The sequence below is a fragment of the Phaseolus vulgaris genome, chromosome 5, assembly GCF_000499845.2.
Source record: "Phaseolus vulgaris cultivar G19833 chromosome 5, P. vulgaris v2.0, whole genome shotgun sequence".
Classification (NCBI taxonomy): domain Eukaryota; kingdom Viridiplantae; phylum Streptophyta; class Magnoliopsida; order Fabales; family Fabaceae; genus Phaseolus; species Phaseolus vulgaris.
In genome coordinates, this window is record NC_023755.2 from 27,667,727 (window position 1) to 27,739,815 (window position 72,089).

Consider the following 72,089-nt stretch of genomic DNA (forward strand, 5'->3'; position numbering starts at 1 on the left):
CCGTTTATTCCATGTAACCTCTACCCCAGATCGTTTACCCGGTTAAATATTAAACCATCTATCCTATGAAATTTTAGACTGCTATTGCGAGTAAAAGCACAAGATTACCAAAATTAACAATTTAGGTCCAGATAAATCCTAATTAAAATAGTAGATTTATTCATGACTAGAGTCCAAGAATTATATGATTAAAGCTTAAAAGTTTGAGTAAAACTATGCCCATCACTCTTATTTGTAATAGCATATGCACACAACAAATCACTGCAACTAACTTTTGTATTGAAAGTTGAGCACAAAAAAAGAAGTTAATTCACATTATGTTTAGGAAAAATTCAACATCCTATAATTTTGATTAAGTGTTGAAAATCACAAAGTATAAAACATGAATCATGCATCGTGTGTAAGACAAATGGTTTCAACAATAGATCATGTAAGTCGCAAGTGTTTCTTCTGTCAGACGATACAACAATGTGTAGTCATTTCTTATGTTTGATAAAACACTCTCATGATAAGATCATACACGTATGAAATCGAGTGAGTGAGTGCGTGCGCGCTTAACCCTTTGAAGCAAGAAATGTTCACTACCTTCCATCTGACCAAAAAGATATGTTCAACATAAAGTACAAGTCATTAGAAGAACATTGAGAATGTTCATTCAACCACCTAGGATAGAAAGCCTAAACTTGTATTCGTAAAAAGACGTAACTCGTCCCTAGAATGCAAGATGATCCAAACTATAAGAGAAAATTTAAGCCTCGTATTCGTTGAAAGATGCAAACACTTCCTAGTAGTCAAACTCAATGATCAGACGATCATCCAAACCTTCAACCTTCTTATGTTAGTCATGAGTGGCTAAAGGAAAAAGAATACTTAGTTAAGTTAGGAGTGACCTGTGGAAAGAATACTTATGGGGTTAGCTAGGAGTGACTATAACCCCCAAAAATACTTAGTTAAACTTGTGTCAAGAATACTCAAGGGGTAAGCCAAAAGTGGCTACAGACCTAAAGAATACTTAGTTAAGCAAGGAGTGACTATGAGCCCAAAGAATAAACAATTAAGTAAGTAGTGACTTGTGCCAAGAATACTCAATGGAATAGTTAGGAGTGACTAGTGAAACTCAAAATGTACTTCACAACAGTAGTCTGTCTAGTGAAACTCAATATGTTAATTAAGAATCAAATGTACTCTGTTGAAATAGATGAACCAATATAAATATTTAAGCATATTTCTCTTTCCTATCTTCTTTAAATTATTTGTTATTATGATCTGCACTGACCTATGAAGGAAAGAACTGTGAGATTATGCAAAGAAAAATGGTTTTTGCCTAAAGGATTTTGAATTGAGTTTTTCATTTGCTTCAATAGTTGGGTTTCATACATAAAGTATTAAACTTGCATCTGACTTTACCTATCAGACAAATGAGCCCATCAAAGACTAGCTTTTTTCAAAATATGTTTCTTTAACGGGAAAAACTATTAAACATTTAAGTTGGATTTTTTTTAGCTTAGTCACACATGTCTTAGTAAAAAAAACTTCATGAGAACACTTTCTTAGAAAAAGATTGATCCAACAAATCAATCTAACTCTAATTTTGTGTATGTTTCCTTTTCACATATGGGAAACCTAACTTTCTAATAAATATTAATATATTTTATTAGTAAAAGAATTAAGTAAGGAAAACAATTGTTTGGTCATTGAATTCTATTATACACCATTTGACCATTTCCACATTCCTATGAAACATAAAACCCTGAAAAGAAAGCAGTAGAACAAAAAACAAATATGGTTGCTTATTTGAAAAAGACTTTGTATAATTGGATAATGAATACAATTATAGGCCAATCAATAATTATAGATTAGAAATATAGACCAAACAAAATGTTCTTGCCAGTTGACTGTGTCGTAGGTTGACTTTAGGTTGAACGTTGCCTCCTAGATCTGTCTCCTCTAGAACTAGAATCACGTCTCCTTGTTGCACTAGAAGGAGGGCTCCGTTGGGATAGAGGGCGCCCTACCTGTTGATTACACTTCGACGATCAAGTTAGCTAGGGCTCACCAAAAAATAACAGTTTAGTAAAGTGTGCAAAAAAACAACGTCCCTTTTCCTGGAGACCTATTCTCCTTTTTATCACTGCTCATGCAACATGCAACCACTCTCCTTAGAGCTCAGCGAATCTTAATTGAAAATAATTATATTAAAATTTTATTCGTAATAGAAAACCACCTGCCACGGACACCAATGATCTTCAGGTGCTATCCGCAGGCCCACCTTCTGTTACCCAAGCATCTCCCTATATTACTAGGGTTAATAGCAACTAGCCACGTATAATAGATATACAACATATTCGTAACAGAGAAAATATTGCCACATACTAACAATCATAACAAGATTATATCTACCACACAAATATATCTTTTAACGGGTGCATCAATGAAATTACTTTGTGTACTCATCATGCGATCTAGGCCCAACCTGACCAAGATCATTGGCCCAGGTTTACTTAGGCCCAAGCACCGAACAGGTGCCTCACAACGCAAAGGAACCGAACAGGCCTATCGTGGTGCAAAAGAACCGAGCATACAAAAATACTAACGAGAACTGGGCACTGGTCAGTACACAAAATATATAACAAGTATTTGAAAAATATAGGGTATAAGCACACAAAAATGAGCAGTTCAACCCAAATAAGCACATTTCTTTAATGTCTTTAGCAATTCACTTTCATCAAACCTATCAACTTTGACCAATGCTTTTACATACTCAAAAAAGCTGAGGGATCATTATGCAAAGATGGTTGACTTTCAAATACTTTAATCACAACCTTATGATAATTTAGATGGTAAAGTTCCTTAAGATAAGCAACTTCAGTGGCTTCAACTGCATCATGTGCTCGATGAGCTATACTGCCAAGGTAGCTAGATTGAAGTCTTTCTTGGGAACCTAAAAGCAATTAGAACAAAGGGTTTATAATTAGATGAGAGCATCGATGGTGAGCACAAAATGTGAGTACAAATTGCACGAATCACAAACCACGAGCATGAGCATAATCCACAAATCATAAACTGACGAGAAGAAGGCACCACACGAAGCACAAACCACAATCACAACCACAACCACAAACAAGTAATCATAACCACGAAGAACGAAGAGAACAAATCACCAACGATGAAAAACCACAAATACTAAATTGACAAACACAAAATGTGAACAAGATTAGGGTTCGAAGAGAGAAAAGAGTTTGGAGTCAGAGAAGAGAGTGCGAAGTTTGAAAAAATTGAAAAGATAAAGTACTTACTATGTCACTTAAAGTTAATCTAATATAAACAAAAAGTACTGAAAAAAAAGCACTTATTATGTGAGTTTCGATTTCAAATAACATAATAAATTTAATATTTATAATAAAAATACCACGATACTGTAAGAAATTATGTAAATTAACTTCTATAAAGTGACTCACATGACTTAGAGTTGGGCTTTGGGCCCGAATATGATTTAATAATAATAATAGAATTAAAGGGCCCATTGGTTAACGTGAGAAATATATATATATATATATATATATATATATATATATGATGATATACCTAATGAAAACCTACGTCTGATGGAGATTGGGAACTAAAGGCTATAGGGTTCTGTCTCTGCAAATAATAGTTGTCTTACTATTAACCATCACGCAAGTGTGAGACAAGAACGAAATTGCTAAAAGATAGATTGGGACAAAGGTGATAAAGTAATTGGTCAAGTAGGATCACTCATGGATCAAGGTAAGTGCTTATTCCTTCTTGTATGATTGTGTGAGAATCATGATATGATAAGATCTGTATGTGAACATTATTGTATGCGTTCATAATCATGTTTATTTATAATTAACTTACATGATGGATTTGTGTCTCTTTTCTTGCGGTTTTTGTTGATGAATGCGGAAGCTCCATGGATTGATGGTGGAACAAGGCTCTCCTAGGAGTTGTGATAGCCTTGGAGGTGCATGAGAAGTATGAAGAGAAGGAGTGGTTCGGCCAACTCCCTTTGTAGGTGAAGGTTTGAAGATTAAAAGCCTATTCCTAAGAGAGTTTAGGCAAAGAGTGAGAATGACACAATTTTGGAAGCATTTCACTATTCAATTAATCTTGAATTTACATGACCCAAACTCCTCTATATATAGCAAGAGTGGGCTGAAAATGAAAAGAGAATTGGAGGGAAATTCAAATGTTGGCACATGGGAAGGTGGCTCCTAAATTCAGCACATGTGAGGTAGGTTCTAAAATTCTTCCATGTGCTAGGGGTTCTAGAACCTTACGCTCCACTTAGGCTAAATGTGGGCTGGACCTAAGTTTAATTAGGAGTTGGAAACTCTAATTAAATTTAGGTTAACCTTTTAAGTACCACTTTGCATGTTTCAACAAAAATACAAAAGAATTAAACTATGCTACTTTTGACAAAAATGTAAAAACTATTCTACACTAGAGTTTATGACATGTAGAATGTGTCATCTTGACCCCTCTTTGACCATAACTCTAGTGGTTTCCTCAATTTGATATTTTGGTGGCCTTTCAATGGATTGGTGTTGAGGCCTCTTCCATCATCCCCTCCCTCTTGAAAAGTCCAAGGCTTCATCCTCGTCATTAGTAGGTGGATGTATATGGCTGGATGGTGTCCATCATCTCCTCCTTCTTGAGAAAATCTATCCTCAGATCCATAGGGTCGATTTCGGATAGCAGCCTCTTGCTTTGACAACTATGCTCGTCCTCCCGGATCAAACGTCCATCTATGGGAATCATCAAACAAAGCAAATGAGTTAGTTGAAGCAGTTGTATAAAAATCAACTTTATGAAGTTACCATTCCTCTTGTTTTTCTATTGTTTTTGGCAACTTCTCATTATATTTCTCTATTTGTTGTTGTATTTGTTCTTGAATCCTCTCATGCATTTTTTTTAAGAAATTAAGCTTTTATAACTCCTTCCTTATGCACAAAGGTATGTGGATTAGGAAGGGGTAATAAATCTAAAGGAGTAAGAGGATCAAACCCATATACAACTTCAAATGAAGAAATATTAGTAGCCTTGTGAACTACTTTATTGTTTGCATAATTATCCCTAGAGTTGTGATTGTCTCTCATGATTACTCTAAACATGGTAGAAAGAGTTATATTTTCAACTTCATTTTGGCCATTCGTTTGAGGATGATAAGAAATTAAAAAGTTCAACTTAGTTCCAAGTTTTTCCAAAAGAATCCTCAAAAAATGGTTTTCATATTTTGGATCTCTATCTAACACTATGCTTGGAGATAAACCATGAAGTCTTATCACTTCTCTAAAGAAGAGCTTATCCATAACCATAAAAATGGAATCAAAACCTTTTGTTGTCTTAGGAAGTTCTAATATAAAATTTATGCTTATGTCTTCCCATGGAGCACTTGCAAAAGGTGAAGGAGCATGGAGTTCATGAGACATTGCCTTAGAGTTAGTTTTAAAATAAGAAATACATATAGGGTAATGTCTTTGAACATCTTTCCTCATGGGTGACCAAAAGAATTTTCCTTTTAAAAGCTCTAGAGTTTTATCAACTCTAAATTGACCCATAAGTTCTCCTTCATGAAGAATTTCTTTTTTATGTGTGAAGGTAGTCTCGTTGATACGACCATTGAGCATGGAAATTTTAACACTTTGCAATGGTCGTCTCAATAAGACATGACAAGTTTCTTTAGGTACTACCTCACATAAAAGTTTATCTTTGTTGATGCCTATAAATAACTTGACCCTCACTTGTTGGTGGTATCTTAGCATATGCTCAAAATAATCTACTACATATTTATCTATGCAATCCTCTTTTAAGGGTTATTTTTTCACTATGCTTGTAAGGGATGTTGTAAGATATTCCTCATTCTTTCTAGATTCACACAACCCCTCACTTGGCTTTTCTATTTCTTTCTTCTTCTTTTTCTCATTAGGTTCATCTTCACAACTAATATATTCATCTATTCCTTTCAAAAATAAGGTTCTTTGGTTTGGACATTGTGCTTGCACATGTCCTCTTTTAAAGCATTTAAAACAGTTGACATCCCTAGTGTGAATGGCTGGAGTGAGGGTATCTTTGCCTAAGGGTTTGGTAGTCTCTTTTGGTTTTTCTTTGGATGTACTACCCTCCCTTTTGAAATCTCTCTTGGGAAAGGAGTTAGGATATGAACCTACCCTTTGACTTGAAGTTTTCCTTAAATTTTGTTGTTCAACTTTTGATAGCTTGAGCTCTTCATCTTTGCATTTTTGATGTGGAATTAGCGGAAGCATCCATGGATTGAGGTGGAATAAGGCTCTCTTAGGAGTTGTGTAAGCCTTAGAGGTGCATGAAGAGTGTGAAAATTAGAGAGGTTCGGCCAACTCTCTTTGAGGTGCAGTTTTGGAAGATTAAGACCTAAATCCTAAGAGATTTTAGGCAAGGAGTAAGAATGGCACATTTTGGTAGCATTTCATTACTCAAAATAATCTTGTGAAAACATGAACCATGCACCTCCTTATATAGGCTTGGAGGGATGGAATTGGAAGAGCCAAATACAAATGAAATGAGAGCCAAATTCAAAGTGTTGTCACATGTGAAAAGTGGCGCCTATTTTCAGCCCATGTGAGGTAAGATTCTAGAATGCTTCCATGTGCTAATTCATCTAGAACTTACGCTCATCTAGGGTCAAATTGGGCCGGTCCTTAGAATTTAGGAAATTCTAATTAAACTTAGGTTAGCTCCTTAGGTACGACTTTGCATGTTTCAACAAAAATAAAAAAAGAATTAAACTATGATAATTTTCTCAAAAAAATGTAAAAACTATTCTTCACTAGAGTTTATAACATGAAGAATGTGTCCTCTTGGCCCCTCTTTGACCATAACTCTAGTGGCTGCCTCATTTTGATATTTAGGTGGCCTTTCCATGGATTGGTGCTGGGGCCTCTTCCATCATCCCCTCCCTCTTGAAAAGGATTTGTCCTTAAATCCATTACTTCTTCTTCTTCATGGCTAGGGGGATGGATGTGGCTGGATGGTGTCCATCATCTCCTCCTTCTTGAGAAGATCTATCCTCATATCTACAAATTTGATCTCGGATAGCAGCCTCTTGCTTCTTCAACTATGCTTGTCCTCCCGGATCAAACGTCCATCTAGGGGAATTATCAAATAAAGCAATTGAGTTAGTTGAAGTAGTTATATAAAAATCAATTTTATGAAGTTGCCATTTTTGTTTTTCTTTTGTTTTTGGCAACTTTTTACGATATTTCTCTTTTGGTCGTTGTATGTGTTCTCTAATCCTCTTATGCATTTTAAAATTTTCAATTTTTTTTTACTTTTTCCTTAGGCACAAATCCTTTAGGAAATGGTAACAACTCAAAAAGAGAAATAGGATTAAGCCCACATACAACCTCAAATGTAGAAATATAAGTAGTTTTGTGAACTACTTTATTGTATGCATGCTCATCTCTAGAGTTGTGTTTGCCTTTTATGATTACTCTAGGCATAGTAGAAAGAGCTATGTTTTCAATTTCATTTTGACCATTCTTTTGAGGATGATAAGAATTTGAAGAGTACAACTTAGTTCCAAGTTTTTCTAAAAGCATCCTCAAAAAATGGTTTTCAAATTTTGGAGCTCTTTTCAATACTATGCTTGGAGATAAACTAGAAAGTCCTATTACTTCTCTAGAGAAGAGCTTATCCATAAAAATGGAATCAATACCTTTTGTTGTCCAAGGAAGCTCTAATATAAAATCTAGGCTTATATATTCCGATGGAACATTTGCAAAAGGTGAAGGAGTATAGAGTTCATGAGACATTGCCTTAGTTTTAGTTTTAAAACAAGAAATGCATCTAGGGTAATGTCTTTGAACATCGTTTCTCATGGGTGACCAAAAGAATTTTCCTTTTAAAAACTCTAGAGTTTTATCAACTCTAAATTGGTCCATGAGTTCTCCTTCATGAAGAATTTCTTTTTTATGTGTGAAGGTAGTCTCTTTGGTACGACCATTGAGCATGGAAAATTTAACACTTTGCAATGGTCGTCTCAATAAGACATGACAAGTTTCTTTAGGCACTGCATCACATAAAACTTTATCTTTGTAGGTGCCTATAGATAACTCGACCTTCACTTGTTGGTTATTTTCTATTTTCATATTTTCTTTACTCTCACTAGTTTCTTTTTCTTGGCTACTATTGTTATCTTTGTTCCTTAAGATCATAGATCTTTCATTGGAACAATGAGATGCTAATTGATCATTACCAAGGTATGTAAAACATGGAATTTTTCTAACTTGAGTGTGTGAGATATGCTTGGATAGGTTTTGGGAAAGTTCTAGAGATGTTTCTTTTATATGTTCTTCCCCTCTATGGAACTCATCCTTGTCATAAGATACATAGTATGAACTTTGTTTTCGACTTGATTGTTTTCTCAAAATTTGTTTTTCAACTTTAATGCTAAGTTGAATCAAGTCATTTAAATCTCTATAAGATAAAAGTTCAACTTTGTTTCTTATCTCAAGTTTGAGACCACTTAAAAACCTAGATATGGTGGTATGGTTTTCTTCATTAATCCTTGCCCTCTTAATATATGACATCATCTTTTGCCAATATTCTTCTACACTCATATTTCTTTGATGAAGTCTTTGGAGCTTGTCCATCAACTTCCTATTGTAAAGTGAGGGAATATGGTGACATCTCAAGGCTTCTCTAAGGTCATTCCAATATGTAATGGGAGGATCCTTGTGGAGATGTCTCTCTCTTTTTAGGGCATTCCACCAATACATAACATCACCTTGAAAACTTAAGGTAGCTAAGGGTACTTTCTTTTCTTCACTCACATGGTTGCAAGCAAACAATTGCTCTACCTTCATCTCCCAATATAGATATGCTTCTACATCTTCTTTTCCATAGAAATGAGGTAGCTCTACCTTAACCTCCTTTAGGTTTTCTTGTCTCTCTTTTCTAGCTCTCCTAGGGGAAGGTTGATGATATTCATTTATCCAAAGACTTTCTTCCCCAAAAGAATCATGAACTTGAGATCTAGATGCATGAGAACATATTTTTTTTTGTTGAGATTTTTCATCATTTTCTTTAGTCAACTCATTGATTTTGGCTTCATGCTCCAATTGTCTATATGAAAATGATTGAAAGTCCTTAGATAAATGTTTTAAAAGAGATTTAATGGACTTCATATCACTTTCATTAGATTTAGAGTAGTGAGTTGACATGACTAAAGATTTGTGATTAAAAGTATTTTACTTCAAGAAAGAAGAGGAAAGTTAGTGAAGGTAGCTTTCCAGGTAAGAGAGGTGAGTCACTAAGGACTTCTTAAGTACCAAGTCTTGCCTTAGCCAAAAACTATCCCTAAAAAACTTCACACAATTCTTTTTCTAAGTAAATTACTTGGAACACAATAAGGAATGAAAAATCAAATTTTATGAAAGGAAAAACAATGCAAACCTATTTAACAAATAAAGCAATTAATCAAAGCTTAAACAAAAGATAAACGTAAGCAATTTTAAGCAAAGCTAAACAAGGATTAACGTAAAACAATCTAGCTAACACAAATAAAAATTGCTAATCTACAAAGCTTTAAACTAGACGTTTCCTAGGTGAGGCTTCTTAGACACTTTGATCCTTTGAAGACACACTCACCGTCTAAACGTGATTAATCCACTAATTAAGCAAAGGTGAAATGTAATTACAACTCAAAGAAATACAAAGAAATTGAATTGCACAAATTTAATTTTAGCTTGCTAAACTATGCACTCCTTTGGCTTGTTCTTGCTCTTCTTTGTTGTGCCCTTCAAAGTGTATGGTTTGTTTTTGGTATTTGTATTTGATACTGCTCCTTGCCTTGAACCTCTTATGATTTAAGCAATTAAATTCTCCAAAACAGTACCTACTAAGTAGAGCTAGACTCTCTTCAAGTCAATTTCCACTTAACAAGCACCAATTGAAATTTATCCACCAACAATATTGAGGTCAAGAAAAGAAAGCAAGAAACAATTAACTTTTAAAAACAGCACCACAACAATTGGATTTAATGATATGACACAACTAGAAAGAATTCAGAATGATATTGGACAAGCAAAATAAAAAAAATAGGCACTCAACAAAGGTTGACACACAAAAGGAACCTAAAGAAACACATTAGAATTGATTTGAAAAACCAAAACATCACTATTGGAAAATTTAGGTTCAGAAAGCGTGACTTAAAATATTTATGCTGAGCTAGCTATTTTGAATTTGCTTCTGAAAATTTAAACACAAATGATTGAGTCTCTTAGCAAACTTTTGACGCTAGAATCACACCAAAAACATGCACCAATTAATTGTGATAAATTTTTCAAAATCAATGTCCAATTACCGTCAGTTTTAGCACCAGAATGCACACTTTTTTTTGTGTGATTTATCTTTTTTTTTCTATTTTGCCTTTTCAACTAATTATTTTTTTCTTCTTTTTCTAACTCATCAAACCACTGAAATCCATAATCTCAGAATTTTTCTTCCACGCATTTAATTTTCATAACACAAAACAGTCAGTACAGAATTTGTAAAAATAGAGGAATCCTAATTCTGGAATTAAAAAAAAACAGAAAGAGAAACTTCAAAAACACAATGGAGTGAATGTTATAGAAATTTGTATGGATCTATCATACAAATATGAACTCAAACTAAAAGGAAAAAAAATGCACCAAAGAAACAAATCAAGTCAGAATTCAAATTAAACACTCAATTCAAAACAATAAACAAATGAATCAAGAAAAGTACTACTAGGATTTGTTGACATTCTTGGAATTACATGACTAGACAAAACATATAGATTCAGAAAATAAAATGACTCAAGAACATCATATTGCACCGAACAAAAATTCAAACAAGACTCAAGTAACCTAAAATCAAAATAGCAACTCAATTCACCATAGATTCCTACACAAAAATTGAAAATAAGGTGCTCAAGAACAATTTGAAAAATTTCTACCGATTGAAATGCTTAGAACAACATCTAAATCAAATTTAAAATGTAAAAACAGCCAGAAAACATGAACAAGAGCTGAACAACATGAAAATAAGAAGAACTCAAATAGAAAAATGAAAAGAGACACTTATCTCTTGAAGACCATAGCTCTAGATACCAAATGATAGTTTGAGCTCTTCATCTTTGCGTTTTTGATGTGGAATTAGCGGAAGCATCCATGGATTGAGGTGGAATAAGGCTCTCTTAGGAGTTGTGTAAGCCTTAGAGGTGCATGAAGAGTGTGAAAATTAGAGAGGTTCGGCCAACTCTCTTTGAGGTGCAGTTTTGGAAGATTAAGACCTAAATCCTAAGAGATTTTAGGCAAGGAGTAAGAATGGCACATTTTGGTAGCATTTCATTACTCAAAATAATCTTGTGAAAACATGAACCAAGCACCTCCTTATATAGGCTTGGAGGGCTGGAATTGGAAGAGCCAAATACAAATGAAATGAGAGCCAAATTCAAAGTGTTGTCACATGTGAAAAGTGACGCCTATTTTCAGCCCATGTGAGGTAAGATTCTAGAATGCTTCCATGTGCTAATTCATCTAGAACTTACGCTCATCTAGGGTCAAATTGGATCGGCCCTAAGTTTAATTAGAATTTAGGAAATTCTAATTAAACTTAGGTTAGCTCCTTAGGTACGACTTTGCATGTTTCAACAAAAATACAAAAAGAATTAAACTATGCTAATTTTCTCAAAAAAATGTAAAAACTATTCTTCACTAGAGTTTATGACATGAAGAATGTGTCCTCTTGGCCCCTCTTTGACCATAACTCTAGTGGTTGCCTTATTTTGATATTTAGGTGGCCTTTCCATGGATTGGTGCTGGGGCTTCTTCCATCAACTTTGATACAAAGTTGAACCAAGTCATTCAAGTGTTGATAAGGTAGAAGTTCAACCCTATCTCTTATCTCAAGATTTAGCCCACTTAAGAATCTAGCTATGGTGGTGGATTCATTCTCCCTAATAGAGGCTCTCATCATATAAAGCTCCATCTTTTGCCTATACTCCTCTACACTCATGGTTCTTTGTTGGAGTTTTTGGAGCTTGTCCATCAACTCCCTATTATAGTAGGAGGGTATATGGCGGCGCCTTAGGGCTCTCCTAAGGTCATTCCAATACTCTATGGGAGGCTCCCTATGAAGACGTCTATCTCTTTCTAAAAATATCCACCAATATATAGCGTTCCCTTAGAAACTAAGAGTGGCTAGGGGTACTTTTCTTTCTTCACTCACTCTATGGCAAGCAAATAATTGTTCTACCTTCATTTCCCAATCTAAATAGACTTCTACGTTTTCTTTTCCATGGAAATGGGGTAGGTCTACCCTAACCTTTCTTGGGCTCTCTTGTTCTCTTCTATCTCTTCTAGTTCTCCTAGGGGGTGGTTGATAATACTCATTTATCCTAAGGCTTTCCTCCCTAAAAGAATCATGATCTTGAGAACTAGATGCATGAGAACGTATTGTTTTTTATTTTTGAGAAATCTCATCCTTTTCTTTGTCATTCTCAACTCCTTGATTTGGGCCTCATGCTCCAATTGTCTAATTGAAAGTCCTTGGCTAATTGTTTCATAAGAGATTTAATGGAATTTATATCACTTTCATTAGATTTAGAAGACTGTGTTGACATGACTAAAGATTTGTGTTTAAAAGTATTTTACTTCAAGAAAGAAAAGGAAAGTAGTGAAGGTAGCTTTCCAGGAAAAAGAGGTGAGTCACTAGGACTTCTTAAGTACCAAGTCTTTCCTTGCCAAAACCTATCTCTCAAAATTCACACAATTCTTTTTCTAAGTAAATTACTTAGACATGAGGAATGAAATGTCAAATTTTATGCAAAGAAAAACAACGCAAAACAATTAACAAACAAAACAATTCAGTAAAGCTATACAAGTAATTGACGTAAACAATTAAGCAAAGCTACACAAGTAATTAACGTAAAGCAAACTTGCTAAGCACAATTAAAGATTGCTAATCTACAAAGCTTTAAACGAGACGTTTCCTAGGTGAGGCTTCTAGACACTTTGAGCCTTTGAAGACACATTCACCGTCTACACGTGATTAATCCACTAATTATACAAAGGTTGAATGTAATTACAACTCAAAGAAATACAAAGAAATTGAATCACAAATTAAATTTCAGATTTCTATTCTATGCACTCCTTGGCTTGTACTTGCTCTTCTTTGTTGTGTCCTTCAAAGTGTATGTGTTTGGTATTTGTATTTGTGTTTGTTGCTGCCCCTTGCCTTAACCTCTTATGAATAGAAAATTAAATTCTCCAAAACAGTACCTACTAAGTAGAGGTAGACTCACCACAAGTTCAATTCTACTTAACAAGCACCAATTGAATTTATCCACCAACAATTTAGAGGTCAAAAAAAGAAAGCAAGAAACGAATTAAATTTTAAAACAGTACCACAACAAATAGATTTGAATTATGTGACACAACTTAGAAAGAGTTTAGAATGATATTGGACAAGCAAATAAAAATAGGCACTCAATAAAGGATGACACACAAAAGGAACCTAAAGAAAGGCACTAGAATTGATTTGAAAAACCAAAACAACACTACTGGAAAATTCAAGTTCAGAAAGCGTGACTTAAAATATTTATGTTGAGCTGGCTATTTTGAATTTGCTTCTGAAATTTTAACCACAAACGATTCAATGTCTTAGCAAACTTTTGGCGCTGGAATCACACCAAAACTTTGCACCAATTAATTGTGATAAATTTTTCAAAATTACTGTCCAACTACCGTATATTCTGACGCCAAGATGCACTCTTTTTTTGTTTTATTTATCATTTTGTCTTTTCATCTGATTCTTTTTTTCTTGATTTTCTAACACATCAAACTGTATTAATCCAGATTTTCAGAATTTTATCCAACATATTTGAAATTTCATAACAAAAAACAGCCATTACAGAATTTGGAAAACAGAGTAATCCTAATTCTGGAATTTAAAAACAGAATAAGAAACTTCAAAAACACAATGGAGTAGATGTATATGAATTTGTATGGAACTAGCATACAAATTTGAACTCAAACTAAAAGAAAAATAAACCAAAGGATCAAAAAATACAGAAATACAAATCTGGACTCAATTCAAATCAAGAAACCAAAATTATCAACAAATTCAGCACAACAAGGATTTGATGACAAATTAGGAAATACATGACAAGACAAAACATCATAGGATTCAGAAAATTAAATGACTCAAGACACATCATATGAACCAAATAAAATTTCAAACAAGACTCAAACAACCTAAAATCAAAACAGCATCACAATTTCATATAGATTCCTACACAAAATATGAAAATAAGAAGCTCAAGAACAATTTGAACATTTTGTACCGATTGAATTGCTTAAAACAACAACTAAATCAAATTAAAAATGTAAAAACAGCAAGACAACATGAACAAGTGATGAACAACACAAAAATAAGAAGAACACAAACATAAAATTGCAAGAAGACACTTAGCTCTTGTAGAACCTATGCTCATGATACCAAATGATGGATTTGTGTCTCCTTTCTTGCGGTTTTTGTTGATGAATGCGGAAGCTCCATGGGTTGATGGTGGAACAAGGCTCTCCTAGGAGTTGTGATAACCTTGGAGGTGCATGATAAGTATGAAGAGTAGGAGTGGTTCGACCAACTCCCTTTGTAGGCAAAGGTTTGAAGATTAAAAGCCTATTCCCAAGAGAGTTTAGGCAAAGAGTGAGAATGACACAATTTTGGCAGCATTTCACTATTCAATTAATCTTGAATTTACATGACCCAAACTCCTCTATATATAGCAAGAGTGGGCTGAAAATGAAAAGAGAATTGGAGGGAAATTCAAATGTTGGCACATGGGAAGGTGGCTCCTAAATTCAGCACATGTGAGGTAGGTTCTAGAATTCTTCCATGTGCTAGGGGTTCTAGAACCTTATGCTCCACTTAGGCTAAATGTGGGTTGAACCTAAGTTTAATTAGGAGTAGGAAACTCTAATTAAACTTAGGTTAACCTTCTAAGTACCACTTTGCATGTTTCAACAAAAATACAAAAGAATTAAACTATGCTACTTTTGACAAAAATGTAAAAGCTATTCTACACTAGAGTTTATGACATGTAGAATGTGTCCTCTTGACCCCTCTTTGACCATAACTCTAGTGGTTGTCTCAATTTGCTCATTTTTTGTGATTCTCCATTAATGTTTTTCCAAAATCAAGGAACCCTAATTTTAAAATATTCCCAACTTAAGAATCATAATTTAAAATTAGGTTTATAGATTAAGGTTTTCGTTCCTCTATAACAGATCATTGATTGTCCTAAACCATCCAAAAATAAAAAAACCCTAATTTTAAAATAATCTCAATTGAAGAATCCTAATTTTAAAATTAGGGTTTATGGATTAAGGTTTTTAATAACAGAACCCTCTTCTTCTTGCACCCAACGCCATTAATTGCGTTAACACCTGTGAACCCATATGCGTCACCGCCGCAAGCCTTTGTCCCTGTCGGCGTGCACATCTCCGTCACCACACATATCTGCAGCCAACGACGCAGGTGGCCGCGACCTGGTCGGGATCAAGGAACGTGGTGGTTCGTGCGGTGAATGTGGATTTGTAAGGATCGAGCCCAGGGTGCGATGGCGTCGGCGTTTAGCGGTTCACTACCAACGCCGTTTTGCGGCGCGGTGATTCGCGCGGTGGATCGGCTGGCGGCGAGGTGGTAGTGTTGTGGCGGTGCATCACGTTGGTGTTCAGCATGATGGAAGAAGCTGAATGGCGCAGGTGGCGGTGATTATGTTTTAGGGTTTTTTGATTTAGTAAGAGGGAAAATAAACCATATGTGAATGATTCCCTGCAATTAATGAATCACGTGTGCACCTTACGTGCTGCACTTTTGATTGTGAATAATGTGGGGTAGCATTTTGGTCCCAGTTTTTTCTTTTAGAATTCAACTTTACGTCATCAATTTTATTTTATTTTGATAAATGTTTAATTAAAGTTTTTAATTCAAATTTTATTATGTTATAATGTAATTTAATTTGCATTAAATTAAATTTTAATTAATTATAAAAGTTTAATTAATTGATTGAAAGTGAGGAATAAAAAAAAATTAATTTTTCGTTTTATGTATTAATTTTTAAATTAATGATATGATTTTGGAATTATTTGTATGATGGATTTGTAATCACCAAAGTGATCAAATCTTTATGTTTTATTTAATTCTAAATTATAGATGAAATTTTATTTCAACTAATGATATTATTTATGGAATTATTTGTATGATAGATTTGTAATCACCAAAGTGATCAAATCTTTAAGTTTTATTTAATTCCAGATTACTGATAAATTTTATTTCAATTACCTATAGAATAGATGCTAAATTATTTATATATGGGTAAATGGAAATTCATTATTATAAGACATTTTTGGATCATCCAAAGGTTGATTAGTTGTCCTTATAATTAATGGATATGATTGTTGGTAGTGAGTATGTGTTATTAGTTTTTCTTGTATATCCAAAGATAACAAGTGTTTCTAGTTAATGCATATATCTTGCCAAATAAAGTTAATACTATTGGCATCATTATGTTTTGTGTATTAATGAATCTCCCAAAGGAGAACATTAGTATACATAGAATGTTTTATTAATCTGTATTGTGTGTTTAGTTTATGACTCAAAGTATTAATGTTAAGCATGTGTGTTTGCAGTATCTGTTCCTGTAGCCGGACATTCGCAAGCTATGTCTGTTCCAGTCTTTAATGGTCTAAATTTTTTTGACTGAAGTGAAAAAGTCCAATTTCACTTAGGTGTATTGGATCTTGATTTGGCCATTCGAATCGAGAAACCTGCTACTATTACTGATGATAATAGCAATGAGGAGAAAGCTCATTATAGGGATTGGGAAAAGTCAAATAGACTTATCCTGATGTTTATGTGAATAAGCATAACAAACAATATTAAGTATGCTCTTCCCAAAACCGAGAATGCAAAAGAATTTATGAAATTTGTGGAAGAGCGCTCCCAAAAAGATGATAAGTCTCTTGTTGAGACATTAATGAGTACATCAACCACCATGAATACTTATTATGTATGTTTCGAATCAAATTTAACTGAAGTTCCACATAACTCTTGGTGGATTGATTATGGATGGACAACTCATGTTTCTAACATGATGCAAGGATTCCTTTCAACCCGAACCATAAAGCCAAATGAAAACTTTGTCTTCATGGGGAATAGAGAGAAGGTTCCAATGGAAGTAGTCGGGACTTATCATTTAATCCTCGACACTGGATTTTATTTAGACTTGATGGATACTTTTTATGTACCTAGTATATCTAGGAATTTAGTTTCATTGTCTAAACTTGATGTTGCCGGATACTCTTTTAAATTTGGGAATGGATGTTTCAGTTTATATCAACGTACCTATTTGATTGGATCTGGTACTCTTTATGATGGATTATATAGATTGAATCTCGATAATCTATATGCTGAAACTCTTATGAACTCGCATCATAATGTTGGCACTAAACGTAGTTTAGTGAATGAATGTTCTGCTTTCTTGTGGCACAAACGTTTGGGACATATTTCCAAAGAAAGGATGGAAAGATTGGTAAAGAATGAAATACTTCCAAGTTTGGATTTTACTAATCTGAATGTATGTGTGGATTGTATTAAAGGCAAACAAACAAAACACACAAAGAAGGGAGCCACAAGAAGTACTCAACTTCTTGAAATTATACACACTGATATATGTGGACCTTTTGATGCAAGTTCTTTCAATAAAGAAAGGTATTTTATCACCTTTATTGATGATTTTTCACGTTATGGTTATGTCTATTTACTGCATGAAAAATCGCAAGCAGTGAATGCCTTGGAAGTTTATATAAATGAAGTGGAAAGGCAATTAGAATGAAAGGTGAAAATTGTCAGGTCAGATAGAGGTGGTGAATATTATGGAAAGTATGATGAAAGTGGACAACATCCTGATCCGTTTGCTAAGTTCCTTGAGAGACGTGGTATTTGTGCTCAATACACAATGTCAGGTACACCACAACAAAATGGTGTTTCAGAAAGGCGTAATCGAACCTTAATGGATATGGTTAGGAGCATGTTAAGTAGAGCATGTTAAGTAAGTCAACTGTACCTATTTCATTGTGGATGTATGCTTTAAAAACTGCCATGTATCTATTGAACAGGGTTCCTATTAAGGCAGTTCAAAAGACACCTTTTGAATTGTGGACAGGAAGGAAACCCAGTTTGAGACACCTGCATGTTTGGGGATGTCAGGCAGAAGTTAGAATATACAATCCGCAAGAAAAGAAAGTGGATGCAAGAACAATCAGTGGAAATGTACGAGTTAGTATCTGAATTTTACAGTTTAATGTGAAATGGATCTTAAAAAAAGTTAGAACTCCTTAGCTAATCTTAATATATGATCCCAATAAATTATATAGAAGAGTTTTTTTTTATCATGTGGTAAGCAGAGGATATTAATAAATTTTAATCAATGTTAATATAACATCTCTTAGTTATATTTCCCTATCCATAAGTTATATTAATAAGATGTGGGGATAATATTATTTTTGTTCAATTATTATGATGCAGGCATGCAGGGCCACAAATATATCCCCTCCCCATAAGGTTGTTGCCTTGTCTTTGGCTAAAAAGCACCTTTATTGACGTGATTTTCAGGTAACAAAGTGATAATGGAATACAAGTAATGTTTTGGCTCAACGTGCTTGTCTTCAATATTATTAATAACATTTTATGGTCAATGTAATATTAAGAGGAGATGATTTTTCATGTCAATTGTGTGTTGAAGTTTTTTTTTTTTTACGGTTTACTATAAGAAAATAATTAAAAAAAATTATTTTTTTATAAAGTTATTAATTATTAAATTAGATATTATTTAAAAGATTAAACAAATTATTAGTATTTAAAGTAATTTTTATTATTAATAAATTATCTTAGATACTAAACTTTTTATATATTTCAAAAATTATTTATTAATAATAAAAATCATAAAATAATATTTAATTTAATTAATATAATAATTAAATATTTTTTTAAATTAATTTTTATTTAATAATTTTTTTAGTGGTTATTTTAGATTATTTTATGTTTGGTTGTAGAAAACCATCTAAATTTAGGTGGCATAAAAAGTTTAAATAATTGATATACTTTTTTTTTTTATCTTAGTTAATTTTAACACACATAAATGTAAGATTATTGTTTAGTTCTTGTTATTTATTAGACATCTCAAATTTTTTATCCAACCAACTTCTAACTAGTTTATCCACTAAAAATTTATTAAATAAAAATTAGTTTTACACAAAATATTTAATTATTATATTAATTAAAGTAGACACCATATTATAAACTTTAAAAAATTATTAATATATAAAATAGTTTTTATTTTTAACTTAATTAATTTAATTAATTGTTTTTTATTTTAAAATTAGTTTTTATTTAATAATTTTCTAAGTAATATCCTCACTCTTTTATTTACGATACAATAAACTACTGACAAATAAAGTTAAATTTAAAATTGAAGTGATTGTATTAGCTGGATAAAGAAAACCAATTTTTTATCATCATCTTTTTTTTTTCAATTTTGTTAAACTATTTTAAATGTTTATAATTTTATTTTTTTAAACTGAGTCATTGTAAATTTGTCAAATTTATAATGACAACATAATTTCGTCCCTTGTGCTATGTTGTTATTTTTGTGAATAAATAAATTTTAATTAATAACATGTCATTTTACTTAAATTTTCATTGTTGTGACGTTGTTATTATTAATATAATGAATGAGATTATATTAGTTTATTTTTTAAAATAGTGAAACCAAGCTAAAAAGGTTTAAAATAATAAAAAAATAATAGAATGAAACTAAAAAATAATAATAAATAAGAAAAGCTATTAAACTAATTTTAAAATAACACTTTTTGTTTTATTGGACCGAATTTAACTAGCCTATTACTAAACTTTAGACTTTATTTAAGAAACCTTAAACACATAAATATCATCATACCCTCCCCTAAATTTTTTTATACACAATTTTCGTATAACATACACCATCACAAAAATTTATGATAATCTTAAAAAGTTCTAAAGTTAAGCATGTGTTACCTTTAATTATAATTAAATTAATAAACCATAAATGTGAAAGTATCATGTCAACTTATAGCTATATGTTAGACTAAGCTCTTACTCACATTGTTTAGTTTTATGACATGTTTTGATAAATAGTTTATTTAGTTGATTTTTTATTACACAAATTTCACTTCATAGAATAAATTAAATGCAGCATGAAACTAGGCTATATATATGTATAGTAGTAGATATAGAAGAATAATCATAAATGCTCTTATTAAATTTTTCGTATGGTAGGTATTAAATACATTTATATTTTCAAGACTTTAAATGTTTTATTAAATACATTTAATATTTTCTGGATAGTAGGAAAATGAAATATTAGTCAATACCTAAGGTAATAATAAAAAAGGGAATAGGTTGAAGTTTTAATTTTCGACATAAAGAAGTTAACATTTTATTATATGCCCACTGCTGTAAAAAAATTAATAGTGAACCTCTTTATCTCAATAGTTTAAACTCAATAAATTTTCTTAACTCCCATTATTTAAATCTTAATCACTTATCTTTATTGAGCATGCAATTTAATTTCCAGTTTCCTTTTAGCCATGCAATTTGCCATCCACTTGTGGCAAGGGGCATCCCACATTAATGATATATTTTGGGTTTCCCTAGCTTCAAAGTGAAATCAGAAATTCATTATGGTGTGAATCAGAATAAGCAATTCAAAGTGAAGAAGAAGACAAGGATTTGAAATTTAAATCAAATAAAAATAGAGAAAAAAGATAAATTTTGAATTTTACTTTTAATTTTTTCATACAAATTATTATAATTGTTTAAGAATTATTTTCTCTTGACAAACTAGTAATTATCCCCTTTGTCTTAAAATTGGAGGTAGAGTAAGGAGTAATTAACATACAAATAGAAAAAATTTTAAATGTGTTCTTCGTCCATGTAAAATTAGTTTTGCTTTTTATCTAAACTTTATACCTTCTAAGTATTGGTAATGAAAATATTAGAATGGATAATTATCAGTATTCTTAGATGATGTGAATTATAATATTAAAATATTTCATGATAATTCAGATGTTTTATAATACTATAATACAATTCACATTATAAAATTCATTTGTTATATAAAAAAATATTAATAAAAAATTATTTTAATAGTTTTTTATTATAAATATAAAAAAATCAAAAGTTTAAACTAGAAGAAAAATCAATTTGACGTAATAATACATTAATAAAAAACATACTTAACCCTACAAAAATAAAATGCACATTTTATATTAAAAAAATATGGTATAAGTTATTTTCTTAAAGTGAATTACTATTATATGCATACAAATGCTTTCAAAACAGTCAATATAAAAATAATAAATTTGTTAAGGAAAGTATAATTGTTGATAGGTTGGAGTTTCCAAATATAAATATAATTTAGTAATATTAATTAGGAAATGTTTTGATGAATTAATTAGTTTCAAAAGTGGAGGGTTGTAGCATGGTAATTGGATTAAAAGTGGAGCCCATTTAAGTAATATAGTTTTTGAAGCTAAGTGTCAGAGTCTTCCCACGTTCCCGCACTCACATCCATAACCATTTTGAAAAATAACGCATCAAAATCATTTCAAATCCACAACTTATTTTAATATTCAAATTATTATATTTAGTTTATTCATTTATTATACTATTCTTCCATTTAATTTTCTTTCGTAAGTTCAAATAAATAATAATACTATAATATTTTTTGGCCTGTAAGATGCAAACGGTTTGCCGAAGGAAGGAATTAAGAATATTGGAAGAGTAGTTAGTTGCGTCGCCAACTCATCGGAAAATTTGAATTTCTGGGCAGAAAGGAAATAAAAGGCATCATCACCTCCTACAGCGACAACAAGGACAAACTTAAAAGTTCCTGTTCTGTTTTCAGGAACACGATTTGCAACGATAAACGTTTCATTCCGTTTTGCAAAGAACAGAGCAGAGCAACACTCGCAATAGCGAATTTTCCCAAATTGTTCGTGTTCGGTGTTTCTGCCCTTTTTTTTATCTCTCTCCTATCTTTTTTTTGGTTTCTCTCTCTTTCGCTCTGTCTTTGAGACTCTGAGGAGGTTTGTTTTTGTTTCTCGTTCGCAACAACCTCAACCTCCTCATTCAAACCTCGGAACTTTCGCTTTCAGCCATGGAAACCTTCATCGTTCCTCGATTTGGCAAATGCACCTCTGGAGTTCGTTTTCGAAGGTTTTATTGATTGCTCCAACGACCCTTTTCGTTCTTCTTCTCACCCTTTTCGACCTTATCATTTTGAACAACCTCCGGAGAAAAAATACATTTTTTTTTTCATTTTTATTGTCATTTTCCGCGTCAATTCTGAAATGGGTTGGTGGAATCAGCAGATGGGGTGTTGAAGATTGAAAAATCTCGAGTTGGGTTGGGTATGAGAGTTTCTGAATTTGAGGGAAACGTTGTGAAATTTGGGTGAATTTTGTTGATTGAGGTTTTCAAGATGATGTTATCAGCTTCGATGTCTGCTCTAACGAGGAGTTCGCTGGAGGAGATGCTTGAGTCACTTCGCAAGAGAGACGAGGAAGAGAGGCCGAAGGACTTGCCGCCGGCATTGCCGTCACGGCCGCAGTCGAGGGCGCGGATGCCGCCGGCGAGGAGGTCGTTGCCTAATAGCTTCAAGGTTAATGGCGAAAATGATGCGATGGGACACCGAAGGAAGGGTAGTTTTGGGTCCAAGAAGGTCAAGTTGCATGTGGAATCCCCTTATGAAGTCATATCAGAAGAGAAAGTGGGTGAACAAATATCACCGTGTCCGGTTCCAACTGCAAATGATTCTTCTACTGATTGTGAAGCTCCTCCTCAGTCTGAAGAGTTGGAGGATGATAACGTTGCTTATTTCATAAAAAAGGTAATTGGGGACTTGAAAATGTCTATGATCATTAATAGTGATAATTAAGAACTGGTTGATTAATGGATTGGAGTTTTAAAAGCAATTCTCAGTGTTTTGAAATCCTGAGCTTGTTTTCAGTTGTCTGCCTTTTTGTGTGTTACGTTTTTTAGTCAGAGAATGGTAAGTTTTTGGTGTTTGGATAAAAATAATGAGCTTGAATGAAATGTGGAAGTTGGCGTTTAAAAAAACTGTAATTTGTAATTGTAACACTACTGCACAATCTTTTCCGAATTGCAAATAGAAATAGACTCCACTCATGTCAATTAGATTAGATATCTGTTTGGCTAATTTAAAATTTTAATTAAAAATTGGCTGATGTTTAGATTCACAGATTTTATTTGTTTGATGTTTCATATCGGCAACACTTATGCATAGGTAAATTGTTTGTGGCATGCATAGCGTACTTTCAGCTCAATTTTCTTTCTGTTTATTGTGTTTCCTAAGCCTCCCTACTCGTGGAAAATATGAAAGTTCGTTTTAACTTTTTACTTGAGGAGAATGTTCGTTTGCGGCTTTTATCTATTTGTATATCAGCATGTTTATGGCATGTCTTGTCTGTTAAATTTATTTTCTGTTTTTTGGTTTTTTCCACAGAAACTTCATGTTTGGTGTAGGCAACCAAAGGGGAAGTGGGAGCTGGGAATGATACAGTCAACTTCTGGAGAGGAAGCATCTGTTTCTCTCTCAAATGGAAATGTGAATTTCTGAGCCTTTTTTTGTCTTTCAAAAGTAGTATTCATTATCGAATATGCAAAGTAACATGTGATTTGGGCCATTGGGTTGTTACTGCAGGTTATGCAAGTGGCCAGGTCAGACCTCCTACCAGCTAATCCTGATATTTTAGAGGGTATTGAAGATCTTATACAGCTCAGTTATTTAAATGAGCCTTCAGTTCTTCACAATCTTCAGTATAGATATACTCAGGATATGATTTATGTAGGTCTGCAGCTTTGGCTTGTTTTTCCTACCCAGTTGATTATCTATCTATTCTCATATGCTGTTTGTACTCCTTGTATGCAGAGTAAAGCAGGGCCAATTTTAATTGCACTCAATCCTTTCAAAAATGTCCAAGTTTATGGAATTGATTATGTCTCAGCTTATAGGCAGAAACTTACGGATAGTCCTCATGTTTATGCTTTGGCAGATGCAGCTTATAATGAGATGATGAGAGGTGGATGAAATTACTATTTTTAGTCCCCTTCTTGAAACCTGTATAATGTAGTTGTCTGATTTGAAGTTTCTGTTTGCACATTGTACATTGCAGATGAAGCAAATCAGTCTATTATCATAAGGTTAGCACTCAGCACATTAAGCAGTCTATTTCTTGCACGCCTCTTAATATATGTTTCTGAACTTAATATCATTAAAATTTGTAGTAATAAGATGGTATAACCACTGGTATACTTGTTAATTGCTGTCATAAATTTGTTTACAGTGGTGAAAGTGGAGCTGGGAAAACAGAGACCGCCAAAGTTGCTATGCAATACTTAGCTGCTATTGGTGGTGGCTGTTCAGGAATAGAAAATGAAATCCTTCAGACAAATTATATTCTAGAAGCTTTTGGGAATGCAAAAACATCTAGGAATGATAACTCTAGCAGATTTGTGAGTTTGCATTTCTTTTCATTGTAGTGGAAGGAACTTACTCCACTGTTCTTGTTCTATAAGTTTTCTTTTTGGAGATTTGCAAATTTGTGGATGTTATCTACTGGCTGAGCAGTTTAGTTGATATATGTTTATAATTTGGTGCAGGGGAAGTTGATTGAAATTCATTTCAGTGCAATGGGGAAAATTTGTGGGGCAAAAGTTCAAACATGTAAGATTACTCCAGTTAAATGTTACATAAAATTAGCTCTTTTCTTTTCTTCTTTTTTGAATTTACTGACCTGACTCATTTGGGTGGTTTTGGTGTTTCTCATATGTCAATTCCTATATGCTAACTTGAACAGTTCTGTTAGAAAAGGTAACTTGTAATGCCCTATTTGAACAAGAGTGTGGATCTGAAATATTATTATTCTTCATTTCTGAAACCATCTTTTCTCTTGTGGCCAGTCAAGAGTTGTTCAACTTGCCTTGGGCGAGAGGTCATATCACATATTTTATCAACTTTGTGCGGGATCTTCATCCGATCTAAAAGGTGCATTTTCCATGTGATATATCTATTAATTTGTATACTTCTGTGCACCTTTGAGATAATCCATTTAAATGACCGTTCACTGCTATTATCCCCTATTATCATCTGCAAAGATGGCCTCTGCCCTATAAACTTATTTACAAGTTTTAAATGGATTGTTCATTTTATATTGAAATTCATGGACACCAATTTCTGTGTGTGACGTGATAAGTTGCCTTCTCATTTTGATAAACCGTATGGAATTATTCTCTTTTCCTGTGCAGAAAGACTGAATCTTAGGGCGGCTAGCGAATATAAATATCTTAACCAAAGTGACTTCACAACAATTGATGGTGTTGATGATGCTAAAAAGTTTAATAAATTGATGGTATATTATTTTACAACTCAGTTTTGAACATTAGCTTCTTTAATGTTATGTACAGCCTCCTAAGATCTCATGTCATTTTTCCTCCTTTTGAATGTGTTTTTTCCTCAGAAAGCATTGGATGTTATTCGAATGTGCAAAGAGGATCAAGAGCTAGCTTTTAAGATGCTGGCTGCGATACTATGGTTGGGAAATATAACATTCCAGGACACTGATAATGAAAATCACATTGAGGTGGTGAATGATGAAGGTAATGGTTAGGGTGTTCCATGTGGTCAGGAATATGGTCTAAAAGTCTATAAAATGATGAACTATCCTCCTCCCTTGATTCATATTGTCTATGACTAACATAGTAACATAAAGGATATATGTAAAACTTCAGTTACTAATAATGACTTTTGTTTCTCTTTTCTCTTGGCAGCTGTAACAAATGCTGCTGTGCTCATGGGTTGCAGATCCCAGGAGCTAATGGCTGCGTTATCTACCCATAAAATCCAAGCTGGCAAGGATACTATTACCAAGACATTGACCTTGCGGCAGGTCTGTGTATTACTTGAACAATTCAATTGATCAATTTTTCTGTTTCCTAATTGTATTATACTATTATATTATATCCAATTTTTTTATTCTATATTCAGGCAATTGATGCAAGAGATGCAATAGCAAAATTTATCTATGCAAGCTTGTTTGACTGGCTTGTAGAACAAGTTAATAAGTCACTTCAAGTGGGTAAACGATGTACTGGGAGATCCATAAGTATCCTTGATATTTATGGATTTGAGTCATTCCAGGTATGCAGTTTCTATTAACGTGTTTATTCATGTTTCATGTATTATTTTCTATTTTTTTCAATTGTTTATCAATTTTCTTTGCAGAATAACAGCTTTGAACAATTTTGTATAAACTATGCCAATGAGAGGCTTCAACAACATTTCAATCGGCATCTGTTTAAACTTGAGCAGGAGGTCAGAATCTATGTTAAACTTTACTTTGGTAAAAAAATTGTCATTGTGTAATATATAAGTGTACGTATTTTATTTCCATGTTTAAGATTCCTGGTTGCTTTCATGCCTGGTATGGTTGTATCTTTTATTCAAAAGCAATAGTGTGATATAATCCAGAAATATAGTTTGTGTGTATGTAAAAGGTGTTATCACTTCTGTTATCTTTCGAGAATGAGGGAGGGATTTGGTGAAGACTTTACCGAAGTTTTGGTCTGTATAGTACATGACTTGTAAAATGTCGTGTCATACTAAAATTTCTCTCAACAAGAAACTTTTGATGTACGATAGCTCAGCTTAATCCTGAGTTCGTGACTTACCAATCTGAATCACTGTGTTGTTTACTTCAGTAAATTGCCTGTCACACGATGGAAGAAAAAACTATAATACAACAAAAAGGCTGGTGTTGCATCATATGCTGTGTGTAATAGTCTTTGTATGCTTCATAGCAACATTGCAATTTACATGTTTCAGGACTATGAATTAGATGGCATTGATTGGACCAAAGTAGATTTTGAGGACAACCAAGTGTGTTTGGATCTTTTTGAAAAGGTATTTATATGATTTAAGATTTCTGAAATTTTATAGCTATTCTTTTCCTAGGCAGTACTATTTTTTACACTGCAGATTATTTTAAAAATCATATTATGCTCAAGTCCTAGTGTTGGAGTTCACAGTATTCTATGTGGCTAATTTTTTCATTATTTACTCTGGTGTATAATGTGCAGAAGCCTCTTGGGCTGTTCTCTTTGTTGGACGAGGAATCAAATTTCCCCAGGGCCACTGATCTAACACTAGCCAACAAACTTAAGCAGCACCTGCACGCTAATCCTTGCTTTAAAGGGGAAAGAGGCAGGGCTTTTGGTGTCTGTCATTATGCTGGGGAGGTTAGTATCAGTTCATATTGATCTTTGAAAGTTAACTCCTCTAAAATCTATTGCTTGTGATTTTTAAAGTCAAATTGATAAATTTAATTACTTCAAAATATTTGGCTGAAGTTTTTAAAGTTGAATTATCCTTAAATTTACTGGTTTACGCGTTGTGTTAATTTTCAAAATAGTGATCCTGGAGTATTGTAGTATGAACCATAAACCTAGTACATTTGATGTTATACTGTAAGAGTAGCATTACTGATAATTAATATCTTTGTAATTTGTCTGTTTGAACTAATATAATCATTTATAGCCTGTGTTTTGTAAAATCTAAGTTTTCTAATGTGATTATAGTTATTTTTAAATATAATAGTATATTTCTCTCTTTCAAACACCTCCCAGAAAACTATGCTTATTTAGTTTCTTCTATTGCTTGCAATTCAATATCAAAACTGAATGTTGGGTTGCTTTATCTTTGACGTGAGAAATTTTATGACACAATTTTCATTCTGATATTAAACACAGTTGTACTTTCAGACGAAAAATGTTTTAACCAAAGGTTTTTGTCGTAGCCTGTTATGATCAATTCCTGCTTTATGATTTTTGTTTTTCCTAGGCTGTCATATATGCAGAATGCATACCATGGGAGTCAATTTTGTATTTCTATTTCTGACTATTCTAATATGTGGTCCTCTATTAGGTTTTGTATGATACAAGTGGCTTCCTAGAAAAGAATAGAGATCCACTACCATCTGATTCCATTCAACTACTGTCATCATGTAGTTGTGAACTGCTTCAGTTGTTCTCCAAGATGTTTAATCAGACTCAGAAGCAATCGAATTCCTTGCATGGAGGTGCTCTGGACTCACAAAAGCAGAGTGTTGGCACAAAGTTCAAGGTATTCGTGTAGCATTACTTGAACTTGTTAACCATCTTTAATACTTGGAAATAAATGATTTCAATGTTGTTGATATGTGGTGATGTAGTCCATAGTAGTTAGTATCTTACGATTCACGATACGTATCGTACGAAATGATACGGTTTCACCCTCCCACGATACGAATCGTGTGAAGAATCTTTTTCGTCCCTGAATCTTAGCTGTATCATGCGATTCGCATAAAGAATCGCTGAATCCCGAAACGAAACGATTCCGTATTGTGTGAATCAGTGTAGATTTTAAAAAATGAGTAAATAAAAAAAGATAAACATAATTTGTTTAATAACATGTATGCACCATAGAGGTTGTTTTGGTGAAATTGTGTGGTATATATATATATACACACATATATAGACATATATATAATTTATTGTATCTTGTATGTATATCTTATATATTTAAGTATATATTAAATTTTTTAATGTTTATGAATCTTATGATTCACGATACGAAATGATTTACGATTTATAATATCAGCTCTCCGATACACTACTTGTATCTCGATTCTACTAGTCCCCTAAAAGTTATATGATGTGGTAACTGTACCTGGATTTTAGGTGTATGCTGATAAACAAGTGAAACACAATAATTTGAGAAAAAGTAAGCCTAACAAGTCTTTTTTTCTTTTAGGGTCAATTATTCAAGTTGATGCATCAGCTGGAGAACACCACACCTCACTTTATTCGATGTATAAAGCCAAATACTAAGCAACTTCCTGGCATATATGATCAAGATCTAGTACTACAACAGCTCAAGTGTTGTGGAGTTTTGGAGGTTGTTAGGATTTCGAGGGCTGGATATCCTACTCGAATGACACATCAAGAATTTTCTAGAAGGTAGTGATGAAACTCCTATTTATTTATTCCTTTTTTTATATTAAATAAATGGGTTGATTTGTTTTCGTACATATGTTAGGTATGGGTTTCTGCTTTTTGAGGCAAACACATCTCAGGACCCATTGAGCATTTCGGTTGCGGTTTTGCAACAGTTTAATATCCCTCCTGAAATGTACCAAGTTGGCTTCACCAAACTGTACATTCGAACTGGGCAGGTATATGTCTGTAATTTAATGTTTTCACTTTAGCATTTATGTCAGTATTTTATTTGTTTCAACAGATAAAGAGCCATAGTATTGGGAGATGGATCACGCTTAGGGTGGCAATTGGATCCATTTTCCATTACCCTTCCATATTCAAGTTCATTTCTATATATCTTTTTGTTATATTAATAGATTGGATAATTTTTAGTTAATGAGAAAGTAAGGTGTTGATGTGTTAGTTTGTTCATCGGAGATAGAGAAGAATTAATCGCAGATTTCTTAGAAAGAAGTAAGAGAGGTGGAGAGAGTGATATCTTGTCTTTTGTGCAAAAATTAGGTATTGGGAGAGGTACAAATCCTTGAACTTTTGCTAATATTTAGCTATTCAAGAGAGATTTTCCCTATCCTTTTCTAGTTCCAGTTTGATTTCTTTTTCTCACAAATGATAAGATATCCTACTCTCTCAACCTCTCATATTTATAGGAAATCTACCTTGTTTTATATTAATTTGTGTAATGGTTTGTCTGATTTAATTTTTCCTGTTCTGGTTGAGTCTACAGATTGGGGCACTGGAAGACAGGAGAAAATATCTTTTGGAGGGACTACTTGTTATTCAAAAAAGCTTTCGTGGTTATCAAGCTCGCTGTCATTACCATGAGATTAAGAAGGGAGTGACTACTTTACAATCATGTAATGTCTGGCTCTTGATAATACTTTTGTTTGAATTGAACGTTCTCATTTTATTCTAGCTTGCAATATTTTACTTCTACTTTTGAAAAATAACCTTATCAATATGAATTAAGAACTTTAAGCCCTTATTCCAATGGCTCTAATAGTCAAAATTATTGCAAGTGTTTGATTAGCCTTGGTTATAGTTTTTATCTGTAACTTAATTGCAATTTGGTTATATTGTAGTTGTTCGGGGAGAAATTGGAAGAAGGGCATATGGTGTTTTGGTGAAGTCTTCTATGACTATTTCTTCTGAAAATATCAAGGAAATGCTGGCAGCCACAACACTACAATCTGGTTTGTGTGTTTCTATTGTTATGTTTGCCCATACCAGAAGCATTGCATATGGTTTTGCTTACACTATTCATTTCCCTTCAGTAATTCGTGGATGGCTGGTTCGGAGGAATTCTGGTGACTTGAATTACTCAAAGAAAAGTCATGAAAATGCAAGATCTAGGCGAAGGTCACGTGTGAATATGCCCGAAGAAAAGGTACTTTACAGTGCTTATTTTCTCAATTTTTTTGGACAACTAGTTGATTTGGTTCTTTTTCTATTGTTTTATTCATGCAATGGTACTTTTTGGCGTTTATTTCTTCTATCCAACTAAAAATTGCATCAATTCGGAGTTTCAAATCTGAAGTTGTATAATTTTCAGTTCAAGACGTTCCATACCTACCTTGAACTATTGTATTATTGCCTTCATCACAAGCATTCAAAACTTATTTTCCTTTTGCAAATCAGATTTGTCATGGATGTAGAGCGTTGAGCTTCATGATTATGTAAACTTCCTAACTACTCAGCTATGATGCACGGATACGACACATGTATAAGATCGTATTGGATACGATGCATATCCACTACGACAATATGCTTATTTTAAAAATAATAAGATACAATACGTGACATATACATATTTAAAAATGTATAAGAATTCTTAAAATATAATAGATATATAATTGCTCTTTTACAAATCCAAATTAAAATCACATTTATCAGACAGTCAAAATAAAAAATTATAAATTATTGTCTTCATAAAAGTATTGCAGCTTTATAGATTAGATATTTCATGTGATACGTGACACAAATCGAAGTATCATGATCATAGCCACTCAACAATCCCATAAATGTCTCATATTTTTCGGTTTAGCAGGATGTGCCAAGTGAGCGGGTCCAGAATCTACCTTCAGCTTTAGCTGAACTCCAAAGGCGGGTTGTGAAGGCTGAAGTTACCATAACGCAAAAGGAAGGGGAAAATGCTGAATTGAAGGATCAGCTAAAACAGTTTGAGAGTAGATGGATGGAGTACGAGAAAAGGATGAAATCAATGGAGGAGATGTGGCAAAGACAAATGTCATCTTTGCAAGTATGTTTTCAGCTGTCCTTAACTTTTGTAATATACTCGTGAATATTATTGTAATAGACAAAGTTGGTTGACTAACTCATTTTGCTTTGGCCTCCTTGAAAAAAATGTCTAGTATTAGTATAACCAAACAACTGCACTTTAGTTGCCTGTGTCATTTGAAAGAGAAATTAGCAGAAACTCTTACAATGTGCTAATTTGCTTATTACTAATAAGACTCATACCTAGAAAGTTATTTTTAAATTGGTGATTTACTAATTTATTATGAGTTTGTTGCAACCTCATTTGTTGAAAAGTCTCATCTATAAATGGTCTCAAATATAGCTTAAAATTATATTGATCTTTCTGGTTGCAATTTCAATGCAGATGAGTCTTGCTGCTGCTAGAAAGAGCCTTGCTTCTGAGAATGCCAACAATCAACATGCAAGACGTGATGTTTCATCACCTTTCACCTATGATTCGGAAGATGCTTCCATGGGATCTCGAACACCTAGTGCAAGCACACCTTTGAAGTATTCTACTAGTATTTCTGAAGCTGGACTAGGGAGAGATGCTAATGGTGCTTTGGCTTCAGTGAGCCACCTGATGAAGGAATTTGATCAACGCAGACAGACCTTTGATTTTGATGCCAGAAATCTGGTTGATGTTAGAACAGGTCAATCTACTAACATGAATTCCATTGAAGAACTTCGGAAACTCAAACATAGGTTTGAGGGGTGGAAAAAAGAATACAAGGTTAGGTTAAAAGAAACAAAAGCAAGACTTCATAAATTAGGGAATTCAGAAATGGATAAAAGGCGGAGATGGTGGGGGAAGCTGAGTTCTAGAGCACTATAGCTGCTAGCATTCAACTTACAAATATTCTCTTTACCAAAGGTGAATAATTGGTGAAAGATTAAGCAAATGGGTAAATGATTGTTGTCATAAACTCTTATTTTAGAAGTTGCTTCATCTGTACATCTTATGGGAATATTTGATAAATGTCACTGTACTTAATTGGTGAAGGGAAAAAAATGTATATCTACCAATTTTGTTACATGGAGAAGTGGTGTATAGTTGTAGACTTTAGGTTGCATAGTTGTATTAGTAGTGTAGCTTGGTGATGTATATGTTTTGTTACTTCTGTAATGTAAAACTTAGTCTAAAGGATATAAATATTAAGTATTGATGTCATCTTGAATATCAGTATATAGCAGGGGTTAAAGGAAATTCATCTTTCAATGGGTATTTGTTTGCTTGTTTTGGGTGGTCTAGTTTTTGTTTCTGTTTTGGTATATGTATAATATTGCAGTTCTTTTGGTTCTGGTTAAATCAGAGGCTTAAACCGACAGATTTGCACATGGTTTGATCAAGTTTTCATTTGAAATAAAAAAAAAAGAGAAATCAAATGACAGTTTTTTAAGGATAAAAAACTTAGATAACCATTAAACCTTTTTTCAATCGTAAAACATACATGGTATGTTTGCCTGTTCTGTGAAACTGATAATGGAAAGTTCGGAAACAAAAAAGTAGGGGAGAAAGATACAAAATTGAAGATAAATAAAAAATTACAACAGATTTTGTACTATAATAAAAATACATAATTTTGTTGCAAGGGAATTATCACAAATTTGAGATTTAAATGGTTGGTGTCAGTTTGTATCTATACCAGTATTTAGAAGCTAAAATGTGAATTGTAAAGATGTGATGCTAACTTCATCTTCCACTTTTAACTTTTAAGTCAATAATTAGCAAAATCTAAATATTTGATGCTTCTTAGTTTCTCACTTGCAATTCATGATATGCTAATACTCACTAAAATTTGATGATCATAGCCAATTTCTTTTCTGATCACTGCTTAACTCTCTTAAAACTGATTTAATTTGGAGAATTGTGATCTGATCACTGCTTAACTCTTTTTAGCTTTCTTTTAACTTTTGTATATTGTTGACCTTTTTACTACCCTAACACTTTTTCTTTCAACAATTCATTGGTTTATTTATCGTAGCTATTAATTATTTTCTTCAACTCTAAATAGCAAAAAAAAGTGTATTCTCAATTATTGTTTTCATAATCATAGGTTCTTTTAGAAACACAAGATGGTGTCAAGCCAAAGAAAGACTCCTAATTAAAAATGTGGCAAATTCTTCTTGCACCATACCAATTTTAACCACAATATCACCTTTTAACATTTTCAAAATTATCCTCTATTTCAGATTTTAAAAATATAGTTCCAAAATTAAATTATTATTCTGGAAAAGTAAATCCAAAATAAAAAAATACATTTGGAAAAAGAAAATTCGGAATACAATGTAAAAATACATTCTAGAAAAGAATTTTCAAAATTCAGAAAAGTGTTCCAGAAATCCATATCCAAAAATATATTCTGGAAAAAAGATTTTTAAAGTATTTTTTTAACTAGCCTCTTTTTATTTAAGGTTAATTTTGTCATTTTGTAGGGACGTTTTCATTATTTTGCTGACAAATTGGGTGAACTTCAAATTGATATGGTGCAACGAGAATTTGCCAAAAAATGTTTACAACCAAGAGAGATCAAGTGGGGCTGTTTCTTATTGTACCCTACATTTTTCCTCTGGCACCCCTATATTCATGTTCAATTACTAAATTAGGTCGGGAGTTTTTAAAAACCCTAAAGGCAGCGTACCACCACCATCACAACGTTTCTTTCTCCCTTTTCTGCAATTTTCTATCCAAATTGCTATTGAAAGTGCGACAACAAGCGATGATACCTTAGTTTAGATTTTTCTCACTGTTTTGTGTAGAAGGTTGGTTTCAGAGTGGTTATTTGGTTTTCGTGGCGGGTTTTCATAAAGAGAAAGTGCGTAGGTGTTTTTTTCTTTTTTGGAAATATGTATTCCAATTTTTTGGTGGATCAATGAATCCGTAAGTCAATATTATGGCTAGCAATCCATATAAGCTAAACAGAAACTGGATCTAGAATGATAATCCATTATTGATTTTTGTGTTGTTTTTTCTTATTTTATGTGTTGTTTTTGTTGGGTGAGGTTCTATGTAATTTTTTTGGTTGGACGAACTTGTATTGGTGTGTTATGAAATTTTTTGTTATTGGTGATTACTTGCAGATTGCTTCTCCCGTAATACAGTCGCAAAATCCTATAACCACCAAACGTCCTCTATCAACACAATAATTATACAAGCCATGGAAGCCATCAACTATTCCTTTTCAAATAAAAATGACAAGGCTGGTGCAAGAAAAAAATGTAGGATAGGAATGCAGGAATAAAGTGTCACTAAACCATGAAAGGAATCTATAAGGCTTTAAACTTCATCCAGTGAAATGATTGAAAAAAAACTTTAAAAAGTCAATGTAAGAAATTAAAAATGAAAACCAATATATTAAATTCAATAAATAAAAATTTTTGATATTTTCTTTAAGTGGTCACTAAAATCACTAAACATTTGATATTTTTATTCTTTAAGACAGGATAATTTGTTAAAGACACCTTCATTATAATACATGAAGATATATTAATAAACTAAAGAATGGTTAATTTGATATTCAGGCCTGGTTTACTAATATTAAAAATTTAAATTCTATTTCAAAGATATAAAAAAGAAAATAACAATGAAAATCTATTTATACATTTTATGATTAGGAAAAAAAACACCTTTCTCATTGGAAAAAGAGGCTTAGTCCTTAAAAAGTACACTAATCCAACAATTATTATTTATGATGATAATCTACATATAAATGAGAATAATGATAAGGGGTGGATAATAGGGAGATTTAAGATCCAGGGGCAAACTTGGTGGCAAAGACCCAAGCATTGTTAGCCACAGGGTTGTCAAGGTGGTCCAACAGGTTCTCCAATGGGCCTTTGCCAGTTACAATGGCTTGAACAAAAAACCCAAACATAGAGAACATGGCCAACCTTCCATTCTTTATCTCCTTCACTTTTAGCTCAGCAAAATTTACTGGGTCATCAGCCAGGCCCAGTGGGTCAAAGTACTGGCCCCCAGGGTAAAGGTTGTTGCCCTCTCCTACTCCATCAAGCCCATTGATGCGGAACCCTTCAACAAGGCCCATCAGAACTACTTGGAAGCCCAGCACTGCCAAGATGCTTTGGGCATGGACAAGGTTTGGGTTCCCCAAATAGTCAAGCCCACCTTCTGAGAATATCTGGGCCCCAGCTTTGAACCATACGGGCTCCTTGAAGTCCACTCTCAACCACTTCTCTAGCACCTCCGGGGTGATGCAGCCCAGTGCTCCAAGCATGGCCCAACGCCCATGGATCACCTTATTCCACAAAACAATTGTTATTATTGGGAAACAAATTTATTAAGTGCTACAACCATAGTTATGAAACTTAGACATGTAGATATGATCTTAAACTTCTTTAGCAGTTTATTACTTTCAGAAAGGTCAACTTTTATGTATGAGTAGGAACTAAGATTTATGATTTTATTGAATAAAGATTAAAACTTAAAATGAGGAGAATTATAGAAATCAAAGGAATAATTTAACCAAATTATGTGCTTACTAGTAATAGCCAAAGTAAAATTTGCTCTATCATTGATTTCACTAGGACAAATGATAGTCCATCATCATAGAATTGGGAAGATTGAATAAAGTTTGGATGTAAGTGAGTATCATTTTCTTGTTGTAAAAGAGCAATGGAAGTTTAGAACTTTTGCACAATTTTAAAGTAAAATCAGTTAAAGTGTTTTGTAGCATGCTGAATTAGTTTGAAGAATGTTTTAAGAAGGAAATAAAGAAGCATTATGGTAGAGTTTAAGACTAAAAAATGTAACCTCAAGAGCCCTGTTCTTGGCAAATGCTTCTGGGTCAGCAGATAAGCCAGCAGTGTCCCATCCATAATCACCTGGGAATTCACCCTTCAAGTATGAAGGGGTTTGAGCTGAGAAGGGTCCCAAGTATTTCACTCTGTCTGGTCCATACCACAACTCATTGCTCTTCTTGTTCACAAACACAAACACAATAACAATGTATCAGTCACAAACCAAAACCAAAAACAATTGTGAGAGTGAAAAAGAAAAGGGTGTTTGGAGAATACCATGGTGTACTTCCCGGTTCCCATTGAGACAACATCCCTAAGAGGGTTGGCATTGGCACCCTTGCCTTGGCCAAGGAAAGGAGTTGACTTAAGAACAGTACCAGAACTACTTGTTGCTGCCATCAATGTTGCTGCCATGACTTCCAACTTCCTAGGTTTGAAACCTCAAGTTACTTCAAAAAATGATAACTAGTGGTTTGCAGAGAAGTGAGTAGAAGAAGGGAATGTAACATCATATGTAGGGAAAGAGAATAAGAGGGATATGTGGTTAGAAACAAGAGTAGAAGTTGGTGGTGGGGATGGTGTGCTTTGGAGCAACCAATGAGAAGGTTCCAAAGGATTTTATGTATCTCTAACTCATATCTTTCTATCCACATTTTATCTTTCTCCACTATATCTATCCAACTAGCCCCTTTCTTTTAAACCTTATATTTGGAATTTACATGCCACACCCACCTTGCTTCTAACACCACTATCATATATTTACTTCAATCAAATATCTTTTATGAACGTTAATGAAATTCTCTTTTGGTTTAATTCTATTATATTTTTTAACACAATGAAAATTTTAAAATGATTGTTTTCAGCAAGCAAGTACAATTGTACCAATCCTTCCGCAATACAATATACAAGTAGAAATATAAAATTGAGTTGAATCCGGCGAATTTATTTAATTCATTTTGAGTTGAATAATTTATATGTTAAAAATGATCTATGAAAAGTCATTGTATTTTTAGTCAGAAAATTTAGCTTCACTAGAAAATAGATAAGCATTTATTTAATATTTCTATTACACGTAATTTAATTTCATAAAGTATGGTATAAACAATTTATTATTGTAAAACTCAATTCAAAATTTACGAAAATAATCCAAAAGAACTTTAATTTACACAACAGCTCCACCAAATACAGAAAAAACCCTTTTTTATATGTTTGAGTTCATGATTTTATATACTAATCAATTAAGTATATAAATTTAACCGATGGTCTATCTGCTTTTTGAGGCATTAGTTTCTTTGTTAACTTCAAACATTTGTTAAATTGTTATTTAATTACAACAATACCCTGACTATTTAAAAAGGCAAGGCTCTGTTTAATAAAAAGTTACCCAATAAAATATAAAAATTAAAAATGATTTAATTTCATATAAAATCTATACAAAACTAAATTAATTATTTTCAGTTTAGTTTAAATGGGTTTTTATATTTTTTACAGAATAAAAACTGCAAAATTGTCAAATAAAGGTACCTATGATGATTTTTTTTAATAATTATTGTATATTTATAATTTGAAGTTTTTCTTCTGCTAAAAAATAAATTACAAGTTTTTTATGATTTGTTAATACACTACAATTAAACTCTCAATTTATTAGGCTCTAATACGCAGCTTAGTTCAATTCCAATTCGAAATCTAAACCAACCGAATCGTTTGAAAAAAAAATGTAAGAAATTCTTAAACAAAATTCAGTTGTGATTGACTTTTGATTTTTATAGAATCATTTCAGTTTCTTTTTGAGTTCCATTTTAAAGAACTTCTATCTCTAACTATATTAAATACTTGATAAGTAATTTACTAAGAATTTTTTTTCTTTATTTTCCTTTACGTGTAATTATTAGTTATATTAACCTCTTCAAGTCTTCTAGCTATTGAAGCTTAATAACCTTTCAAACCATCTGAAAGTTTTATTTTATAACCTCCTTAGTGTCACTCCTATTTTCATTGACATATTTCTAACCTCCACTTTTTAACTACTATCCATCTAATAATATAATATTTTTTTTTCTATTATAACACTCAATATTACCACTTTTTAGAAGGAGTGACAAAGTGGGACGGACCGTGCAGGCTAGCCCGTGGTCTGCTGAAAAAAATGCGGGGTGGGTTGCTTATTTCAACCTATTGGCCTGCTTAGGCCCACCCTGTGTAACACCCCATAATTTACATATAACTATTACATGATTAGGATTTATAGAAATACAAATATTTACATATCCACAGCTCAAAATAAAACTCTGAAACTTCTAAGACTCTCTTGCACATGTATGATAATCTGCTCGTGTACATAGTACAATCATCGCAGCTCAAACACAGTAAGAAAAGCAAGGGTAAGCTAGTGAAAATAGAATTTTATAATATACACACTTAAATCCAAAGAGAAAACCAAGTTACATGATCAATTTATCAAATTATTCAATTTTCTTCAAATCTCAACAATAAAACAATCACATAGATTTCACATGGATCTACACATCCAGAATATTCGACAAACAACATCTTCCGGAAGACTCGTATTAAGTAAGTCCTACCAAAGACTAACACCTGATCCAAAGATTACCAGCAAATCCAACAGAAAGGATCAAGGTAATTTCATTACAACCCAAGTCGTGCATCTCATATGTCACGGTGTGCATGAACTCCCCCATCAACTTCTCACCACCTGATATCTTAGTCTATGCGACTTAGATCATCAGTGAAGCTCGGAGATCTTTGTTACCACATATGCATCAATACTTAATACACAACAAACATCAGTCCATACATTATCCCAAATGTATGAATTCAATTCCATACCATTCCGTCATACAATATCATTCAAAAAGTGATCCACAATATTCAAAAGTCTATTTGACATAAAAAAATAACACTTTAATACTAAATAATCAAAACCTAATATTTCCACAAATTTAAATAACATATAAACAAACAACCCAATATATATAAACACACAACATCCCTACAAGAGAAATTGAATATTGGGACCACGTCCCTTCCACATCCAGATCTTCTAGCCTAGGGTTCTATTAATAATTAAATTTAGCTTCTCTTACCTCAATTGCTTGCTTTCCAAGCAACTTCTAGAATTTTATTTCCCACAGTCTGGATAAGCTTCAAGATTTACGGGCCTAAAGCAAGTTATCCAAACAGAACAAAAATTTAGTATATAGTAAAATAAGTTGAGAGGGTTAAACTTCTCAACTGACCCCACCAATATTGATGACTAAATCCTAAGGAAAAACAGAGAACAAATGATATTTAGAGTAAAAATGAACTTACTCTGTTTAAAAATCTGTTCAGGTAGAAATGTTTCTTAACTCGCCAGCTACAACGTGGTCCGATCAGATTTTAAAATAGATGAAGATTGGGAGAGAAAATTAAGAGAGAGGGAGAGAAGAGAATATGGCGAGAGAGAGAGAAATGGAGATAAGGAAGAAAAAATGCGTGCAGGGGATTTTGTGTCTATTTTGAAAAAAGTGTTGTCACATTATCTCCAACAACAAAAATTTTCGTCCTCGAAAATGAACTTACCAATATAGAGATTAGGGTATGATGCTCGTATCTCCTCTTCAATTTCCCAAGTGGAGTCTCCAGATATGAGATCCCACAATACTTTTCACCATGGGAATACTTCTTCCACGAAGTTGTTTCACTTGTGAATCTAAAATTCTGATTGGCCTCACTTCAAATGACAGATTTTCTTTCACCTGGATGGAATCAGACTCTAGAATGTGGCTAGGATCAGGTACATACTTTCTTAGCTGGGATACATGAAAAATACTGTGAATGTTAGCTAAAGGAGGAGGCAAAGCAATTTCATAAGCCACGGGGCCTATTCTTCGAAGAATTTGGTAAGGTCCTATGAACTTAGGAGTCAATTTCTTGGATTTGAGTGCTCTTCCTACACCAGTGAACGGTGTAACTCTCAAAAAGACATGTTGACCCGCAGAGAATTCTAAAGGTCTTCTTCTTTTATCTGCATAAGATTTTTGCCTGCTAAGAGATGTTTCCAATCTTTCCTGAATCATTTTGACTTTCTTATTGGTTTGTTGTATTAAATCTGGTCCAATTAACAAGCTCTCACCATCCTGAAACCAGCACGGAGGTGTCCTGCACTTCCTTCCATACAATGCCTCAAAAGGAGCCATTCCTATGCTAGCTTGGTAACTGTTATTGTAAGTGAACTCCACCAAAGGTAGAATTTCATCCCAACTGCCCAAATGATCTAACGCATCTTTAGCTTTGTCAGTATTTAATAAGCCCATGAAGTTCTTCAATTTTGAATCTTCCAACTGCTTCTCCTTTACTAATCCTGCCGACAACTCAAGCGTGGAGGAATTGCCTCGTCGCTTCCTTGCCTCGCCTATGGCAACTGTGCTATCTGCAAGAGTGCTCTTAGAACCTTCTCTGGGAACTTCAAATGCAACCTGCAAAACACACAGACGGCGCCTCTAGCGGCCGTTTGCACTTCAACGCTCAAGTTATGTCACAAAATCACTAACAAAATAATGCGTGTAAAAAAGTGTGTTTGTATTTCTCTCTGATTTTCTTTTTATCTCCCTTTGTGTCTGTGCCTAACAGAATTCTGCTATGCTGTTCTCTGCGTGTGTCAGAATTCTGTTGTGCTTTTGTATGAAGCGTACCACAGTCAAGGTCGTGGGTGTCTGGGTTTTCTGTCTGTGCCTTTCACGACACGGAGTGCACCTTTATCTGGGTCGCGCCCCTCTCAGACAGCGACACGTGGAGGCATGCAACTCACATCTAACCGTGCACGTGCCACCACTTGAAGGGCTCTAGCGCATCTCTTTGTGCGCCTAAGTTATTCCCTTGCAGAGTAACTTAGCGCGTTTCTTCCATCTAGATGAATCGCACGTTCCCAGGAGAACGCCAGGTGTGGGTGGACTAGGCACACTCACCAAGCATTGCTCTCTGCATACACGATTTCCCCTTCGCGATGCAATGCACGTAATGGGTTGAGAGAGTAACCAATCACTGACCGGTTTACTAACTCCCTCAGGCCACTCTCGTGCACGACTATACCGACGAGGAGCTCTTCTTTCTCTGAGGTATGATCATGCGAGGTCCATGCGTAACGCTCTCGTTGGGAATCTCAGTCCCAGTTTAACTGCGTGTAACACGAGACCCCGATGAATGATCAGTGCTCTATTGCTTCTCGCGTTCTCCCCCGGGTGTTTATCTTGGAACTGATCTGTCGGCGGCCACTCGGTTACTGACCACCAATCACCATATCGGGTGATCTCCTCCTTGATTACCCTGCCACCTGATCCGCGTGTCACCCTGTGAGTGGTCCACGTGGTTATCTGCTGCTGACGTCATCGACTACCGATGACCGATCGGATCATTTACCTTCTCCAGAAATTCATTAGTTATAACAAGTGCATTACAACTAATGCAATTAGAAGACATGAAAACCTCAAAATTCATACTCTTGAAATCTTCAATCAATGCTAGCTCTCTAATCATAAGCGATGATATATGTATCTTTTTACGACTCAACGCATCTGCAACAACATTTGCCTTCCCAGGATGATATATTAGCTAAAAATCATAGTCTTTTAAAAATTCAATCCATCTCCTCTGCCTCATATTTAACTCCTTTTGATCAAACAAATATTTCAAGCTTGTATGATCACTGGACACATTAAAACTAACTCCGTAAAGAAAATGTCTCCATATTTTTAAAGCAAAGACAACTGCTGCCAATTCTAGATCATGAGTTGGGTAGTTTCTTTCATGCACCTTTAACTGACGAGAAGCGTAGGCAACAACTTTCTTATTTTGCATTAGAACACAACCCAATCCCTGATAGAAAGCATCGCAAAACACTTCAAAAGACTGATTGGTATCATGAAGAATGATTGGTATACCCTAAACCCTAAACCTCCACTTTTTAACTACTATCCATCTAATAATATAATTTTTTTTTTCTATTACAACACTTAATATTACCACTTTTTAGAAGGGATGGCAAAGTGGGACGGACCGTGTGGGCTGGCCCGTGGTCTACTGAAAAAAATGTGGGGTGGGTTGCTTATTTCAACCTGTTGGCCTGCTTATGCCCACCCTGCATAACTCGCAGTCCGCACGAGCTAAGTGCGGGGCAGACACGGGTTGACCCGCATAACCCGCATAACTTTAAAATGTAGAAATTTTTTTCCACACCCCCATATTTTCTTCATGTAACCTCATATTTCACATTCCAAAATTTTTAATAACATCTTACTATGCATGTCTCGTGAAAATAATATTATGAGATCATTTTACCTAATGCATCTAAATAAAAAAAATCAAATTTTTTATTTAAAAAATATTTTTTTTAAAAATATTTCTTATACGAGCTAACCCACAGGCTCGTAGGCCAACCCTTATGTGGCGCGAGCTAGAAAAATCAGCCCGCAGATTCTATGCAGCATGGGCCAAGTATGGGGTAGGCCTATACAGGGCGGGCCAACCCGCATTACCACCCCTAATTTTTAGCATTACCACCCATACTTTTTAGCGACAATCTATCTAATAACATAATAATTTTTCTATTACAACATTCAAGGTTATCAAACTCGTGGGTTCACCCTTAAACACGTTTGAATGGTGAACACGTTCGAGTTTACGAGTCTAGTTCTGCTTGGCAAGTGTTAACTCGTGAATAAACTCATTTTTTGGAAGATTCAATGTAGACTCGGACTGACTCAATGAACTCGGTGCAAACTCACAAGTTTGAGATAGAGTCAACGAGTTCTGAAAAAAAAAACAAAACGATTTAGAGAGGTGCATTCTCATTGTCGTCTTCATCATTGTGGCTTCTCCTATGATCGCATTGTCGTTGTCCTCATATCGCAGCGTTATCATCGTCATCACCCATGCCTCGAGATCATGCCACACCTCACTGTGCCTCAACATCATGTCGTGTCTTACTATGTGATGGAAGAGAGCCAAGCACCACTACATGGCTAGAAAGCTTGAAGAGGATTGAAACACTGCTACTGATGGCAGAGAGACCTATCTCTACATGCTCAAAGATGTCAAGTTTCTAGCGTAGAATAGCCTTTAAATTCTTGTTAAAAGTAGCATAGACTATTTCTTTTGTAATTTTGTTGAATATGCAAATTGGTACCTAAAATGCTAACCTAAGTTTAATTATGACTTACTCATAATTAAACTTAGGACCGGCCCACATTAGCCCAAAGAGGAGCGTAATGTTCTAGATCTAATTGCACATGATAGATTCTAGAACTTACCTTCCATGTGCTGAATTTTAGGCGCCATTCACCTTTACATCACATTTGAATTTCCCTTTCATTTGTGCCTTGTGTAAACCGACCTCCTAAGCTATTTAAGGAGTGGCTTGGCTCTTAGTTTTGCAAGATTAATATACTTAGTGAATTGTTGCCAAATTGTGCCCATTTCACTTCTTGCCCAAAAACCTTTTAGGTTAGGCTATTGATCTTCACAAATCCCCTTTCCCAAGTAGAGTTGACCTCACCACTCTCAATCCCTACCTCTCATGCACCTTCAAGGTCACCATCACTCTTAGGAGGACCTTGCTTCGTCTTCAATCCATGATGCTTCCACCATTCGCCAACAAAATTCAAAATCATGAAGGCACTTCTCCATCATTTGGTATCTAGAGTCATGGTCTTCAAGAGATAAGTGTCTTATTTTGTTTTAATTTTGTGTTCATCTTGTTTCCGTGTTGTTCTTCATGAATTCTTGATTGTCTTGCTGTTTTTGAGTTTAATTTTGTGTTAAATGTTGTTTTGGTTCAATCCAATCGGTGCATTGATGTTCAATTTCTTCTTGAGCTTCTATTTTGCAAATTTTGTGTAGGATTCATATAGATTTGTGTTGTTGTTTTGTTTTTGGTTTATTTGAGTATTTATTACAATTCTAATCGGTTCATATTGTGTGTTTTGAGTCATTTTGATTTTTGAATCCAATTGTGTTTTGTCTAGTCATGTTTCTCCTAAATTGTCATCAATTCCATGTAGTGTTGTTTTTGATAATTTTGGTTTCTTGATTTGATTTGAGTCCAGTTTTAATCTGAGTTTATTTGATCCTTTGGTGCATTTTTCTTTTTAGATTTGAGTTCATATTTGTGTGTTAGATCCATACAAATTCATATAAATCAATTTCATTGTGTTTTTGAAGTTTCTTCAAACTGTTTTTAATTCCAGAATTAGGATCACTCTGTTTTCAATTCTGTGCTGGTTGATTTTTCTTATGAGATTAAAATATGTTGAAGAAAAATTATGAAACTCTGGATTTATACAGACTGATTTATTAGAAAAAAAAGAATAAGATCAAAAGACAAAATAGAAAAAAAAATGATAAATCAAACAAAAAAAGTGTACATCCTGACGCCAGATACGGTAATTTGACAAGATATTTGAAAAATTTATCACAATTATTTGGTGTGATTCCAGCGCCAAAAGTTTGCTAAGATCTTGAATTGTTTGTGGTTCAAATTTCAGATTCAGATTTCATATAGCCAGCTCAGCATAAATTTTATAAGTCACGCTTTTTGTACCTAAAATTTCCAATAGTATTGTTTTGGTTTTTTTAATCAATTCTAGTGCCATTCTCTAGGTTCAATTTGAGTGCCACCTTTTGTTGAGCACATCAAGGAAGGTCAACCGCAAGCCAAGGAGTGCATAGTTTAGGAAATTTGAATTTTATTTTGCGTAATTCAATTTCTTTTGTATTTCCTTTGAGTTATAATTACATTCAACTTTGATCAATTAGTGAAATAATTACGTATTAGACGGTGAGTGTGTCTTCAATGGCTCTAAGTTTCTAGAAGCCTCACCTTAGGATTCGTCTAGTTTAAAGTTTTTTAGTTAGTAATATTTAATTTGTGCTTAGTTAATTGTTTTGCTTTAATTACTTGTTTTGTATTGTTAATTGCTTTGCATTGTTTTTCTTTGCATAAAATTGTGTTTTCATTTCTACTTGTGATTTATGTAGTTTACTTAGAAAAAGGTTTGTGACAAGTTTTGAGGGATAGATTTTGGCAAGGAAAGACTTGGTACTTAAGAAGTCCTAGTGACTCACCTCTCTTTCCTAGAAAGCTACCTTCACTACTATCCTTATCTTTTTTGGGGTAAAATACTTAGAACACAAGTTTTTAACCATGTCTTCTCCATCTCGCAATTCTAATGAAAGTGAAGGAACAATTCTTAAAATCTTTTGGAAAAAGTGCCCAAGATGTTCAAGCACTTTCATTTAGACAATTGCATCATGAGGCCCAACTTAAAGAAAGGGATGCTTAATTTGCTCTAATGCAAGATGATTTGAAAATGGTTAAAGATGAATACACTAAATCCAAAAAGAGTTTGCATACATCTAGCTCTAGGGGTAATGAATCATATGGAGAACAAAGCCTTAGGATCAATGAATATTATCAACCACCCCCAAGAAGAGTTAGAAAAGAAAAAAAAGAAAGCCCAAGAGAGGTTAGGGTAGATCTACCTTATTTCCATGGAAAAGAAAACGTCAAAGCCTATTTAGATTGGGAGATGAAGGTAGAACAATTATTTGCTTGCCATAGGGTAAGTGAGGAGAGGAAAGCACCCCTAGCCACTTTAAGTTTTCAAGGCAATGCTATGTATTGGTGGACGACCCTTGAGAGAGATAGGTGTCTTCATAAGGACACTCCCATAGAATATTGGAATGATCTTAAGGGAGCCTTAAGATGCCGCCATATTCCTTCTTATTACAATAGGGAGTTAATGGACAAGCTCCAAAGACTCCAACAAAAGACCATGAATGTAAAGTAATATAGTCAGAAAATGGAGTTATATATGATGAGAGCCTCCATTAGGGAATCCGAACCCACTACCATAGCAAGATTTTTAAGTGGGCTTAACCTTGAGATTAGAGATAGAGTTGGACTTTTGCCTTACCAAGACTTGAATGATTTGATTCAACTATGTATCAAAGTGGAACAAATTTTTTTGAGGAAAACTTCAAGTCATAGGGAAAACTCATACTCTAACTCTTATCCCAAAGAGGAGTATCAAGGGGAGGAAAGTGTATCTAAAGAAAAACCAAGGGAAACTTCCAAAAACGTAGGAAAAGATATTCTCACTCCACCTATCTGCTCTAGGGATGTCAAGTGCTTTAAATGTTATGGAAGAGGTCATGTACAAGCTCAATGCCCAAACCAAATAACTTTGGTTTTAAAGGGGGTAGATGAGTATAGTAGCTGTGAAGACGAACCTAGTGTGAAAAAAGAGGAGAACAATGAGAGAATATATCCATGTGAGGGAGAATTAATGATGATCCGAAAATCCATCAACAACCAATCTAGTGTGAACCAATATAGACACAAAGAGAGAACATTTTCCAAACAAGATGTAAAGTTTTTGAAAATGTTTGTTCTCTCATTGTGGATAGTGGCTCTTGCTGCAATTGTTGTAGCACTAGAATGGTTGAAAAGATAAATCTACAATTAATACCTCATCCTAAACCTTATAAACTTCAATGGATCAATGAAGATGGGGAATTGGCTGTAGATAAGCAAGTGAAAGTCGAGTTGTCTGTGGAAAACTATAAAGACAGAGTTTTATGTGGTGTAGTTCCCATGGAAGCTTGTCATATTTTGTTGGGTAGACCTTGACAATTTGATAAAAAAAACTATGCACAATGGTTTTACCAATGAGATTACTTTCACTCACAAAGAAAAGAAGTTTATACTTTATCCTTTATCACCTTCACAAGTGGTAGAGGATCAAGTGCAAATGAAAAAAAAAAAAGAGGAAGAAAAAATAATAAAAATAGAAAACCAAGAAAAAATCCTTAGAGAGAAAAAGGAGTGGGAGAAACGTGTTCCTTCCCACAAGGTTATGCAATAAGAAGAAACAATTAAAAACACATTTGAAAATATGATTCTTGTTGAACAACCTTCAAGCCTTTTAAAAGGAACACATGAAATGATTCTTAAAGAGGTTACTAACAAAAGTTTAGAACAAGGGAGGAAAAACTTAGAAAAGAAAATTATGTACTCCTCTCTAAGGAAATCTTGTAAAAAGATGCCAAAAACAATAGAAAAACAAAAGGAATGGCAATTTAATAAAATTGATTTTTATACAACTGCTCGAATTAACACATTTACCTTGTTTGATGATTCTCATAGATGGATATTTGATCCATGAGGACGAGCATAGTTGTCAAAGCAAGAGGCTGCTATTCGAGATCGACCCTATAGATCTGAGGATAGATCTTCTCAAGAAGAAGGAGATGATGGACACCATCCAGCCACATACATTCCCCTACCAATGAAGAAAATGACGCATTGGATTTGAGGACAAATCCTTTTAAAGGGGGAGGGGATGAAGAAAGAGGGTCAAGCACCACTACAACTGTACCTTGCTATATTGGGCCAAGCACCACTACATGGCTAGAAAGCTTGAAGAGGATTGAAACACTACTACTGATGGCAGAGAGACCTATCTCTACATGCTCAAAGATGCCAAGTTTTTAGCGTAGAATAGCCTTTAAATTCTTGTTAAAAGTAGCATAAACTATTTCTTTTGTAATTTTGTTGAATATGCAAATTGGTACCTAAAATGCTAACATAAGTTTAATTAGAGTTTCCTACTCATAATTAAACTTAGGACCGGCCCACATTAGCCCAAAGAGGAGCGTACTGTTCTAGATCTAATTGCACATGATAGATTCTAGAACTTAACCTTTGATGTGCTGAATTTTAGGCGCCATTCACCTTTGCATCACATTTGAATTTCCCTCTCATTTGTGCCTTGTGTAAACCAACCTCCTAAGCTATTTAAGGAGTGCCTTGACTCTTAGTTTTGCAAGATTAATATACTTAGTGAATTGCTGCCAAATTGTGCCAATTTCACTTCTTGCCCAAAAACCTCTTAGGTTAGACTATTGATCTTCACAAATCCCCTTTTAGAGTTGGCCTCACCACTCTCAATCCCTACCTCTCATACACCTTCAAGGTCACCATCACTCTAAGGAGGACCTTGCTTCGTCTTCAATCCATAATGCTTCCTCCATTCACCAACAAAATCCAAAATCATGAAGGCACTTCTCCATTTCTATGTCTTAGTCTCGTACTGCTACTACCGTGTGGGTTTCGTGCAAAATTATTTTTAGGGTTAGAAATTTTTGGCATTGGAGTTGGAGATTATTTTTAGGTTGAGTTTAGAAATTTTTAAGCTGGTTGAGGATTTATTTATTTTAATATTATGAAATTGGTACCATGAATTTTTTTTATTAAGTTTTTTATATGAAGTAAACTCTTACAAGTTTACGGAGTCGAATTTGAGTCAAATTTACAAGTTTTCTACAAGTCTGAGTAAACTCTCAAGACTGATAACACTTATAATACTATCACATATTGAGTGTTATGGTTTTTACCTTAACCACCCTGCCATCACAAATAACATGTAAAACATCTTAGCGAGCCATAGATTGGCGAGTCTACCCTAAATTCTTTGTATGTGGTTTTCTTTTGGAGTGTCAAGGAAACTTTTCTCAAATTCTTTTGTCCACTAAATAATCATGCTTTGCTTCAGTACACGTGTTTGTGTAATGCTCTTACATCACTTTCTCTTTTCACATAAAACATCAATCAATTGTGCCGAACTGAATGTCATTATGGCGCCTAAAAAGAAAGAATGGTAGGAAAAAAAAGAGCAAAAAATGCATTCAGGAAAACACAAACTAATTGGAAGGCTGCAGAACCTATTCTGAAGTAACTGACAGGGTTTGCTTTCGTCTTCATATACCTAGGCCCACATATAACATTACTTAATTCCATTCTGCGTAACCGATGTATCTTCGAATCTCAGTAAGATGTTATAAGTTAGTTGACATTTGACAGACTCACTCAATATTTTATTTATACAAGGTAGATAATGATTAAACCTAGGACAGTATTTATCTTGTCACCGGGACCGTTTACCTTCTTAGAGCTCCATAGCTTTTAGTAACCTAGAAACAAGAGAAAGGGCTTAGTTTCAGGAAATCACAACTCCAAATAGGTTAAAAGTCAGAAGGTGCATTGTATTAAAAGAAATTTCCAATATCAACCCCATTTGTATTTTACGTTTGCTGGAACTATATCAGAAATGAACATTTGCCTGGCAACATGGTTCAACGACAAGATAGCAGACCACTAAGTAAAATCAATTCCCTTCCAGTAATTTCAACATCTATGCGTAATTAAATTCATATAGGAAGTGGATAAACTAATTTGACATATAAAAATATCCCCAGAACTTTTTTTTTGTTTTACTAATACCAGTTGCTGAAAATTCACAACCATGCTTTTCTTAAGGGTGACACATCAAAAGTATCCCAAGTAACTTTTTGGTATGTCAGTCATTACCAACCAACACCCATGCATAGTTTAAATACTTCTGCTCTACTTTCTAGAAGAATAAAGAGTATTATTGATTGAATAAATGGAAAATGTTTTTAATGGAAAATGGTAATTTATATTCTCTCAGAAACAAGTCAAGAAATAAATGGAGATACATACCCGAGGTTGTGAGTTATTTAATCTTCTTCTGATGTCGTCATTGTCGTCGTCATCATCATCATCATTGTTCATGATCATTCTATGGATTGAAGAGTTATCTGATTTCCTTCCCCGTTTAGAAGACTGTGTAGATCCTCTACCTCTTCCCCTTGAAGCAGCCCTATTCCGTCCTGGTGGTATCTTGGATTCATTTTCCTGTGCAATATAGAATGCAGTAGATTCAACTTAGTAATTATTGAGCATGTCAAGGATGCTTAAGTGAAAATTAACAAATTCACAGCATGCATAAAAATGTTAGGTTTTGCTGGTATCAGACTGGTCAGCACTCAATCAAAGAGCCTTATCAATACTTCATAGTTCAAGGTGTTACAAACTAAGGAATGCAACACAGAAGGAATTAGCTTGATCTATACCGAGCTATCATCGATCTCTTCAACATCATTTTTCTCAGCATCATCACTTAAAGTAGAAGCCAAATTATCCTCATTAGCGTCACTTTGGATGGCAGTTGCTGCAGCGACTGATGCAGACCTGCATTAAGTCAATGAAATCAGGAAGAATAACTATCCCTTTTGTCATGGCATCATCAGTAACAAAGTGACTATATAAACCCATCAATGGGGAAACTAATCCTTCATTAAATTATTTTCATGCGTGTTCTAAAAAGTATCTGGTCCACACTGCCCTACATGCAAGCAGCAACAGGGATGCATGGAACAAGTCTCAAGTCAGATATAAGAAACATAGCTTCTACTAAGAAAATAAATAAACCGAGAGTTAGGGTTAGGGCTAATTATCTCTGCTATGGCTGACCATGTACCTATTTTTCTAGTCTCTCTTACAATGAGACCAAATTTCAGCTGCAAAAAAATTTGACACAATAACCCTAGGGTGGGTCCATTGGCCAACAATAGGTTACAAAAAAGGGGATATTCTGCACTAAAGACAAGTTTAAGTTGGAAAGTTTTGTAAAATAAATACAAACGAACAAAAGAAAATTATGTAAAGTTTTCTCTCATAATTTCCACCTTTGTTCTGGATTTTACTTTGCTACAGAATTTAGTCATTAAATTCATGTGTGAACTTCTAGAATCAGATGAGTTTCCATGTTTGCAGCCATCAATATATTCAACTCGCATGCAAGCCTATTTCTTGGTGGACTTGGGTAAAACTTTAACAAAGTAGTCTGGACTTGCTCAAACTCATGATTGCAGAGGTGTGTTGGTGATTCTACTAGGGGTCCAAATCTATGCTCATTTGGGCAGTTCTGAGGAACAACTGAGATTAAAATGCAGCAGAGGCATATTTTGCAAAACTCATCTCTGTTCAGGACACCCAACTCGCAATTTTGACCTTTGTTGATTGCACCCATCTTGCGATTCTGTCATCTGTGCTGAAGGTTCTCACTATTCTTCCCCGTTCCACTGAAGGCTTCAATCTTCTGTTACAGTCATTTCTTTCTGTGTTGAATCTTGCTCTGTTCAACAATGGCTGGGGAGCAAGTAGGAGCTACATGTTGATATAACATCAAGCTACGAGCTAGGCCTCCTATGCCCTCCTTCTATTCCCAGTTCTCTGTACCAGAGTTTTCTTTTTTAATTTATAAACTGTTTGCTTTATTTTTGGTAACAAGCCGAGCCCTCCATCGCATTTTGATAAATTGAAAGTTTCAGTTTGACATAATATAATGGTTTATTAACATTTAATTGGGGCGTGTAATATAGGGAATATTTTTCATTTTGAACATATTTGTTGGTTTAGATATTTCAAACCATAATATTAGTTGAATTTCATATCACAGCATGGATATTATATTCTCAACCATAAAGTACTATAAAACTTTGTTACTTTGCTATTGTAATTTGCTATTTTTCTTTATTAGGGAGTTCAAATGCAGAACTGTTTTCGTATTAGAAGTACCATGTTTCATGCATATGTTACTTTTAGGCATTTTAAATTATTCTTATATTAGATCAACTTTAACAAATTAATGAGTGTAGCTTAGAGTCGAGTTTATGGAGGCTCCAAGAGTTTGATAGCCTTGTTGCAAAGAACTCAACAAAGCTACTAAATGATTCATTTATCAGCAAGAAAATCCACCTCTGAGAAGAGCGAAACTCTAAAGCTCCATCAAGAGTTGTCTGCTTCATAGTGCTGGAACCTCTGCCTCTTCCCCTGCCCCTTCCTCTGGTTGCAGTTTGAGATGCACCAGTTGACCATTTCCGACCTCTAGTACTTGGCTTTGAGCTAGATACTGGTATGGCATCTTCATCATCACTGAAGGAAGCTGCAGTACTTCCAGTTCCAGCAGCACTTCTTCCTTGGAAATCCTACATGGAATTAGAGAGAAGTTAAGAACAAAATACCAAAGGTCATGGATAATAATATTTCCACCACAAAAACAACTTTCCATCCCTATTGCAATAGCAAGTATAATACATAAAAACATGAGTTTACCTTCCATGGTTGAGCACCAGCATTGAGTTGTGTGGATTCCTTGGAGGGTGCAGATCGTCCCTTAACACGTTCCTAGAACAAGAGACATAACCAACTAAGAGTCATTCATGAAACTCAAATGTATGTTCCTTCCATCAAACCATTGTCACGTGTAAAAAATATGAAGGCCCCAACAATGGAAAATACTGAAAACAAATTCCTGATTAATGGAGGTCAGAAGGACATGGGCAACTGTTGTGCCTAGATTATCTCCAACTACTATCATGGTTTTCCCACAAGGCACAACAAATTTAAAACCTAAATCCAATGGAAATTAATTAATAATAAACATCAATGAAGCTTCTAACCTCCAAACATTCTCCAACTTTAATAATTAAATCTTCTTCTTCAAACTTCAAGTTATCTGAATCCTTAGCAATTTTATTCTGATCAAGCATGAAAATCATCAATGAGAAGAGTAAAAAATGACAGTAACAAGAAAACACTATATTAAATCTTAATAGGCTATGGAATAAACCATGGACCAGATGTTAGAACATAACAGCATCATAAACGAAGGCATATGAAGGATAATGCAGCACAGAATACTCACTCGTGTTTCTTGAATATTGTACTGTACACAAGAGTAAAATGCCAATTTATCATCCTTGTTCACAAAATTTTGCAAAGCAATATCCAAATCATTGACTGGCAGTATCTCCATTTTCTGCAAAACCATATTAGAGTTCAGATACATCGGAAAAAAACTGAACATTGCTTTCATATTCATGTTTCTTTTCAATGAAAGCTCAAGTCAGTCCACCAGGGTCATCAAGTAAAACTACACAACTAGTAAACAAGCTTAAACAGTGAAAAGTTAGAACTTTCATGAAGTTGCCAATTATGTGAACGAGTATGCAATCCACCAAAATTCTAGAAATATTATGAAGTAAGGGTCTATAAAAGCCATAAATGGAAAGACTGAAAGAGTTGAAAGAAAAGGAACTTTGATATATTCAGTATATTTTTAATACAAGCTCTAATCTCCCTTTTAAAATGTAAACAAAAAGGAAAATAAGGAAACAGTATAAAAAAGATAAATATCAAGATACAAAGAGATATTTTTTCATATCCTAATATCTACAATATTTACAACAGAAAGGAATAAACTAGTCAAATGATTCGATACCAGATTACTTTCAGCAACCAAAGCCTCTATGTTCTGTTGGTTTAATTCTTCTGGACGAAGTCGTTCTGAATCATCAATTTTTCCTACATAAAAAAAGAGAGGGGTAAGGGTAACTAACCTTATTTGCACATTTAAAGTAAACAATAAGATTATCACTGTTTTTCAAATTATGAACCTCGATTTAACCAATAAATAAATGTACGCCAATTGGCCAACTAGTGACCTTTTTATACTGTTTACGTAGATTGTATATGGCCAAAAAACAAAGAAAACACAATTCCTCCAATTACTAAGGTTGATTTTGCCCTTGCTATTGCCTTGTAGAGTGAACTAAAAGGTATGGAATTTGAGTCCTATTTAGGAAGTATGAGATTCTAGTGTGGGGTTCATAAAACCTTGAGCTCTGCAATTACAAGGGCTAGCTTTTAGTGTAATTCTCCCAAGATTCCCATCAATTAGTACCAGAATTTTCCACCATTTTTGAGCAGCAGAAGAGTGGTGAGGACAGTGACATCGCACTGCAATATTCACTTGGTACTACCCAAAAGGCTAGTGCACAGCCAGCCCAGATGGGCGTAGGGGATATTAGGACCAATGGCAAGTATGGGATCTGCGTCCTGGAAGTATGGGATTTTAGTATGAGGTTTATAAGACCTTGAACTATACAACTACAACAGCTAGCTTATGTGGTGTGGTACTGCAAAGGTTCTTATCATTCCTATTTGGGATACAAGAAACAGGTGCTATCATATGCAAGCAGTATTTCTACTGCCAGATAATATAGAAACAGAGGCCGGGCTATCTGGCACTTGCTCAAAACAGATTAAAAGAGGCTACCTAATGCATGCTCTGCAGTAACAGCATCAAAGGTGGGTGTGGACAGGACTAAAATAAGTTTTTCAGGAAGATAATAAATAACTAGAAAACCTGAATAAGAAATGTAAGTTACAATGTAAAATAAAAGTATAATTGTGGCTTCCTCATCAGTAAGAGAACTGATAAAAAAATGCCTGTCTTAGATATTGTAATTGGTAAATACTGTTGATATGAAAGGAATTGGTATAAAGAGGTAAATAAAGATAACTCAAATTACCTTCAACCTTGGCCCTTTTTGTAGCCTTTGAGAAAATGAGAATGTCTTGGGGATTTGCAACCTAGTATAAGGATGACTAATCAACAGTAGAAAACAATTCTCGAGCAAAATCAGCATCAGCATACTAATTCAGGAAAGAGACAGGTAGAAATTACCTTCCCAACATATTTCTGCCCAAATCTTTGGGGGTTTATAGTCATAAATCCAGAATAATCTACCTGTAATTTACATTGAAGAAGTTAAGGTCACGTCAGAAAACATCATGCAATATCCAAGGCAACTAGATTTCAATTATAGCCAATAGAAGTTCAAATAAAAATTCCTAATAAACTCTGGATTTTGATGGCATGGTGAATCTGACTCCATACATGCAGAGTGGTGTTAATTGGTTTAATATCATGAAAATTACTATTTTTTCTAGAAGAAAGGTTTAAGATCAAACCCATAGAGATTATAAAAGCAATTAATTACATAATTATCTTCTTGCTAGATGAAAAGAAAAATAAAAGAGCCACTCAATGTAAATGTGACATTCAAAAGTCATGGTACAGTGTACAAAAATTACCTTGACACGTATTAGTGGAAGCTTGAGTTCTTTTCTATTGACGGCCTGCTTACTAGACTTTTCTATCAGTTTCCCAACCTGAACCATATTCTATTATCAAAACACTATACATATGATCACTGATCTGTGCATAAAAATAATTTGAGCAAAATGAAGTTCCCACAAATTTCAGTGGTCCAGAAACAGATTCTTAAGCAAAGTGTCACAACTGAATAAGAACAAATTACTATAAGAATAACCACTACAAGGAACCAAAGAGGAAGACTTTGGTCAAAAGATAGATACCAAGGTAGGTCTCTCCCACAAGAAGTTTGAAAGCAACCAAAAGGACAGACAGAGCAAAACAAAAATCATCTGATAAAGAAAACCCACATACCACTTTGTCTAGGTGCTCAAGAATAGAACTTTGATCATTGGGATCAATATCCGGCTCATCTTTTAGAATTACCTGCATTACAAAGATTAGAATGATTATTGAAGAACCATGACATGGCTTCAAATGAAAACCACTAAACCAATTCAATTTTGCTTCAAACAGTGAAAAATGTAAATTATGTATATAACTAATAACTAATGAATACAAAAGAAAACAAAATATAAGTATTATACCTCACCTCAGTATACTCAAAAGGTCGCACAGACATCAAAGGTATTTTAGTTGGGCGATATTGATTTCCCTGACAACAACCATTTATTTAAGCACTCAGTAAGACAATGAAAAACAGCAATCACTAATCTTCTACAATGAGAGAGACATTTAGACAACCTTAATTTCTACAAGAAGTACATGCTTTGGCTTTGATTCTCCATCAATGAGAGACGTTGCAACTGATGACCCTGGTTGCGAGATGTGAAATCCCATCCCTGGAACTTCCTGTAGGAAATTAAAATCCATATTATTTTGCAGAGCAGAATATATTCTATCTGGGTTCATTTAAGAGAAGTTTAATCAGAACACCTGCGGGTCAACCAAACATTCGTGCTCATGGCCCCACACAATGAAGTCTAGAAAGCGAGGCAGGAAGTGCTCATTTATTGCATTTTTTGGATTTGTTTTCACCCTACATACCATTATTGAAAACAAGATAAATAATCACATAGATTAAAATCTAAAACTTCAATACTGTACATCATCTAAATTGCAAGCAAGATCATATTTCAAAGTCAAAGTTATTGATGGAGGACCATCCATGAAGACCAAAGCAATGGCTAGAAGAATACAAACAGAAGAGCCTCATCAGAAGACTCTTATTGCATGCATGCACAATATATTCTTCTAGTCTTGAGAACATGTAAATAGTAGAATAGGAAATTTCCTTCTTGACCTTATTCTAGGTCAAAGGTAGAACAGGATTAAACCATAACCCTAGGGTTAAGAGGGCACGTACAAGAGACTCTACAAATCCTAACTTGACATGCAAGCTAGGGTTAGTAAAAGACCTAGGCAGCTACTCATACCCTAACCCTAATGTGATATGCAAGCTAGGGTTTAGGTAGTTTGTTGAACACGCCAATGCTCCTCACTTTCCATATAAACAGGCTTCCATGCATGTATACTGGAGACTTGATTGAAGTAAAGAAACTCTGCCTATTTGAGTCTAAACTCTCTCAGAGTCTCACTCTCACTCTTGCTAGGGTTCAAGCCTTAGTCTAGGGTTCTTAGAAGAAGAAACTCTTCTTCACACTAGCTTCAACGTGAAGCTAACCTTGGCGTGCACCATGCATCTCCTTCATTCAACATATAAATCATTCCGCTCCCACTCCTTTTCCATTTCAACCGGTGCAACTCAATCACACATGGAGCAAACTCCATCAGTTATATTTCAGGATAATCAACCTATTCTGATTAGTGATATTAAATGCAGCCTACTAAAACAGACAGACGAAAGGAAGACAACCTGTTCTGATGAAGCACCAGAATATTGAACCAATCAGACACTTGACATCCTTCCTGAGATTCAGGTCGCATCCATTGCACAGCATGTGGTGTCTGAAAGAAATATTTAAATAAGTAACATACTACCTCCGGATAGGAGTGCACTTAAATAGATGAATCGCTTCAAAGCAAATTTTAGCAGTAGGATACTTGAAACATCCTATTAAGCCTTTCATCTCTAATGTTTCCCAGACCATACAGAGCTACAGCTGTTGAACCCTGCAATTCATAAAAATACAGCTTCAGGACAAACGAGAATTTTAATCATGCCAGTTTTCTCTTCTTTTATTTCCCCATTAGTTTGTCTGCATTGGCGTATTTTGTACTCAAAACAGCTTATAATTAAAATCTTACCGAGTGATTTTGAGGGGGAAGAAAAAAGCTTCCCTGAAAATTAAGCAAAACCAGACATGCACCTAAAGAAAAAATGAGGGTTTCACTAAATCTACTTTATCCTGGTAGTGAGAGTATTCAATCACAAACCTTCCTGATAAGAATAGGGTGCAGAGTGATCTGACCAACACCAGAACCCCCAAGAACTGTTTTCCCAAAGTAGTTGACTAGATTACATGCTGAGAGAATATCAACGACGGAAAGGTTGTCCTGCAACAATGATTCAATAAAGTGAACATATTTGTTGTAGTTAGGAATAGAAGTAAACACAACATAATTTAGATAGACAAAATATTAATGTGGTCAAATATACCTAGCTAAATTAAAAGGAGGTGAGGGGGGTCAGTTTCCTTCAAATTTGATTAGGCCTAACTCAACTCCAAAAGCTAGTTCATGAGGTAAGAATTGCCCAAACCTTTCTAAGTTCTACATTGGTCTTTTTTATAGTTGAAGTTGGATCTCAACACCCACACCTTCATGATGAATATTAGAAATCTGGAATGTGGAGATTGTAGGACTGGCTTTTTAAGATATCGCAGAGGGCAAGTAGCAGGGCTAAATAAATTGCATTGGGAGAGCTGTGGCCAGATAGATTTTTGGATAGTTAAGGGTGACCTAAAATCAATTTTACAATAGGCTCTAATTCAACTCCAAAAACTAGCTCACAAAGAGAATGATAAATGTCCAAGCCTTTACAAGCTCTACTTTGGCCATATGCATATTCTTAAAAAATGTTTTTGATGTTGTGTAATAACACATTTATCAATCTTATTCTGAATTTATCTTGCAACAATGTTAAGTGCAAGAGCAACAACTCTAATCCTTATAAAAAAAAAAGACAAAGCAGTTATCACTAGCAACATATTGTCATCCAATGCCCTCTTGAAGCAAAAAATAAAATTAATGGCGATATAAATAAACACTAGTCCAGATACTAGCACTTATGACTTGGAACTATAACAAGCAAAAAGTACACTAGTATTTCCCAAGTCCACACGGACAATAATTAACCTCTTTTGTGATTCTACCACCCACCCAACTCCTAAGGAAACAATAAACCAAGTCAAGATCATTGAACAGTCAAGACGAGAAAACCAACAGTGATAACGCCCATCCCCTTCCTAATCCTAGCCACTCGAAGTTCATTTCCAGCCGAAACTCTAAATAACGACTTAAGAATCAAACCAATGTTGCAAGTAAAACCAAAACTCGTTTCAATTTTTAACTACCAAATTACAGCATAAACATCTTGAACATTCATTCCCAATAAACACGGAGTAATTCCTGAAATATAACATCTCCTTATGGTCTTCCTTCTTAATCGAACAAATTGTAAATGCAGCAATGAACAAACAAAACAAGTCCAAAATCATACCACGCCAGCAGGATCATCATGATTTCCGTGAATGGTAAAAACCGGCAAACCAACATTGAAGTGAGGATCCTCATAGTTCACGTGACCAAACCTGCGGAACAAGCAACAATAACTCACTCGATCCCTAATAAACTTCACATACATTTAAGAACGGCACACAGGAGTTAGCGAGAGAGACTCACGCGTTCTGGAAGTTGAGCGTCTGGTCGCTGACGACTTGGAAGGGGACGGGGCGGTCGTTGAGGCAGTAGCGGCGGAGAATCTCGATGGCCTTTACTAGCGTTGACCGCGACGGCTTGTTCTCGTGGAAGAGGTCGCCGCCAAGGAGAACGAAGTCCACGCGCTGGCGCTCGGCGATGGCGCAAATCTCTTCAAAGGCGTGGAAGGAGTCGTGGCGGCGCACCTCATCCTTCTCCATATACCCGAGGTGGCAGTCAGTAGCCACCAGAATGCGAAGCATGTTCGCGGCGTCGCCGCCCTCCATCATCGGTGAGGCCGTTTTGCTCGAGGGAATATGAATTGCACTGAGTATCTGTGTGAAGAAATTTGGGTGAAGGGAACCCAACGTCGTCGTTCCGAATGGGCGGGACCTTTGTTTTTTCCTTCTCGCTATTTTCTTTTCCTGTTTTGATAAATTTTGACAAAATCAGAAAATAATTAGATAAATTACATCTTTTTCCTTGGCAATTTACGATTTTCATCAAAGTAATCGGTGCATGAAAAAAAATTAATAGTTTTCAAACAAATATCTAAAAGTTTAATTATTTATTTAAACCATCAATGTATTACTATTTTAACCTCTGAATATATGTTAATGTTATTATTTAAATTGCACCCTGTTATAATTTTGAACAAACATAATTGAAATTGTTATATAATATTACAATTAAAATAAATTATTCCTTTCAATATTTAGTGCTTGTATGAAATTTATTGCAATACATGCGTTTTACTAAAAAAAACACGTTAAAATATGAAAGGAAGAGAAAAGCTAGAACATTTGGAAACATAATAAAGATAAAGAATCACGCATGAAATAAAAAAACTATAATTGTTATTTGTTAACATTGATATAGAAAATGTGAAAAATCATATTTGAAATGTTAAATAAAACATGTTATAAAAGACATTAAGAAAATGTGTACCTGGTGTATATGATAGCCAAACATACACATGTATTATATATATATAAGATAGAAATACTAAAATATTTACAATATGTTTTAGAAGAAAATAAAAAACATGAAAGTTACTTTTGTAGAATTTATCAGAATATACTTTTATTCAAATTGGTATGATGTGAGAAATTTTGTTTAATCTCTTAAAAATAAAATAACTTTCTTCATTAATATAAAATATTTTTTCATATAATTTGTTTCACTCATCCAAACAAATAGAGAAGATATATTATCTTTATTTTCTTCTTAGTTTACTTATTCAAACAACACATCTTTTCCACTATTTTATTTTCTATACTTTCTTCTTCTTCTTTTCTGTTCCCATCTCACTCATAATACAGAAAAAGAACACAGACATATTAAGTTGACAAGAACATACTTTGAACATAAAAAATAAAATCTAAATAATAATAATAATAATATATAATAAAAAAAATTAAAATAAACTTTATCTTTAAATCAAAATACTGTTTTTTCTTTCTTTAAAATATCTCATTTGCCCGTTTATTTCCTTATTTGTTTTGTTTGAATACGTTTTTTTATAAAGACTTATAAAAGATAGAGAAAAGCTAATTTAAACACTAAAAATATTATATAAGAAAATTGATAAAAAATTATCTCATATTAAATTTTTTAAAATTTAATTTAATTAATACATATAAATTTCAATTTATAACAAAAACCTCTTATAAATGTAGTGTTCTAAATTGGACGCAGAGCATAGCTACATTTATAAGAGGCTTTTGTAGGTAAAAAAAAATGTATCCAAAAGCCTCTTATTTCATAATTATAAATGTAGGACCAAATAAATAATTATGAAATACAATATTATGGCCTGAACTTGTTGTGAAGGCAGGCCTCACAGTGCGGTTTAAAATACAAAAAATTCAGTATGATGCTTTTTCTTCCTGCATTCGAAATTAAGTGATTTTAACCTTATTCATTCGAAAAATTTTCATAAAAGTTTTTTTAAATTTTCATGATTTCCAAAACAAAATTTACATAATAAAATTTTTGGAACAAGATTTTTGAAATAAAATTTTTGGAATAAACTTTTTGAAATAAAGAATGAACTTTTTTAATGGAATTTTGTTCCGGCCGGTTGACCTGGGACGTCTTTGTGCGCGACCTCACCCGTCAGCTAGGGACTCCTTCCCACTGGTTACCTATGGATTCCTGCAAAGAAGGACAAAAGGGCGCCCTAGCGGCTGTTTGCACTCTGACGCTCAAGTCAGCTAGCAAGAAACACCAAAACTCTACACCTCCGTATCGGAGCACCGTGACTGGCACTCTGAAGGTGGTCTAATGAAACTGTGTATTGTGTATCTTTTCTCCCTCTGGCAAACAACCTCTCTCTCTCTCTAGTCCCTTGTGCGTAATCTCAAGACTCGAGCAAGCAACTAGAGTGTACTCTCGGAAAGTCTGCCAAAAGTTCGAACCCCGTTTCCAACATTCAAGGCGCTATTTAAGCTACTCCAGCATTCAAAGCGTCTTAAAGCGCATTTAATTATAAAACGTTCAGCGCATTTAAGACGTTTAAACCGCTTGGGAGCATTTATAGTACCTTAAACGCTCGAAACGGAAACTGTATTAAATAACTTTAATTACCTCGTACCTGACAAAATGGCGTTTCTATTCTAACTTGGCTGTTGTACACGTGGAGGGCCTCACAGCGCCGTGACCCCATCTGGGGGTATTTCCTCGTGTGAGTCCTCCTACCTGGGAGTGCTCCTGCGCAAGGGGTGACTTTTTGGGTGCCAACTCATGCCCCCAAACCTCTAGTCACTCACTTTGAGAGAGTATCTACCTTCCTCTCGTACCCTGCACCCGACTGCCCCCGGGCGTGACCCTTCTCATGAGTCGTAACTATCCCAAGGGCGTCTCTGGGGCGGCATGGGCACCTCACGAGTCAGGTTGCTCTACATTGGCGCTATTACTATGGCCTTGAAGCCACCTTTCTCTTCTCTTTATTGCTACCCCGGGTTATCGGGGTTTGGGGCCTTCCCACGGTGTCGCTCCCTCCATGGTCTTTCCTATCCATGAGTATCGGGGAGCAACACTGTGATTGCCTTGCTTTTGTGACATTTGACCTTGGCGACGCCCTACCTGGCGACACCTTGACTTGGCGATGCCTTCACCTGGGTGATGCCTTACCTTGACAACGCTTCCTCTCGGCGACGCCCCGCCTCGGCGATGCTTGCACTTGGCGTCTCCTCACCTAGGCGACGCCTTATGTTGACTTTGACCCCGACGTTGACTTTGACCTTGACTTTGTCAACGCCCGGATACGGGACGGTACACCAAGAACAAACTTTTGAGAACATATGTGATACCTTTTGGAAAGAGCTTTCCAAAACAAGTTTTTCATAATGTGTTATGATATTTTGAGAACACACGCTACTATATTCCAATAGTATTTTTATTTCAAGAAAAAAATGTTTTTAATGTAGATTATATTTAATAATTTCGGCGATTTTAATTTTCGTTAAGTGCATTATCCGTGATTTTTTTTTGGAAGATCCAGCATAGTTAACGAATTACTAACGATTTTTATTAATTTCTAGAATGCCAATTGTTTTCCAGCGGTTCTGTAAACCTCGTGACTTTCAGGGGTTTCCAACCTTCGTCACTTCCAAGAGTTTTCCAAACCCTTGTTACTTCTAGAGGTTTTTCAATTCAATTTTTTTGTGTTTTCTTCAATGGGTTGCATTTTTTTTTCAATTGATTGTTTTATTTAAAACACATAAATCTTGAAACAACTGAAAAATTATAAAAAACAAAGAATTTAAAATTTTGAAATTTATAATTGAATGTAACATTGATAAATGAAACAAACAACAAAGTCTTCAACTTAAGGGTAAACCAAAAGATGGGGCTTACTAATGTTTGGCTAGAATGTAATTATGCTTTGGTTTATGCTATGTTTACTGCAAGGACCAATGTTCTTTGGATGCTTCGTAATTGATGGAATACTTATCTTAATTATTGTGGGAAAATCAGGTTTAGGGTTACTCATATTTTTTGTGAAAGGAATGTGTGTGTTGATAAGTTGGCTAATTTAGGATTTATTCACAGAGAATCTTTTCATTGGTATAATAGGCTACCATCTAGTCTGTTCTTAGAATCTTATGAATAGGTATAGTCTACCTATGTATCGTTATTGTTAACATAGGTTTTGGTCCAGTCCCCCCATATTTTTGTATTTTCTTTTTTAATAATACTTTTTTTCATGTGATGACAAATGATTGTTGTTACTAGAGGTGTCAGCATAACTGAGATGTCAAGTTGCATAGTGATGCCTAACATGAAAGTTTTTATTTAAAAAACTAATGTAAACATAGAAGTATCATTTGTTCTCGCTCATAAAAATAGACATAATAAAAAACTAATATACATATTACAGTTAATGAATGTACCGACCAGGTCATCGGGTATGATGACGTGGACAAGAGAAAGGTAGGTGGTCAAGAAGTCAACATAGTCGCCGTATGTAGAAGCGGCGTTCTGCAGTATACATAATCGGTTATCACCGAGATGTGTCACCGCCAAGATGAGTCATCGCCCAAGAGAAGCACATCTTCTAAGCAAGACGTCGCCCAAGCGAGACGTCGTCCAAGTAAGACATCGCCCGAAGAGTCAACCTGCGTGACAGAAGCATTTTGCAAAGAAGAAGGCCCACACGATGGAATAACCCTAAGTTGGGTGGCGGCGTTGTGGGACCCTCCATACAGAATAAACGATTAAGTCAAAGGGGCACGTGACAATGCCCACGTGCTCATTAAAGATCTCCAAGGAAGGTTGCATGCATGACACGTGATTAATTAGGGCACCCACGAAGTATGATGGCACGAGATATACAACGCTCAAGTTAGAACCCAAGCGGCCACAAGTTATTCATTGCACTCCAGATAAGGGAAGTCCATGTGCCAGATACGCTCAGATCCTAGGAATAGCGGCGCAAGGACCTTCTCCAAAGAACCCTAGATAAGAGCAGCAGCGCAAAGGTAAACCCTAGTTTCCACCTATATAAAGGGCACTAAGAGCCCTAGTAAGAGAGAGTTTTTTACAAGCTTTAACCTAATTCTCATAGTTACACAGAGCACTAAACCCTAATTGTTCTTGACGGCGCACCCACTGTGAGCACAAGGCAATTGGGGCAACACCATTCTAGTTCACAGTTTTTAGTCACTCAGCACAGTTTCTTCGACCACCTCCCAAGGGTGTGTCACTTTGATGTTTCTCGCTACCTGACTTGATCGTCGGAGTGCAAACGGCCGCGAGGGAGCCCCTTTGTTCACTTCTTTCAGGTACTCACAGACGGAGCAAGACGAAGGTGCCCTAGCTCGCGAGGACAGACCACGCGCAAAGACGATCCCGGTCAGCCGGACGGAACAATGAAGATGATCATTCTTTGCCTGATGTGGTGCTTCAATGGAGCGCATGCAATTGCAATGGAGGTTCTGGTGAACCCTAATTGCAAATAAAAAAGAGACAATGACTCAAGTGTTAGTCTTACTGTTGGGCTTCTTAGGCCTTATTTTTACTTTGTGTAACCCTTTTTCTCCGGGCCTTGTTCTTTTAGCCCATGCCTCTTTTGTTTCTTTTCCTTTTTCCTTTATATTACCTTTTCTGTACCTTATTCACAACAACAATAATAATAATACAATATCTCTTTCTACTTTACTCTTCCTTTTTATCTCTCTACACTTTTTCCCCATGTTCTTCACGTTTGTTTTTCTTTTTCTCTTGCTCACCACCAATCACGTGTATTCTCTTGGTGCCGCTGCATTTTTCCTCATCACGTTTTGGAAATCCTAATCGTATTATGGTATCAGAGCTCTGTTGTGCACTCTGAAATTTCTTTCTCCTAATTGATTTCTTGTTTTCTTGCCCTAATTTATTTCTTTATTTTTTTTCTTCTTCTTTAGGTATGGCGGAAGCAGATTTAGCGCAACAAACATAGTCCGATCAACAGAGCCAATCGGCGAATAGTTTTCTTTACCTACATCCCAATGAAAATCCTGCTGCCCCTTTAGTGTCACCAGTGCTCGACCCGTGGGGCTCAATATAACACATCAGTCCCACCACACAAGTTTTTCAGTTCCAGTTGCAGTTTCCAACCTAGTTCCAGCCTTCAAATCGCAGATAGTCAAGGGGGGCTTCCAGAAACTACGAACATGAGACCCGCACACACTAGGAGCGAAGAGATGACCATACAACAAATCGTGGAGAAGCCCTCCAATCAGTGAATGAAGAAGTCAAGGTTGACCTGTTAAGGCCATTCCTTGAGCGTGGAATGTGGCAAACCTCAAGTTGTATTTCAGCTAAGATATTCGTGCTTAATGCTTTCTCTTTGAACAATGTGTGATAAATCTGTTCTTGGAAGATGATGCATTTAACTTTGTTGATTTATCTGAATTGGCACATGATAAGTTGACCTAGCTCGGTATAAGTACGAGCATAGGCGCTCTGTGGAATTGATCTGTTTCTTGATTTGTTTAAGCACAACACAGGTAAAGTCAACCTAGCTCGGTGTCAGTGCAACCACTCGGGTATAGACGCCCCGTGAGTAAATGGTTACCTAGTGCCAGGTAAGACAGGGGCATGAGTACCATGCAGGAGAGCCCGTCAGCTCGACCCAATGGTTCGGGGGAGGTCATCGGTGATTGGGCACAAGAGGTGAGTCGTGAGCTCAACTCAGATTTTGGTCAGCCCAGAAAAGGTAACAAAGATAAAGAGATATTTTGTTAGTTGTGATATTATTCTGGAGATAAAAGATAAAGAGATATTTTGTTTGTTGTGATATTATTCTGGAGATAAAAGATAAATAAATATTTTATTTGTTGTGATATTATATTTATTATGATATTATTATGAAGATAAAAGATAATGGAATATTTTATCTGTTGCGATATTATTCCAAAGATAAAAGATAAAGAGATATTTTATTTGTTGTAATATTATTTTGGAGATAAAAGATAAAGAGATATTTTGTTTGCTGTGATATTATTTTGGAGATAAAAGATAAAGAGATATTTTGTTTGTTGTGATATTATTCTGGAAATAAAATATAAAGAGATATTTTGTTTGTTGTGATATTATTCTGGAGATAAAAGATAAATAAATATTTTATTTGTTGTGATATTATATTTGTTATGATATTATTATGAAGATAAAAGATAATGAAATATTTTATCTGTTGCGATATTATTCCAAAGATAAAAGATAAAGAGATATTTTATTTGTTGTGATATTATTTTGGAGATAAAAGATAAAGAGATATTTTGTTTGCTGTGATATTATTTTGGAGATAAAAGATAAAGAGATATTTTGTTTGCTGTGATATTATTCTGGAGATAAAATATAAAGAGATATTTTATTTATTGTGATATTATTCTGGAGATAAAAGATAAAGAGATATTTTGTTTGTTGTGATATTATTTTGGAGATAAAAGATAAATAAATATCTTATCTGTTGTGATGTTATTCCCAAAGATAAATGATTATTATTTTTATCATGTTATTCTGAAGATGACGTGAACGATTAATTATCATTTAAATTTGTTGTGATATCATGATCATGATCTCTCACAGTAGAGAAGTTATTCTTGTTGCTGGTCATAGAGCATAGTAGTGAAAAAGTACATGTCTAGGAAAGTTCTGGCGAGGAAAGACTTGGTATTTAAGCATGTCCGTTGGTGACCCACCTCTCTTTCCTGGGAACATACTTGGTGTACTAGTTCACGATCTACAACATGCAAAAAAGATCAACTTTGACAAATTTTGCAGAACTCGTGTGTCGAGAATGACAAATTATTATGTCCTACCGTAGCATCAACTTTGACAAATTTTGCAGAACTCGTGTGTCGAGAATGACAAATTATTATGTCCTACCGTAGCTCGACGGTAAAGGGCAGTACAACATCAAACTTTTACACCATGCAGGGTCATAGAAGTGTTGGACGATGAAGCCTATCGGTGAAAAGTCAAGCCATTAGGACAACTCCTCTAACAGGTACATTGCGACTCATATGCACTGACCCTTGGCTCAGAGACAATCTGGACATGGGCACCCTTGATCTCAGCTCGCCACCGTTGTGGTTCGAGCCTTTGAACAGGTCCGTAGCGACTCTCAAGTCGCCGCTCGCCACCGTTTTGGTTTGCCCCTTTTTCTTTGCAGGTGAGAGGTTTCTTGATCAAGGAAATACGATTCTCAGACGGAGATAGAAGGGCTAAATTCTACCGTTGGAGTTAACCAACGAGAAGAGGCCTCAGCCAGTCGAGGAGTGGCTTGAGAAGAAGATCAACGACAAAACGTTTAAGTTGGGGAAAACTTTAGACGGCGAGACACAAGACCAGATCGCCAAGGTAATAATTAGAAGTAGTTTCAGTTAAAGCAGTTTTTCAAGGGGCACTCTTTAAGAAGTAGTTTCAATTAAAACAGTTTTATCAAAGTTTCCAAGTTATTTAAGTTCGCATGCTTATCGTTTTAAGTTTTCAGAAAAAAGACCTTATTGCTTTTATGAGATTTAAGGCAACAGTTTAAAGATTATGGCATGCATTCAGTTTTTAAGTCCTCATCGCCACCTGGCGATCGCAGGCACGAGCATAAAGTTTTTAAGTCCTCATCGCCATCTGGCGATTGGAGGCACAAGCACAAAGTTTTAAACCCTCATCGCCACCTGGCAATCGGAGGTGAAAGTTAAGTTTAAGTCCTACTCGCCTAGAACGAGTATAGGCGAGAACAGAATAAAAAGTCATACTCGCCTAAAGCGAGTATAGGCGAGAACAGATTAAAGGTCCTACTCGCCTAGAACGAGCGTAGGCGAGAACAGATCAGAAGTCCTACTCGCCAAGAACGAGTTTAGGCGAGAACAGATTAAGAAGTCCTACTCGTCAAGAACGAGTATAGGCGAGAGTTCAGAGCAAGATGACAGGTATGTCCAGTATGAGTTAAAATCCGGGCGCCTAGTCCTTGAGCAGGGGTTAAGGGATTCCTTCGGGACGCCCCCTCCTCAAGTATGAATAGCTAGCCCCGGTACCAGAGAAAGTCCTCCTCACCCTCGAGTGAGTTCAGGCAAGATGAGATTAAAAGTCCTCAGTGCATCCAGGGAAAAGGTAGCCCCTGGGCAAGTTGAGGCACCAGAGAAAGTCCTCCTCACCCTCGAGTGAGTTCAGGCAAGATGAGATTAAAAGTCCTCAGTGCATCCAGGGAAAAGGTAGCCCCTAGGCAAGTTGAGGCACAAGAAAAAGTCCTTCTCACCCTCGAGTGAGTTCGGGCAAGAAAAGATTAAAAAAGTTCTACTCGCCGCGAGCGAGTGCAGGCGAGATGAGATTAAAAAGACCTACTCGCCGTGAGCGAGAATAGGCGAGAAGATATTAAAAAGCACCTACTCGCCGTGAGCGAGAATAGGCGGGAAGAGATGGAAAGTCCTCCTTGCCTAGAGCGGGTGCAGGCCAGAACAGATACAAGACCTCTTTATGAGAGTGAATTGAGGCAAGATTGCAAGTCCGCAGCACATTCAGGAGAAGAGGAGAGGTAACCCGTGGGCAAGTTGAGACTCCAGAGAAAGTCCTTCTCACCCTAGAGCGAGTCCAGGTGTGGTGCAAAGGACGGAAGAAGTTACAGGATGGCTGAGGTAGGTTCGTAAAAGACACCTCACTACTCAGATCAAGTTGTTTCAGATTAAAGGCTCAGGGAAGGCAGAGTGGGGTCCGTTAAAGGCAGCTCTCCTCCCAGAATGAGCAGAATTGATAGCTCAAGGTATGAGGCCGCTCCCCAGAGGACGCCTTGGCAGATAAAAAGGAAAATAGCATCCAAAGAAGCCCACGACTTTGTGATTGAAGCTCGAAAGAAGAAGTACACGGTGAGAACTAAGTTAGCAGAGTTTGAGGCGATGACATAGAAGTGCGCATGTCACTTGGCAGATCATGCGAGCTAGATTTCAGATAGTAAGACTGACCCACGCCTACTGCCCAGTAAGTGATTTTGCGTTAAATGTTATTGTTATAAAGTAATAGTTTGTCCAGTTAAGTTGATTTTCACAGAGCTAAGCACCAGTTGGCGCTAAGTCGATTTCTTTAAAGCAAGAGTTAGTCAGTTATATCAGATGATTACATAGCAGATAAAAGCGAAACCATGCGCACATTTATATCTATTGAAGAAGAAAATGGAACAGTGAACTTCTTAGTCTTTTTGCTGAAAACAAGTTATCAGCTCAAGACTGGGGGGCTTGTGTACTGACCAGGTCATCGGGTGTGATGACATGGACAAGAGAAAGATAGGTGGTCAAGAAGTCAACATAGTCGCCGTATGTAAAAGCGGCGTTCTGCAGTATACATAATCGGTTATCACCGAGATGTGTCACCGCCAAGATGAGTCATCGCCCAAGAGAAGGACATCTCCTAAGCAAGACGTCGCCCAAGTGAGACGTCGCCCAAGTAAGACATCGCCCGAAGAGTCAACCCGCGTGATAGAAGCATTTTGCAGAGAAGAGGGCCCACACGATGGAATAACCCTAAGTTGGGTGGCGGCGTTGTGGGACCTTTTGCACAAAATAAACGATCAAGTCAAAGGGGCACGTGACAATGCCCACGTGCTCATTAAAGATCTCCAAGGAAGGCTGCATGCATGACACGTGATTAATTAGGGCACCCACGAAGTATGATGGCGCGAGAGATACGACGCTCAAGTTAGAACCCAAGCGGCCACAAGGTTATTCATTGCACTCCAGATAAGGGAAGTCCATGTGCTAGATACGCTCAGATCCTAGGAATAGCGGCGCAAGGACCTTCTCCAAGGAACCTTAGATAAGAGCAGCAGCGCAAAGGTAAACCCTAGTTTCCACCTATATAAAGGGCACTAAGAGCCCTAGTAAGAGAGAGTTTTTTACAAGCTTTAACCTAATTCTCATAGTTACACAGAGCACTAAACCCTAATTGTTCTTGACGGCGCACCCACTGTGAGCACAAGGCAATTGGGGCAACACCATTCTAGTTCACAGTTTTTAGTCACTCAGCACAGTTTCTTCGACCACCTCCCAAGGGTGTGTCACTTTGATGTTTCTCGCTACCTGACTTGATCGTCGGAGTGCAAACGGCCGCGAGGGAGCCCCTTTGTTCACTTCTTTCAGGTACTCACAGACGGAGCAAGACGAAGGTGCCCTAGCTCGCGAGGACAGACCACGCGCAAAGACGATCCCGGTCAGCCGGACGGAACAATGAAGATGATCATTCTTTGCCTGATGTGGTGCTTCAATGGAGCGCATGCAATTGCAATGGAGGTTCTGGTGAACCCTAATTGCAAATAAAAAAGAGACAATGACTCAAGTGTTAGTCTTACTGTTGGGCTTCTTAGGCCTTATTTTTACTTTGTGTAACCCTTTTTCTCCGGGCCTTGTTCTTTTAGCCCATGCCTCTTTTGTTTCTTTTCCTTTTTCCTTTATATTACCTTTTCTGTACCTTATTCACAACAACAATAATAATAATACAATATCTCTTTCTACTTTACTCTTCCTTTTTATCTCTCTGCACTTTTTCCCCATGTTCTTCACGTTTGTTTTTCTTTTTCTCTTGCTCACCACCAATCACGTGTATTCTCTTGGTGCCGCTGCATTTTTCCTCATCACGTTTTGGAAATCCTAATCGTATTATGGTATCAAAGCTCTGTTGTGCACTTTGAAATATCTTTCTCCTAATTGATTTCTTTTTTTCTTGCCCTAATTTATTTCTTTATTTTTTCCTTCTTCTTTAGGTATGGCGGAAGAAGATTTAGCGCAACAAACATAGTCCGATCAACAGAGCCAATCGGCGAATAGTTTTCTTTACCTACATCCCAATGAAAATCCTGCTGCCCCCTTAGTGTCACCTGATAGAGGAGGGCCAAGCACATTGATGGAAGAGGGCCAAGCACATCTAACCATGAAAGCCAAAGCCCAACACTAGACCATGAAGAGCGTCTAGACCATGATCTAGCTAGAAGGATGGAGCGTCTAGGACGTGAAGGGGAAAGGCTACCCATGGAGCGTCTAGGAGGAGACCTAGACCGTCTAGGACCTATCACAAGGTCAATGGCTAAGCATATTCATGCCCAATTGAGTGAAGCCACGGATGGAAGGGAGAAAGCTTTGTACATGTTGCATAAAGGCCCATTAGGGGTGCTTAGTAATTAGAGTAGTGTAGAAAGCACATTTGAGTGAAACATTCTAGAAACTCTCTAGGTGTGGTCGGTCATGAGCACATGGCACATGGCTTTGTGAATTGCATTTAATTTGGTTTTCATTTCATTAGGCATTAGCTTAAAACTTACGGCCAAGTAGCTTATAAATAGGGAGGCCTACACCTTGTATTTGCAAGTTTATTGTGAGTAAAGTTATGCTGCCATTTTGTGCCAAGCTTTGCTTCTCCCTAGAATTCTAGGCTCTAAACTTCATCTCCTTCACCTCTCCTTGGGTTGGCCGAACCTCCCTAACTTCATGCACATCATGCACCTTCAAGATCAACACCACTCTTAGGAGGATCTTGCTCACACACCTTCATAGCTTCCGCACCACTTTTTCTCACATGATTCAAGAAGACCTTCATGAAATGCCATCATTTGGTATCATGAGCTATGGTTCTTCAAGATGAGTTGCTTTTGGTCTTTCATTTTTAGTTCTTCTTTACTTTCATGTTGTTCATCTTAATTTCCATAATTGTCTTGCTGTTTTTTTACATTTTATTTTGTTTAGTGTGCTTTGTGGAAGATCCAACCGAAACACTCTTGTTCAATTGATCTTGAACAAGTTCTTGTGCAAATTGTGATAGGATTCCATACACCTTTGAGTTGCTATTTTCTTTTAGGCTTTTGAGTCTTTATTGCTTTCATTATTTGGTTCATATTATGCTTTTGAGTCTTTAATTTCTGAATCTTATATGTTTTGTCAAGTCATGTTCATCCATATTGTCAACAATTCATAGTAGTCCTTTTATTTGGCTTGATTGTTTCTTGATTTTGGGTCTCTTTAATTGCTTGAATCTGCTGTTCTTTGATCTTTTGGTGCCTTTTTAATTTTAGTTTGAGTTCATATTGTGTTTAGATCCTACACAATT

At 35.2% G+C, this 72,089-nt stretch overlaps 3 protein-coding genes across 5 annotated transcripts; 1 reads left to right on the forward strand and 2 right to left on the reverse strand.

The window, feature by feature from the left end:
• The first annotated feature begins 21,921 nt into the window (after nucleotides 1-21,921).
• On the forward strand, nucleotides 21,922-32,668 carry LOC137835365 (myosin-2). Of its 2 annotated transcripts, none has more exons than XM_068643839.1 (24): nucleotides 21,922-23,017; nucleotides 23,654-23,755; nucleotides 23,852-23,995; nucleotides 24,080-24,230; nucleotides 24,324-24,351; nucleotides 24,495-24,663; nucleotides 24,811-24,874; nucleotides 25,008-25,021; nucleotides 25,111-25,195; nucleotides 25,456-25,559; nucleotides 25,668-25,806; nucleotides 25,978-26,096; nucleotides 26,195-26,347; nucleotides 26,432-26,521; nucleotides 27,032-27,109; nucleotides 27,286-27,444; nucleotides 28,130-28,327; nucleotides 28,997-29,202; nucleotides 29,282-29,417; nucleotides 29,966-30,095; nucleotides 30,321-30,431; nucleotides 30,513-30,625; nucleotides 31,283-31,498; nucleotides 31,862-32,668. In XM_068643839.1, the coding sequence occupies exons 1-24, from the start codon at nucleotides 22,610-22,612 to the stop codon at nucleotides 32,330-32,332; spliced, it is 3,588 nt and encodes a 1,195-aa protein (XP_068499940.1). In that variant the 5' UTR covers nucleotides 21,922-22,609; the 3' UTR covers nucleotides 32,333-32,668. The 2 variants fall into 2 exon arrangements, with proteins under 2 accessions (XP_068499940.1, XP_068499941.1); XM_068643840.1 differs by having other exon boundaries at nucleotides 31,286-31,498.
• Nucleotides 32,669-35,153: 2,485 nt separating this feature from the next.
• Nucleotides 35,154-36,882, reverse strand: LOC137835366 (chlorophyll a-b binding protein 13, chloroplastic-like). 2 transcript variants are annotated; one of them, XM_068643842.1, is made up of 3 exons: nucleotides 36,532-36,882; nucleotides 36,269-36,430; nucleotides 35,154-35,753 (listed from the first exon to the last, which is right to left on the reverse strand). In XM_068643842.1, exons 1-3 carry the CDS (start codon nucleotides 36,667-36,669, stop codon nucleotides 35,244-35,246), a joined length of 810 nt encoding a protein of 269 aa, XP_068499943.1. In that variant the 5' UTR covers nucleotides 36,670-36,882; the 3' UTR covers nucleotides 35,154-35,243. The 2 variants fall into 2 exon arrangements, with proteins under 2 accessions (XP_068499943.1, XP_068499942.1); XM_068643841.1 differs by having other exon boundaries at nucleotides 36,269-36,433; nucleotides 36,532-36,766.
• A 12,116-nt stretch (nucleotides 36,883-48,998) lies between these two features.
• LOC137835367 (double-strand break repair protein MRE11) lies at nucleotides 48,999-59,447 on the reverse strand. The gene is made up of 20 exons (XM_068643843.1): nucleotides 59,004-59,447; nucleotides 58,822-58,912; nucleotides 57,537-57,656; nucleotides 57,204-57,272; nucleotides 57,016-57,107; nucleotides 56,076-56,178; nucleotides 55,884-55,991; nucleotides 55,732-55,794; nucleotides 55,494-55,565; nucleotides 55,118-55,195; nucleotides 54,708-54,770; nucleotides 54,553-54,613; nucleotides 53,460-53,542; nucleotides 52,884-52,997; nucleotides 52,639-52,716; nucleotides 52,292-52,363; nucleotides 51,935-52,164; nucleotides 50,248-50,365; nucleotides 49,835-50,029; nucleotides 48,999-49,284 (listed from the first exon to the last, which is right to left on the reverse strand). The coding sequence occupies exons 1-20, from the start codon at nucleotides 59,306-59,308 to the stop codon at nucleotides 49,252-49,254; spliced, it is 2,148 nt and encodes a 715-aa protein (XP_068499944.1). The 5' UTR covers nucleotides 59,309-59,447; the 3' UTR covers nucleotides 48,999-49,251.
• Nucleotides 59,448-72,089: the final 12,642 nt, after the last annotated feature.

Bases quoted from the DNA above. Each gene is read 5' to 3' on its own strand.
- LOC137835365 (XM_068643839.1), top strand. From the start codon at position 22,610: ATGATGTTATCAGCTTCGATGTCTGCTCTAACGAGGAGTTCGCTGGAG. The intron at 24,664-24,810 runs GTGAGTTTGCAT...AATTTGGTGCAG, and splicing joins ATGATAACTCTAGCAGATTT to GGGAAGTTGATTGAAATTCA. The intron at 29,203-29,281 runs GTAGTGATGAAA...TACATATGTTAG, and splicing joins CATCAAGAATTTTCTAGAAG to GTATGGGTTTCTGCTTTTTG.
- LOC137835366 (XM_068643841.1), bottom strand. From the start codon at position 36,669: ATGGCAGCAACATTGATGGCAGCAACAAGTAGTTCTGGTACTGTTCTT. The intron at 36,434-36,531 runs GTATTCTCCAAA...TTTGTGAACAAG, and splicing joins GAACCGGGAAGTACACCATG to AAGAGCAATGAGTTGTGGTA. The intron at 35,754-36,268 runs GTTACATTTTTT...TTGTGGAATAAG, and splicing joins CCAAGAACAGGGCTCTTGAG to GTGATCCATGGGCGTTGGGC.
- LOC137835367 (XM_068643843.1), bottom strand. From the start codon at position 59,308: ATGATGGAGGGCGGCGACGCCGCGAACATGCTTCGCATTCTGGTGGCT. The intron at 52,364-52,638 runs GTTAGAAGCTTC...CTCTTGTTCTAG, and splicing joins AAGTTGGAGAATGTTTGGAG to GAACGTGTTAAGGGACGATC. The intron at 50,366-51,934 runs GTGGATTTTCTT...GACTTAATGCAG, and splicing joins GAGTTTCGCTCTTCTCAGAG to GTCTGCATCAGTCGCTGCAG.